Below are 63198 nucleotides of genomic sequence, written 5' to 3'. Positions count from 1 at the left end.
TGAGATTTCAGGTACCATGTTCCATCCCCTAATAGGTTAATATGTTAAAAATTTGGGTGCTTAAAATTTTCAAGCTTCAGTTAACCTGAAAATTTCATTTCCTCCCAAATGACTCATTCACCATGAGTTAAGATAATAGAGCGCCGTTCTGCTTACATAGTTGGGGTTATTCCAGTAGGAGTGACACTTTACTTATGTTGTTTTGAGCTTTACCTTATGTGACATCACACCCACCCTGTGTATGGCAGAGCTGAGTTTGCTCCCTTTTTCAGAGGAGATAATTGAGGCCCCAACTGGAAGTCTGGACGGCAGACCTTCTGGGGCCTGGTGTAGATTTGATCCCATGGTGTGTGGGGTGGGGGCTTCCTCTGGGCCGTGTTCCCTCGAGGGAATGATCCAGGGAATGGCCACCTTCCGGTGCAGCTGGTTAAAGTTGGGAAACTTCCAACTGTCCCTGACACAGATGGGGTGCTCAGCAAATATTTGCCGAGTGGACAAAACTTTCATCATCCTCGTGTCTGGTGTTGCAAGTTCCTGCCTGGAACACAAGGGGTAGGTGGGGTGGGTGGGTGAGTGGGACGGGCTCTGGTAGAGGCTGGGCCCCTGTAGTGAGTGGTTAATTATTCTGGGAATTCAGGTTTGCAGAAGGCAAAGCGGAGCTCAGGGCGGCCCTGGCTTATTCCCAGCCAGCTCCTGCAAAGTTAAACCCAAGTTCTGAGAATCCTAGAAAGGCAGGAACCTAACCAAACCCCCTTGCTTAAATGCCACAGCTCCAGGTGTCTCCTCATGGTTATCTTCCACATTGCATGTGTTTCCAAATCCTGAGTTACATTCCATTCTCCCCTTGATCCTTGAATTTGGAAAACCACTGCAGGTGAGACCCATTGGAGAGGCTCCTACCCTGAGAATTCTAATTCATTAGGCTCTTTTCTTGAACTAGCTGTGTGCCCTTAAGCAAATCACTCAACCTCTCTGAGCTTGTTTTTCTCATTTGTGAAATGTAGATCATTTCATACTACTACCTTCTCTCTGGAAATAGGACCCGATGGGTCTGTTTTTCCTCCCTGGTTGGGGAGCTTTTCCAGGTGCAGGAACACAATTTTCATATTTGTTGCTCTCTCTCCCCCAGTGTTGGAAGTACAGGAGGCACTCAACAGGCTAAATAAATAAAATCCTTTAAAAAATAACAGTAACACTTGACATTTACTCCATGCCGGGCACCAAGCTAAACAGTTTCTATGGATTCTCATTTAATCCCCATATTGCTCAAGGAAGGTACAATTATTCCCATTTTAAAGATGAAGAAACCGAGGCGCAGAGAGGCTCAGCAGTGCAGCCTTGCATGGGGTAGCTGAGACAGAAACCAGATCAGAACCTTACATATCCTCTCCTTGAAGAGGCAAGGGCATTCCTGGGAGAGACCAGCATGAAAGGAAAGTTTCTCAGCTGCTAAACTTAGTCTCCAAGGGAAGGGCTTCCTCCACATTGGGACCCCTGTCTACACAGTTCCTGATGGCTCTGGTCAACTGTGTTATTTGCTCCTGCAGCAGTGGCTCTCAACTGGGGTGATTTTTGCCCTGCAGGGGAAATGTGGTCACATCTGGAGATGTTTTTGGTTGTCACAACTGAGCAGGTCCACTGGCATCTAGTGGGCAGTGGCCAGGAATGCTGCTAAACATCCCACAGTGCTCAGGACAGTCCCAGAACCAGGGTTATCTGGGCCAAATGTGCTGAGGTTGAGAAACCCTGAGCTAAAAAGATGGGATCTTGGTTGGTCCTTGTCTGAAATGCCTTCTTCCGAAGTACGTATTATTCCCCTTTTGCAGACGAGGAGGCTGAGGCTCAGCGAGATGGGGACTTACTTTAGAGCTCTTATTCAGAAAGCCGGGATTCTGTCCTGTTGGCTCCCGCCACCCCTGTGGACTTGGGAGACGACTCAGCATCATCAGAGGAAATGTGGTGCGGTTATAGGTGAAAAAAGAGTAAATTCAGAGCCAGGAAATCTGGGTCTGGTCCTGGCTCTCGTAAATCCATCGAGTGACCTTGGGAAAGTCACTGTACTGTTCCTGGTTTTTTTTTCCTTCTAGGATCCCCCAGATACTGGCTGACACTGGCCCTTTGCTACTGAGAGGGGCCTTTAAGATGTGGAGGGGTGACCCAAGAATGTGGGGCCTTCTCACATACTTCTGTCCACCTCTACACAGAGGACAAAGCCAGAGGGAGGAGAAGAGAGCCCCTACCCTCAGGAAGCCTGGGGGAAGAGGTTCTCATTGAGCAGAAAAGATGGACCCCCTGGGTCTGCCCACCCCCTGGCAGTTCCAGAGTCCAGCCTCCAAATGTGGACTCCTAGAGTCTAAAATTAGATTGTCCTCCAATTTGGCTAAACTTAGCCCTTTTCCAGTACATCCTGATGGGCTGGGAGAGGCCTCGTCAGACTCCTATTAAGTTTTGAACCCTTTTCTGTCTGGAAATGAGATGTACAGCTTACCCACTGCGGACCTTGGATGAGACTCCAGACATAGCATGGCAAGATTCACCTTAAATAGCTTGGAAGCCAGAAGGGAAACCACCAGCATCACAGGGTGGAAGACGGTTTGCTGGGGGCATTCTGGTTACAGGACTGAAAGGGCTCTGGGGCCCAGCACTGCTCAGAGGCAGGGACAGGATCCCCAAGACCCTCCGGAGCTCCCTTTGCTGGGCATGCCGGAAACACTGGCTCCTTAGGAAACCGAGGCAGCCCCAGTTAGAAGCATTTAGCACTTGGCTGTTTTATTTTCTCAACAGTAAAACAGAAGGGAGGTGGGGCCCAGCTCAGCATCATGTGGGCAGCTCCCCTTCCCCCTGTGCCCACCCCCACCTTCTCTCCTGCCTCCACTGGGAGCCCATGAGTCAACGGAACTCCTGGCCTCTGGGATGTTGTCCTATGTGCCACCTCAGTTGGAGGAAGAAACGCTCTCCTGGTCAAAGCAGCATCAGAACAAACAGGCGAGGCACAGATGGTGGCCAGGCGTTGGCTGAGCTTCCTGTGTCATGTCCTGCTCAGCTTCAGCGGGTCTTCCCCCGGCCCTCGGAGATGACTTCCTCAGGCTGGGCACGCATGTACCACTCCACCCAGGCACCGTCATAGATGGCCACGTCGGGCTTCCCGCAGAGGTAGGCCCCCAGTGCCACATGGCAGGCTGTGACGCCGGAGCCACACGTAGCCACAAGTGGCTGGGATAAGTCCACTTTCTTGTCCTGGAACAGGCGGCGGATCTCCTCGGGACTCTTCTCCATGCCCTCCTCCGTCAGGAAGTCCATGAAGGGGATATTCACAGTGCCAGGGATGTGGCCAGGTTCGATGCCTGCAGCAGGAGAGGAGAGAACAAATACAAGGGCCATATGAATGGCCGCTGTGGTACTGACAGCCTCTCACGCAGCCATGGAGCCACTCCCCTGATAAACACCATCTCATGTGGTCCTCACAACTGGCAACCCACGCACGATTCACAGGCGGTCCCATTTTACAGACGGAGGAGCTGAAGTTTAGTACACCCAAGGTCGTGCATCTAGCAAATTGTTGGCTGGAATGTGAACCCCAAGACTCAGAGCCCACCAGAGCACACTCTGCCCCCGGTTTCCTGATGACAGACTATGTGCCCTGGAGCGACAAAGGTAAATAAGACCTGGGGACGGGCCTTGCATTCAAGGAGTTTGGATCTGGCAGGGCAGACTGACAATAACTGAATAATGACAAGTATGATGGGTGTTTCCAAAAGGCCCTACTGTGTGGCGCACAGCATAGATGATAATAGCTGGCATGATTAAGTGCCAACTTTGTACCTGGCACTGTTCTGAGCTCTGCATTTTCTTCTTTAATCTTCCTCAAAACTCCACAGGACAGAAATTACTACCCTCCCTTTTGCACAAATGAGGAGACAGACTAACTTGCCCAAGTTAGTAGGGGTAGAGAGACCCCAGGACCTCACTGCCTAGGTGGGGAGAGGTCAGGAAAGCTTCTCTGACAGGGCCCTGAAAGGTGAGTAGGATTTGGCCGGGTAGAGGGGTCTGGGCCATGGAGGCTGGGAGCATCCCTGGCAGAGGGGCTCCTAGAGGACACCGAATAAATAGCATGGTGTTTAGAGGGATTAAAGGTCATCGTGACAAAAGCGTACGTACGCAGTGGGGAGGCCAAGGCCCAAGGGGAAACCCAGGAGGATGGGCACACGTTAGCGGCCCTGGACAAGACTCAGAGCTCTGACATGACAAGGGGAAATCAGGCTTCCGTTTTCCAAAGAACCTGGGCAAGGCTGGAGAACCACTCATTAAGAGGGTCATCCCTTTACCTACATCTCCACAAACTTCCCCAGGGCTCCCAACACCTGTTTCATTTTCACCACTGTTTATTTTGTTTTCACCACCCCCCTGTTAGGCAGGTGTTACTAATATTCCTATTTTCACTATGAGGACTGAAATGTGGCCACAAAATACACCCTCACAGGCAACGACTCAAATCTCAGCCATTGGGACGCTAGGGTGACTTCTGCCTCAGTTTCCCCCCACAGTAGGGTGACACTCTTATGGGACTTTGTGTATAGACAGCACTCCGAGGCCATGGTGAGGTGGGACTGCATCACACAATTCCCACTTAACAGTCACAGAAACTGGGCTGTCAGAGACACTATGTAGCGACCATCCCAGAGCAAGGGAGCAGAGCAAGCTCTCAACCCAGGTTGGTTACTGTACAGCAGGGCTGTCCCTGTGCCTTGAACCCCACTGAGCAAAACAGGTTTCCTGTCCCTGCCAGAGCGATGTGGCAAATTTACAGGTGCACTTGGCCAGGCCTCAGGCTGTGGAGTGGGAATGATGAGAACAGTGACATTCTGCACTGGTTTAGATGCAGCCTTTACATGTACGTAGATCAGCTCGGTCCACCTTGACAACGGGCCTGCTAGGTGTAGCTCCTATCTCACATTGCACGACGAGCAAAGCACCTCTGTAAAGAGCTATAACCACAGAAGGACATGTTAATTATGTCACTTCCCATTTCTTGAGTGTATCCTGTGTGTGTCAACACGGAACTGAGTGCTTTGCACACTTGCTGCCATTTGCCACTTGCCCCTCACCACATCCTTTGAGTTCTATGTTCTGTTCCCACTTTGCACAAGCAGAAGCTCCAGTTCAGAGATTAGATGACCTGCCAGGTGTCACACAGCCAGCGCGACCTGGGGCAGGGCTCTGAACCCAGGTCTGGCTCCAGCTTGCCCTGTGTTGCTCCACTCTCTGTCCCCACCCCTCTACTCCCCAGGGCTACGCTAAAGGACCCAATAGGCTTAAGGTGGCATCCTTATTAGGCTGAACTGCATGAAATTGCCACCTAGGTAGGTTAAAAAGTGGATATCAGCAATTTCACATGGTTTGACCTAATGTCAACATTGTTCTGCAGGGTTCCATGTGTCAGGGACCTTCTGCGTTTACCAAACCTCTTTGAGGCATCAACTCTGTGCCAGCTACTGGGTTAGCTTCAGAAGGCACTGTAAGCCAGGGTGTCTTTGCTCTCAGGCCATTCAAAACAGTGCCAGGACAAGGGGAGTCCTAGCAGCTCTGCTACCACAGAAAAGCTCCAAACCAGATTCGGGGGCATGGAAGTGCCATTCAGGGAGAGCTTCCTAGAGGAAGTGGCAAGTTCCTTATAGCCTCCCTGAAGCAGGCACAAAAGAAATGGCTGGGGAATTTCTGGCTGCTCACTGACATTAAATGTACAGGCTCCGGAGTTCAACTCTTGTCTGCGCTGCTTCCTGACATCTAGGGCAAGGTTGCCATTCTAAGGCTCCATTTCCTCATCTTTATGGTGATGGCAGCCACCTTGAGGGATCATTAAAAAGCTCACATCAAGTGGCCACTGACTCACCTGCTTTGTGGGGACCACTCAATGCCGCATACAGGGCTACCCTGTAGGCCCCTTGCCTGGGGGATCCAGCCCCAGGCAGAAGGCCCTGTCCCAACCCAGGCCAGCAACCACCCTTCAGTTTCTGCCCCACTCTGGGGAAGCAACCTCTATGTAGTGCCCCCTCTCTCCTACCCTCTGCCAGCTCTGGAGGGACTTCCCTTCACTCGGCGGCCTCAGTGTCCTCTCCCAGACTCCATTACCCTCAGGGATGGCGTAGACCTGATCAGGCCTCACCTCTCTGGGGCTTCTCCCAAACTGGGCCTGCCTACCACCCCTCCTATTCTGCAGTGACTCTTACACCCAGAGTATTGGGGTGAGGCTGCTTGGGTTCTCAAACTTATGCAGGAAACGCTGGGTTCCCGACAAATGTAGGTTAGTCACTGCCCCAAGCACAGGTACTGGTTGCCCCCAATTAGGAATAAAGCCAGTGGGGCTCAGAGAGTGAGGCGACTAGAAACCAAATCTCCAACCCCGACCCCAGACAGTGTCCCTTAAAGGCAAGGGCAGTGCCCAGAGTGCTCCTGACCCCGAGCCCGGAGGAGGGGAGGGCAGTGGGGGCTCCTCCCAGTCCCTTTGCCCTGCGCAGTTACCATCTCGAGGCTCAGGCTCCGTGCCCCGGAACCGGCCGGCGGCCCGGGCGTCCACCACTTGGAAGCGCCGGGATTCGAGGTTCTCCTTGATGTCCTCATACGTCTTGACGAAGGCGGGGTCCAGCGCAGCGCGGAACTCGGTGGGTACCACGCGGCTCTTTTCCGAGCTCAGCGGGAGGCCCTGGCGCAGCCAGTTGCGGAGGCCGCCTTCGAGCAGCGACACCGCGCGGTGGCCGAAGGCGCGGAACATCCACCAGACTCGTGGCGCCGAGTAGAGGCCCTGATCGCTCGCGTCGTAGACTACGACATGAGTGGCGGCGCCCACGCCCAGGTGGCCCACGTACTCGGCGAAGTGCGCCGCGCTGGGCAGCATGTGGTCGTAGGGCGACGTGCGGTCGCTGCACTGGTCGATGTCGAAGAAGGCGGCGCCCGGGATGTGGCGCTCGTCGAACTCGCGACGCCCGTCGCGGCCCAACTTGGGCAGGTACCAGGAGGCATCAAGCAGCTGTAGTGGCTGCCCTGCGCGCGGAGCCCGCAGCGCCTCGGCCACCCAACTCGCCGACACCAGCGCGCGGAAGAGCTGCTGCGGGGCCATGGCGGCGGCGGCGGTACTGGGGCTGCAGTCCTGTAGGACAAGGGAGTATGTCAGGAGGGAATCAAGGAAGAGGCTGGCCGGGGGCGGGAAACGCGCGCACCGAGGCTGGGACTGCGACAGGGGAAGGGGCAGGGGCAGGGCCGGGGGGGAGGTGGAGCCAGGTAGGGCAGAGTCCAGAGAACGCAGAAAAGCGGCGGTGAACCCAGGTGCAGACTTCGGTCACCCGGGACTCCCTTCCCCTTCCCTCCCCCACCAGAACATACGCCCAGCACAGAGTGACCAAATGACCATGACCCCTGGAGAGGGCCAGGCGGGCCCTTCACCAGGGCTTACTGTTGATGGGGCACAGGTAGGAAGAGGGCTGGAGCAGGGTTAGGCCCTGCAGGGGCAAAAGACCTAGCCTCTTCCTAAGATGCACCCAGCTTCACTTGCAAACCAAGGATGGTCCCTGGTGAAACTCACTCATTCATCATTTACATAAGCAGCCTAATAGGAAGAGTAGCTGGAATCTCCCCGGTCCTTGCTGTGCACCATTTAAACCTCATGATACCTTAGAACAGGCAGGCTCTCCAGTATTTGTTGAGTGAGTGCCCTCAAGAGGTTGGGTATTGTTCTCACTGTTTTGGACTGGGCCACGGAGCCTCATGGACGTGCACTAACTTGACAAGGGTCAACAGCTGAGAAGTGGTAGCCCCAGGCTGCACACTAGACAGCCTGACTCCACAATCCAGACTTCTCATTGACATGCACTGTGCAGGCTCTGGGAATCCGGCAGTCAGATTTTGCCACCTGAGTCTGACCTTTCTCTCTGGACCTTCTTGTGGCAGCAGCAACAGTGACTTAGTGCCTCACTCTCTCTTCCCTCCACTGCTCTGTGGGCCAGCTGCTGAGGGTGTACCAGCCCACTGTGACATGTCAGCCCATAACCTTCCAGGGCTGAAACGCTCCCAATATGCTGAGCCCCTGTGCAAGCAGCCCCTGGTCTATTAGGTGGCTTTGTGCAGGTTGGAGAAGGGCGCCCCTTCTGCCAGGCAAAGGCAGAGTCCCCATCAGGGCACATGACAGGAGTGTGAGCGGCAGGTCAGTCCCCCAAACCTCCTCAGCTGTGTATCCCCAGTGCAGGGCACAACCATTACATCCACGCCAGCCACGGAGGGGAAGGGGTAGGTAGAGAACAAGCATTTGGGGGAGGGCCCTGTGGGCCAGGCCACAAGCTAAGTATCACAGCCTTCAGTAGTGGGTCACAGAGGTGGTCAGGGGAAGCCTCTGTATATGAAGCCAGATTTGAACTCCTGAGGCTGGACGTCCTCCCCAGCTCCAGGTCAGTGATGACCAGGGACTAAGGAGTCCTGCGCTACCTTGTGCCAGCCCCCTTCCACCCTCTCATGTGTGGCTGGTGTTTAGGAAGCACTTTGTTCACACGGTTAGGCCCTGTGCTGGATACTGAGAAACTCTTGACTTTGCCAGGCCCTAGACAAAAACAGGCCACAGGCCTGCTTGAGAAACAGTGTAATTGAGCAAAGTCTGGAGTTCAGTGTGAGCAGAGGGGGCCACTGGCTCAGATGGGGGTGGGAGCAGAAGGGGTGGGAAGTCTTCCTAGAGCAGAGGGAAATCCAAACTGATTTGACTTTTTCAGGGGCCCTGGAAACCACAGTTTGACCTTCGGGATGTGGAGGCTGCCAGGGCGGCTTTGGCTAAGGGGCAATGTCAGTATCTGGTATCTGGGTTACACCAGAGCTAGCTAATGAGGGAATGCATGCAGCTGGCCCCTTCGTGAAGAACCTATTTGTGAATCACAATAGCCCCTGCCCTCTACCATTCTTGGGGCTCCCTCACTCCATTTAGAGTGAAACAACCATGGTTTGGGAGTCAGACCCCGCCCCCCACCCCAGTGCAAATCCCACTCTGCACCTTAACAAGTTACCTGAGGGTGGGCATGTTAGGCTCCCTGACCCGTTTCCATTTCATATAATGGAGCTTCCAAGCCTCACCTCTTTTAGAGAATATTAAATGAATGTAGAATGCCATCATGATGCACTGTATATGGCTAGTTTTAATAATCATTAAAAGCAGCTTGATAAAAATCCCATTATTTCTTCAAAGTTACACTCATAGATGGTCTTTGAACCAACATCAGCATATCTAGAATCTAAGAATTTCAATTTGGGTGGGACTTCAGAGGTCTGAGGTCATTCTGCTCCTCCCTCCCTCCTGGATTGGCAGTTCTCACAAAGGGCTGGGAGGTTGAGGAGGGCCGAGGACTGAAGGGCGGGGCCTAGGACTGAAGGGCGGGGCCTAGATCCCTGTGTACTTGGCGGGCCTGGACCAGTGTAGCTGGGGTTGCTCTGGGAGTGAAGGGCTCCAGGACAGACAGGCACCCCCCAGGCCCATCTCAGGAAAGTACATACTGCACTAGGAGAAGTGTGAGCCCTAAGATGCTATCTGGGGTGGGGTGGGCCCTGGAAGAGCAGGGCTCCAGTCAGACTGAGCATTCCTCAAGGACTTCCCCCAGCTCCATCCTTCCTGGCACCCTCTCTGTGTCCCCACTGCAAAGCACAAAGCTCAGAGGATTCCATGGGTAAATGCTTATCAAAGTATGAATTCTTGCAACTTTGTGCGAGAATATAATTATTTTATAATAAATCGAAGTTTTAAAGGGGGATGAGAAAAGCGTTCCAGGCATGTTTAGTAATAGCATATGCAAAAGCTGAGTAGGGCAGCGCTATCCCACCAGCTTGCAGGAACCAGTTAGTCTTTTAAGAATTATGCCAACTGGTTGTTAAACACCGCCGTTGTTAAAAATTAAATGACATAAACTAACAAATTAAAAACAAGGGCAATTATTTTTAAAAGTATGAGGCTTCTGGAGGAGATTGGCAAGGTAAACAAAGGCAGCCGGGGCCACGTGGGCTTCAGATCTAACACAGCCTGGCCTCAACAACACCCGGCCTCTCTCTCTCTGGTCTTTATATAAATTTCTGGCCTGCTCAGCAGGATTGTTGTGGGAACTACGTAACATCCGCAGGAGCAAGTGCTTCCCCAAGCAGGCCCTGACAAATGTTAGTTTCATTTCACTCCAGCAAGTTCTTTGCCAGTTTCTCCTCCCGGCACCTCGGGGTCAGTCGGCCTCTTCCTGGCTTCTCTGTCAGGCTTTATTAGTCCTCCTCTCTCCCTTCCACTGTCTTTAGTGGCACCAGGCGGCCCCCCCCAGGCCCCACCTACGGCTCCCCAACCGCCACTCACCCCGACCCCACCCTGCAGGGCGCCCCATGCTGTTGCAGGCAGCCATCCTTAGGGCGAATTCCAGAGTGCTCCTTTCCTCCCAGATTGCAGCCCCCTCCTCCGCTCAGGCCCTGCGGGGGAGCCCAGCGCCGCGCACCCCAACTATTGGCCTCCCCCAAAAGAAATCAAGCACGACGCCGCAGCAGTTACCCTGGTCTTGGGTTCCCGGCTTCCGGCCTCGGCCATGGCCCCCGCCACAAGGTGCCCCCTCCCCGCGCCCGCAGCTGTCCCCTCCTCCCGCCACCAACCTGCGGACAGCCAAAGGGAGGAGACTCGGGCACAGCCCACCGCCACGGCCACTCGGAGCCGCGGCTGCCCGCGCCTTCCACTGGCGGAGCCTGGGGGCCTCTTGCGCCGCCAAGTCCCGCCCCACGCTGCGCTCGTGCCGCCAGGTGTCCCCAGCGGGTCCTCGAGGGTTTGAGAGGAGCTGCGCGCCGGGTGATGACCGGGGGCTGCCGCGGCTGGGCGGTAGGCAGTGAGGGGCAAGACCCGCGGTGCGTGGTCCCCCCGCGGCCGGCAGCGCGATGGTTCAGACCGACCAGGGTGTTGCGGGCTCCGGGTTTAAACCGCCAAGTTCTCCAGCGGGCAGGGGCGGGCGCCACCTGGGCGGCGGCGAGGGCGAGTAAGTGTGGCCGGGTGGGGGCGGCGGCCAGCGCCCGGGCCGCTCGGGACTTGGGCCGCCCGCCGGTTGGGCCATCTGCGACTCAGGGTAGGGTCCCCGCGGCGAGGGCGAGCGCGATGCCCTGAAAAGCCCTGATCCAGCTGGGGCAGAGGGTACCGAGCTGGGGCTGGACTCGGTCATCCGGGGGACTGGCGAGCCCCGGCTGCCGAGAAACCACAGGAGGGTTTGCTAGACAAGAAGAGCGGGCCAGGGCGTGTGCAGGGCCCCAGCGAACCCTCCCCCACGCACTCACTCCCCTGCCCTCCCAGGAAAGGGGACTCTAAGCCCAAGATGCCATCTCCCCTTTCCTGGGTATATTTTCTCTGCTATTTTCTAACAGGATCTAGAGGGCGAGTTTTGCAACTTCTAGAGCCAACTCCCCCCTGGAGTCCTCAGAAGATCTTGCGGCTCAGAAGCTTTCGTGCGTGGGAGCCAGGAGGTGGGCGGGGCGGAGCAGGCTTTTCTTAGGGAATCTGCAGACCTACCCCACTGCACGCCCCAGCCGGTCTGGTTTGCTATAGACACGCCAATCCGAGGTGTTCGGTGGGGAAAAAGCTCCTCCTCCCCAGGCCCCATCGCGCCGCACACTCGTTCCTCATGCTTGGCTTTTTCCCGGTTCCTATCCGCGCCAGGTGACGCTTAGAGTTGAAACCATGGTTCATCAGGTGCTCTACCGGGCGTTGGTCTCCACTAAGTGGCTGGCGGAGTCTGTCCGAGCTGGAAAGCTAGGGCCTGGCCTGCGGGTACTGGACGCCTCCTGGTACTCACCGGGCACCCGGGATGCCCGCAAGGAGTATCTAGAGCGCCATGTGCCAGGAGCCTCCTTCTTTGATATAGAGGAGTGCAAGGATAAGTCGTCACCCTACGAAATGATGTTGCCCAGCGAGGCGGTCTTCGCAGACTACGTGGGCTGCCTGGGCATCAGCAACGACACGCACGTGGTGGTGTACGATGGGGACCAACTGGGCAGCTTCTACGCGCCGCGAGTCTGGTGGATGTTCCGTGTGTTTGGCCACCGCACAGTGTCCGTGCTCAATGGCGGCTTCCGGAACTGGCTGAAGGAGGGCCACCCGGTGACATCTGAGCCCTCGCGCCCAGACCCGGCAGTCTTCAAAGCCACACTTGACCGCTCCCTACTCAAAACCTACGAGCAAGTGCTGGAGAACCTCCAATCGAAGAGGTTCCAGCTGGTGGATTCAAGGTCCCAAGGGCGGTACCTGGGTACGGAGCCGGAGCCAGACGCCGTAGGTAGGTGTCCCAGTGGGTGGATGGTCCCTGGGGAGTAATGCCCACTGGAAGGATGGGGAGTAAGGATGTATGGATCTTCTTCAGGTTTTGCCCTCAGTTGCCCCGTATGTAGGCCTCAGTCTTCCATCTGGAAAATGAGAGGATAGAGCCAAACCTAAAGGCTCTGACGTGTGAGGACCTCCATGTGTCTTCCCATAGCTACGTGCTATGTAATAGGCAACCTAGCCTCCATATGGGATGGCATCAACACAGGTGACTGGTGACGTGTCCACCCCACACCCAGACACTAGCTTCCCCACATGCCCAAAGGTATGTTCATGAGCCCACACATGCATAACTGTACAAAAGCCTCTCAAGGACACAGCTTCTCAGGGCCTCTGTTCACCAGCAACCTTTATGGACATTAACAGTGCCCTTCCCCCAGCACCCCTCTCCCTCCAGCTCTCCCAGGCCTCCTGACCTTTCCAAACAGCTGCAGCCTGTCTGCAGAGCTATAACAGCAGCTACCACTGCACGCTAAGCACTTGACATTGCATGTTCTCATCCAACAAGGCTTAATATCCCCATTTTAGAGGGGAGGAAACTGAGCTGCCAGGATATTAAGTTACTAGCTCAGTTAAGTGGCAGGGTCAGGATTTGAACTCAGCACTGCCTAGTATCAAACCAGTGCTCCAAACCCGCATGCACTGCCTTTTTGCCCACCCCCACCTTGCAGGGCCAGGAGAGAGCCACCTCTACTAGGTATTAGCAGGGAGATGGCGTGTGAGTCCTTCTCCTGTGGATGACGGGGTGGCCTGGAGGATTCCATGCTTCTGGGGGTGGGGGTAGTCTCAGGAGAGGAAATGCTGAGTTCTAGAACCTCCTAACAGACCAGAGGTCTCACCATTACTCCTGCTGGGCACCCTCCATCCCTTGCCTGGATACCTCTGGTGGCCGGGACCTCACTGCTTGGGGCCCCTTGTGGACCAGGCTGTCCTGAGGCCTCATCATCAGTGGCTGGCATCTCCTGGGCAGTGGCTCTGTCCTTAGTCAGAGCACCTCTGTAGAACCTAACTCTTGTGCAACATTTTGCCTAACTTGTTGAAAAATATTTCTTTCTTTCTTTCTGTGTCTCTGGAGAGAAAACTCTGTGAAAGCTGTTTTTTTCCTTTCACAGAGACCTGTCAGCTGGAGGTCCTGACAGGTCATCTCATCGAACAGAAGGGAGATTGAGGTACACAGAGGAAGGGGTGGGTCAAGGCCACAGGGCTAGATAGAGCCAGGAAAACGCAGTGAGTGCTCTGCCCTCCCCATCATGGTTTTTTCCAGGCCCCGTGTTTTCCTTGTCCAGCTTGCTCTCCGAAGGTCTGGAGTTGAAGATTCGAGTTTGTTTGGCACCTTCCAGAGATTCCTGACACAGAACTCCCACAGCCCCCTCTTGGCCTTGGTTCAAGACGCCTTTTCTCCTTGGGACCTAAGCCACCACTGGGGGAGGAACATGGAGTTGTTCCCTTCACTGTTTTCCAGCTTTGTCCCGATGCAACGTGAGAATAAGTGAAGGGAAAGTTTCCAGATGCCAGACCTAGTCTCCTCACTCCCATTTTAGAGATGAGGACACTGAGGCTCAGAGAGGGGAAAGGGCCTGCTGCTGGCAATACTTCTGGGGGCCCTGCATTCTCAAATCCCTGCTCCTTTCTGTGACCCTACTTCCTCCTCCTCCAGATCCCATCTGGAGCCCAGCGAGCTTGATCCTGGTGAAGGTCGGCCCTTTGTGGTGGGACTTCAATCCAATTGCTCCCTTATAAAATGAGAAGAATCATGTCAGCCCTACCCATCTGGGGGTGTATTCATTTAAATGCAGCGTTACCTGGATGGGTATTTAGAGAAGGGTGAGGAACTATGCAAAGGTCAGGGCCATCAAGGAAGGCTGGAGGACGTGGCACTTCCCTCCCTCAGTTTCTGAGAGGCTTTTTGAAGGCCTCACGTACAAGACATTTTGGAGACACAAAGGCCCATGAGTCTCTGCTGAGTTCATGGTCGTCAGCTTGGGGTGGGATCAGGGAGGCCGCCGGTGGGCTCTGCAGTCCAGATGTAAAGCCCAGGGAATTGTGGGTGGCAGGCCCTGGACTCCCTAGAAGGAGTGACACCCCCCCTCCCCCACTGGGGGAAGCTGGAAGCAGGGCCTTAGGAACCTGACAGCCACTTCCTGCGGACCTTAGGCAAGCAACTTCCCCTCTGGCCTCAGTTTTGTGCTCCCCGTACCTTTGGTCCTGTGTGTAAATGGGCACAAGGTGAGTCAGGCACCTGAGTTTATATCCTTGGGTGGCACCTAGGTGTGGCTTTTCCCTTCACCTCTGAACCTTTCTCCTTAATGAAAACACTGCTCACCTTATAGGAGCTTGGGGGAAGGGAGACAACAGAGGTGGGAATTGATCCAGCTTTTTAGTGTCTTTATCAACCTTATTATTCTCTTTTCCTCTCCCCTGGTGGGGTTGGGGGTTGGGGTGGGTAAGCGAGGGTGAAGAAGGAGGCCATTGGCTCTTAATAAGCACTTTTATTTGTAAATGTCTACTCTTGACATATTCTTCCTGACAGCTACAGCAGCCCTGCACAGGGAGGCAGGCGGAATTGGTCTCACTTTGGAGGTGGGGAAAGGGAGCAGAGACTTCTTTAACGAGGCAGAGTGGCCAAGACTTGACCTCAGTCGGCAGGCATCAAAGTGGGGCTGTTTCCTTACACTGTGTGTAAGCAAACATGGGGACAGGGAGGATAGGTCCCAGCTCTGTGGTGTTAGGGTGGCCCCTCTGCCTGTGTCTCCCTCACAGTGCTGGGGGCTGGGGCTGGGGGGTAGGAGGAGGCTGGAGGGTGCTGAGCTGCCTCCCAGTGGGCAGGGTTGGAGGCTACCCACTGGGGCTGCCTGCACTGCATTCCTTAGTGTCTTTAGGAAGAAAGCAAGAAAGAGCCAAACAGGTTTTCCTGGCCTTGAAAACCCACACTTATCAGTCCTCTCACCAACTTGACTGGTGTCTTCTTGGCCAAAGCTGGAACACAGAGTCCCAGACCTCTGAGCAGTTGAGGAATATGAGAGGTCGTCCCATCCATCCCCCTGCCTCAGCCCCCTGTTCCAGGAAGGTTCAGAGTGGTTAAAGAATACAGGCTCTGGGGTTGGGCAGACCTGACTTCACTTCTCAACATGTATGCTGTGTGTCCTGGAGCAAGTTACCTCACCTGTGAGCCTGGGCTCCCCAGAAGTGCCGGGAGGATAATCTCCCCTGCTTTGTGAGGGTTAAGGAAGATAAAGCTCTGGAGATAACTCACTGTCTGGGGGCCTAATACCAGAGGTTATGAGCATGGTGGCATGCGTACAGGGGGGAGGGAAAGCCGAGCGTGCAGCTGGAGCTGTACTTTGGAGAAGAGCAGCAGGAGCTTCTGCCCCCAGCCTTTCCTCCACTTGGCTGTTCTTCGGGGATCTCAGTGTCAGGTTCATCCTGCCATCCCCACACACAGGCAGTCAGTTCCTGCTCATTTAAATTCCTCCGACAGGCCCTGAGCCCTCACTGGCTGGCAGAGCTATAAAGCAGCACCCCACCTCTCAAGGCTGGCCTAGTGTGGGAGGCCAGGGTCTGCAGAACACCCCCTGACTTCACTCCTAAGAGGTGCCTTTTATATAATCAGAAGAAAACAATGAAGCCGTTTCATGGGGTGGAGGGAGAAAAACAGCATTCAGAACCCAACAAATGCTTCTGCTTTTAAATGCACTAAATCCAGCCCACTGCAGGGATCTTGAACATTTTAAAGCTGGGTTTCTTGGCAAAGAACAACAACCTTGAAGCCAACAGATGACTTGTTCCTCATTGGAAGGGTCAGCACACCATCCGACCTCAGATTAAAGTTTCCAGACAAAAAGGTGACACCTCCACAGGAAGAAATCGCTATAATTTTATAAGTTGGGGAATCTATTCAATTAAAGGAACTCTTAACTCATGCCAGCGGATTTCGGAATCCTCTTTGACCTTGGGTGAGGGGAATGTGATGTTGCTGGCATGATTGCACACCTACTGTGTGCCCAGGGTCATTAGGGGCTTTTAACTACAGTAGCTAACTTCCCCACAAGCCTGTGAGGTGGGTGGGGTTATCTCCTCGTGTCACTAGGTGCAGGGCCTGGTTGGCTGCACACTGCCCCAGTGTATGCCCTGGTCACTGCGGTCACATCCCCTCTCTGTGCTGTCCACCGTGGTCCTCCCCTGCCCCACAGTCCAGGTTTAATGGGGCAGTGGGGAATTTTGGAGGAAGGGAAGCCCAAAGTGATACCCAAACCTATCTTGGGCCCCATTCCTAGTGCCCAGTCTGCCAGGGTGTGGGGTGCTTGAGGAATAAAGGAATGACCTAGGCATGCTGGGTGCTAGATCAGGTCTTGGCCCTGCGGGCGACAGGAGCTCTGGCTGTGGCCCAGTCCATTTTGCCCAACTTGTTGGCTTTTCTGAAGTCAGAATTGGCAGAGGGGATGCACTGGGTACAGTTTTGGAATGAACCCCAAAGCCAGCCTAGACCCCCATTCTGCATCCATCCAAGCCTCTCAGGGTTGCTTGGAGGGGCCTGAAGAGACGGACCACACTGCCTCCAGTCTCACCTACCTCCAGGGGTGCATGGGAAGTGGTGGGAGTGACAGCACCTGAGGGGTGGGCCAGCCTCAGCAGTCAGTGCCTTACTCCTGACAACAGCCTGGCACCTGTGACTACTCTCTTTCCCATTTACTAATGGGGCAACAGGCTCAGAGATGTGATGTGACTTGCTTAAGGTCACCTGTTGGTAAGTGGCAGAGCTGGGATTTGAACTTATGTCAACACCAAATCATATGGTGTTTCCACAGCTGTGTGATTAGCAGAAAACCCGGTGACTCTGTGTAATCCTGGGTCTGCCTTTACCTCCCTCTGTGGCCTTAGGGGGGGCATTTCATTTTGCAAACCTCGGTGTGTTCATCTGTAAAATAGACTGACCTATTAATGAATTATGTGGTTATCTGTTTAACATCTATCTTCCATCTAGACCATACTCTCCCAGACAGCCAGGGCCGTGTTTTCAGTAGTTGGCACAGCACGTAGCAATCACATTAATCGTCTCATTTGCTGTCTGAACAATCCTATGAGATGGGTCTGCACCACTCAGCCCACTTTACAGGAGAGAAAACTGAGGTTCAGAGAAATGAAGCAATTTGACCAAGGTAAAGGTTAGTAAATGGTAGAGCTGAAACTCATATCCCCATTTTCTCTAGCAGGTATGATTTTGGACATTCCTACTTCAAGGCATGTTTTGGGGGAGGGGACATTTTGTCTTAAGTCATGAGCATTGACTGTAGGTATGTCCAGGAATAAATCAAGATCTGAGAAGAGCAAAGATGTTATTTTTGTTTGCGAAATCCCCTATCCTTACAGCCATGGCTGGTTGCGGCCTCCAGGCCCCACTTACCGCGCTCTCCACCCCATGCCTTCCTAACCCTGTCCTTCCCTTTGTCCCAGGACTGGATCCGGGCCATATCCGAGGCTCGGCCAACATGCCATTCATGGACTTCCTGACAGAGGACGGCTTGGAGAAGAGCCCAGAGATGCTCCGTGCCATGTTCGAGGACAAGAAGGTAGACCTCGCAAAGCCCATCATCGCCACATGCCGGAAGGGTGTCACCGCCTGCCACATTGCCCTGGCGGCCTACCTCTGCGGCAAGCCTGATGTGGCCATCTATGATGGCTCCTGGTCCGAGTGGTTCCACCGGGCCCCCCCGGAGACCCGTGTGTCCCAGTGGAATGACAGGAAGGCCTGAGCAGGGGGCCTCTCCTCCACTCGCCCATTTAGTGGCCGCATGACCTACAGCTGGCTCCCCCTGCTTCAGCAAAGGAGAGCGACAAGTTTTAGAATTGCTGTGTAAAGCGCTCGTTTCCCCCAACAACACTGGAATAAACGTGGCCTTTTCTGACTCTCTGTGTCTGCCCATTCTTGGCGCCCACACTTTCATCTCCTTCAGATTCCTGAGAACCCCCCAAGAACAGACTCCGTAGCACTGGCCAGGTGGCGAAGCCAGTCACACTGAGGACACCACTTTGTTATTTAGTTTTGTCAAAGGAAGCCACCCATTGTCCCATGTCAGGTGGAGCATGCTGGGACCACCTGGAAGGGGTACCAGGAAACCAGAGAGATGTGAAAGCATAGCTAGCCAGGCATCCACCCTTCACTGTAGGCCCAGCTCTCTGGGTGGGGGAAAGAGGATTGGGGGCCGCTGCTCTTCCAAATGAGTGTTCAAAGAGCTGTCACACAACACAGGCCCTGGGGCATCAGTAGAGGGACATCAGAAGCAAGCTGACGGGGTGTAGTGCCACTTAGGTGACCTTCCTGGCTCAGAAAAAGACCCTCTGGGGAGTGATGGGGGAGGGGATGGAGAAGTAGTTTCAATCCCTGGGCGACGGTCTTAGAGCTCTGGCAGTGTGAACCAGAAGCTGCAGTAGAAAAAAGTCACCTAAGGGACTGGACCCATATGGCTGTTTTCCAGTTTTCCAGAAACAGGCTCTCTAAACCCTCCTTTGGGGCAATAGGATGATTCCAGACCTCACCTACTGGGGGTTCCCTGCTCCCTGCTGTCCAGTTTTTAAAGAAGTTCTACTGAGGGTAAAATGCTATCAAATAGCATCGCATGCTACAGAGAAACCGTTTGTGAAATGATTCGTGAAAGGAAGAGTCAATTGATGCAACAAATGTCATTGTCTCATTAAGAAGTTGCCACAGCCACGCAACCTCCAGCAACCACCACCCTGGTCAGTCAGCAGCCATCAACAGCGAGGCAAGACCCTCCACCAGCAAAAAGATTGACTCAGATGATGGTTAGTATTCTTTTTTTGTTTTTAGTACTAACGTATTTTTAAATTAAGATGTGTGCATTGTTGTGTTTTTTTTTAAGACATAATGCTATCGTGAAATTAATAGAGAACAGTATAGTGGAAGCATAACTGGGAAACCAGAAACTTCATGTGACTTGCTTTATTGTGATGACCACTATTGCAGTGGCCTGGGACCGAACCTGCAGTATCCCCAAAGTTTGCCTCTACTGTTATGTGCCAATAGGTAATTAACACAGGGGACAAGAGCAAAAACAGGAGACCAGTGAAGACTCAAGTGTTTTAACCCAGGCAAGAGGTGGTGGTGGTTTGGGTTGGGGGCCAGGGGGAGATGTGGAGATGGTCAAGGGGTCCGAGTCTGGTGTACTTTGAAGGACTTGCTGATGGATCACTTATGGGGTTAGCTTAGAGTTAGAGGGGACAGCTCTCTGTGCCAGGCAATGTTCTAGACATTCACAAAAATGCCTTCATTCAGTCCTCACGCTTACCCTTGGAGGTGGGTTATACTGTTTCACATAGGAAAGTTCAGCTAAAGGACTTGGCCTGCATCGCTCTTCTAGTAAGTGGCAGGCCCAGACTCTGAGGACCCCACATTTAACCACAATGCTCTCTACCTCCTGAGGAGATCCTGAAAAGCTGGGCATGCAGGACGCATTCCCTATATCCCACCCCTGCTGAGCAACAGCCAAAAAACGACTGAGCTGCTGCTGGCACCAACTACAGATGTCACTTAAGTTTATTTAATCTTCTGTAGTCCTTATGTTTCAAGAGGAGGAGAGTAGACCCTCACTGTCCCACCTCTGCTCTAATTTTACTCCTTGGTCAACCGATCCATTGACCTCCAGCTCAGATAGCTCCAGGTGAATCTTTCCCTCCCTTCCCCACTCCCTTTGACCTATATGCTCACAAACACATCCATGCTTTTAATATTTGAGTCCTTTCTAAACTGTCGAACTCCTACACATCCTTCAAAATCCAGATCAAATGGCCCTTCTGTGAGCCCTGCCTTCTTCTTTCCTAGACGGAACTAATCACTCTCTCTGCTTAATCCTTTGTAATCCCAAGAACTTCCTTCCCACTCAGTGGCATCTGAGCCCTTTGTGTCTGGCACACAACCTGGCAGAGGGTGGGTGTTCAGGGGACATTTTGCCCTCTCAGTGCTGGCTTCCCATGGCCTCTGTTCCCTAGAGTAGGCCTATCAGCCCGCTGAGGTAACAAAGCCCTGTGTATAGTGTCGCCATGGCAACTCCAATGAATAGCGAGGGAGGGCTGCTCCCTAGCAACCATCCACTGGCCTCCACCAGCAGTTGTGCAGTGCAGATCTACCCTCCTGGGCTTCAGCACACACCAGAGTGGGTCACCTGTTTTCTGACATTATGAAAGAGAGTGGCAAGGTCAGGCAGAGGCTTGCAGGGTGGGCCGGGAGTGTCTCATAACACAGATTTCATCTTCTTTCTCCCCATTCAGAGTTGCCTGTGAGTGAAGAGCGCCCGGACTGCAACTGGACCTCCTTTTCCTCCCTTCTTGACCAACATCTCTCGGGACCTTCTCTCCAGGTCAGAAACTGGCAGTGAAGCCACACTTCTGCCCAAGCCCATCCAGGCTGCTCCGGACTGGTGTTGCCACTGGGGCAGATGGGGGGGGGGGGCTGCAGTGGGTACTTTAGGTGGGTGGCTAGGGATGGGGAGTGGGGGCAGGAGCTGAAAACTCACTTGAAAGGAGATAGAAGATGTGGGGGTTGGTTTCAGCACCATTTGGGTGAGGTTCTGTTTCTTTCCTGAGCCTCCGTTTCTCCATCTGTGAAGAGGGTGAGTTAATACTTTCTCTGAACAGCTCACTGAGTCTTTGTGAAGATAGACTAATCTACTAGACTGCATAACAAATCACCCCAACACGCAGTGACTGAAAACAACAGCATTTATTATCTCACAGTGCCTGTGGGTCAGGAACACACATGCAGCTTCAATGGAAGCTCATCTCAGGTTCTCTCACAGACTGTGCTCAAGTTGTTGTCTGGGCGTCAGCCTCATCTCAGGGCTCACTTAGAGAAGGCTGTCTTTCCAAGGCCATTCACAGGGTAGGAATATTGAACTGCAGGCCTCAGTTCCTCACATGTTGCTGCCCACCCTCTGTTTCTTGCCCTGCGGGACTCTCCAGATGCTTCCATCAGAGTGACTGAGCCAGAGAGAGTATGAACAAGACCCAGTCACAGTCTTTTATAATCTCCTCTTGGAAATGGCATCCCTTCATTTTTGCCATATTCTCTTGGTTAGAAGCAAGTCAATAAATCCAGCCCACACTTGGGTGGGGGGCTCAGAGGAAGGTGCAGTGGAATTACTCAAGTGGGTGAATGCCAAGGAACAGGGGTCACAGAAGCCATGTCAATAGCCCACCTCTAGCCTCAGATGACATACGTCTCTTCCACGTGCAAATTACATTCACCCCTTCCCAAGATCTCCAAAAGTCTCATCCCATTAGAGCATCACCTTAAAAGCTAGAATCTGGTCCTATAAATCAGGCCCAGGTGTGGATGAGATTCCTCGGGCGTCATTTCTTTCTTGAGTTCATTCCTTCTCCATCAGTAGATCTGTGAAAATAATGTGCCTGCCCTGACCACCCCTGGCTCACAACGGTGTGGCAGGCATAGGAGAAGAGCTGCAGACATTCCTATTCAAAAACGAGGAAAATGGAGAACACAAAAGTCAGGAGTCACTGGTCCATAGCAATTCTGAAATCCAGCCAGGCAAATGTTGGGTTTTCCTTATTAGGTTTCAAACTGTGCAAGTAATTCTCCATGGCGCTCAGCTCTGCCCTATGAATCCTTGCTTCTGCCCCCTGTAGCCCCTTTTAAATACAATGCATGTTTGCAGCTGAGTAATTTTCTCAGACTACTATCTGCCAGTAGAATTTGGGAGTCCACCATTTTCATTTTGTACTATATGGGTCCCTTTCACTCCAACCTGGTGGTTTTTTTTTGCCAATACAGTTTTCTCAAACACTGTGACACTCCAGAGATAAGTCTTCTCCACTGGCACTGCAGCTGAGAGATGGCACTTTTAAACTTCTGAAGAGGCCCTATTATTCCATTAAGAGAATATGTAAAGCTTATTTTTCATCTCTTTTAAGGACCCATTGTGTGACTGGATAATATTCTGATCCTTTCAAGGTTTTAACAAAAGGTTGTACAGTCACACCCTTGGCTACAGTTTCCGGATATAATGCTCTGAAGCCACTTCTTAATTTTAGCATCTTTTGGCATCTGAAGAGGATGAGAATGTCTAAAACTACTAAGTCCTGCCTCCTGTTTCTTTACCAGTCCTTCCTTCCATTTCTCTCTCTCCTCTTACACTTCACTACAAGCAGCACGAAGAAACCAGGAGGCACCCTCAGTACTTTGCTTGGATCTCTCCTTAGCTAGATCACCCAGTTAGTCACCTGCTCTGTGTTCCACAAAACTGGCAGTGACAGCGACGCTAAGTTTCTGTCACTCCATAACAAGGACACTTCTCCAGGTTCTAATAACATTTCTCTCACTTCCTTTGTTGCCTTCAGTGGCAGCATCCTCCCGTCTATATTTCTACTAACAGTCTGTTTAAGGCAATATAGGCTTTTTCTGTCATGTTTCTTAAAATCCTTCCAGGTTCCACCCACTGCTTGGTTCCAAAGCCACTCTCACATTTTTAGGTATTTGTTACAGCAGCACCCCATCCTTGGTACCAAAATATATATTAGTTAGCTATTGCTGCATAACAAATTACCACAAAGCTTAACAGTTTAAAACTATGCTCAAAAAGGGACACATGTATGATTTCATAGTTTCTAAGGGTCAGTATCCTGGGTGTGGCTTGGCTGGGTCTTTTGGCTCATGGTCTCCCACAGGCTGTAATTAATGTGTCCACTGAGCTGTGTTCTTCTATGAAGGCTCAACTGGGGAAGGATCCACCCCCAAGCTCATTCAGGTGGCAGGATTCTTTTAGTTCTTTGATACCTGTTGGACTAAGAGTCTTTGTTCTTTATGAGCTGTTAGCCAGAGACTTGCTCGGTCTTTATCACCTGAGCCCCTCCATAAGGGCAGCTTAAAACATGGCAGCTGCTTCCATCAGAGCCAGCAAGCCAAGGAAAGCCAGAGAAAGAGTGTGAACAAGACCGAAGTCACTAATCTAATCTTGCAAGTGCCATCCTCTTACTTTTGTCATACTCTTCTGACCAGAAGCAAGTCGCTGGGGCCAGCCCATACTCCAGAGGGCATTTTGTGCAGTATGTGAATACCAGGGCGTTGGCATCACTGGCTGTCACAGCAGAAGCTACGCAATCACCAAGCAGTTATTAAGTGTCAACATTAATTGGGTGTTTTCCTTGGTGACTTTTCAGGAGAACACATTAATCCAGTTCTTAAACTGACGTGAGCTTATCAGCTTAACAACTTGCTGCTGACCTCAGACAAATCAGTCTGCCTCTCTGGAACTCAGTTTCTTTATCAGCAAAATGAAGGGGTTGGGTTAGTTCATCTCAAAGCTCCCTTCCAGCTCTGACGGGCTGCTTTTATGCTTCCCTTATTACAAAGGTACTTGCCCCTGAGGTCTAGGGACTAAACATCATTATACAATAAATTGTTTGATCTTATTCATAATATATTCCAAAATCCACAAAACCTTAAAAAACACCTGTGATAAGAGACGATGAATAAGTGAAAGATCACCTAGGAAAAAGGAACACAAACCTAAAAGGTGCACATGCTTTCCAAGATGCCAGAATTGTCCCAAAGGCCTGTCTTGGGAGGGAAGACTGAGGTTACACCAAAGTGGGTTCCTGTTCTCGGCTCTCCTCCATGTTGGCCAAGTTGGTCCCCTCCCCGCCTTGAGCTTGAATGACCAGCTGGTAACATGGACCAAAATCCTATTTGCCGGGAAGCAAATAGTCACCAGGATGCGGGGCTTGGGGCTCTGTACCCACAGCCGGGGAGTGTTGAGTGGTACAGAAGGGGGAGGAGGAAGAAGAGCCCAGGCCCCTGGGCTGTTGGAGAAAGGCCTTTGAGCCACTGGTGTGTGTGTGTGGTGGTGGTGAGGGGTGGTGGCCAGGGATTTCCAGAAAGGGTAGAGCCTACAGGGGTCCAGGAGGCAGGCCCAGTGCCAGGGGTGGTAGGTGGATGGAGCAGGGGGCACCCTGAATGCCAGAGCGCACTGGAGGCCGCATGGAAAGGCCTCTGGTCGGGGGCTGGGCAGATGGCCGCAGGGCTCCCTGTTCTGCTCTTGGCTTATCCCCATTTAGAAGCCTCCGTGTCATCTGAGATGACACAGTGTTCCCTTGTTTACAGGACTAAGCTTGGAGCAAGAGTCCATGGATCTGGGCCACCGAGCAGGTAGGACGGGCTGACCAGGGACATGCTGGCCAGGGACACTCAGTGCACACCCAGGGCTTCTGGAGGCTCTCCCTGGGGCAGCAGGAACAACCCTTCCGTTTCCCTCAATCTTGCTCCCGCTTCCAGACCCTCTGTGTGGCACTGACCTCCTCTGGGCATTCTGTTTGAAGACAGGAATGCAAAAGGGAGGGAAAGGAATACTGCCGAGCCCCTCCCATCTGCCCAGCCTGGGGATTATGACTGCCACCTTGCCCCTCGTCAGGGCTCAGAGGGGACACGTCAGCCCGTTGTATGCACCGGGTCCATGTAAGAAACAACCAAACTTGTAGAGAATTTTTGTAAGAGTTATGTGAGCCAGACTGACGACTTATGCTGGGGAGCAAGATCTGCAATGCTCTGGAGAGTAAGTTTTGCAGTTTCTTGTATGCATTTGAGAGTAAGGAGGGCAGCAAGGAAAATGATGGGTACCTGAACATGGGAGAAAGCAAGACGGGTAGTGGAGTACAGGGCAGTTATCATTGGCTCTCTTGAGGGTGGTTACGCCTGAGAAGGAGGGGTCTGAAAGGGGGCATTTCAAAGGTGTGTGAACTTAGATGCTCAGAAACAATGGACAGAATGCTTAAGGCAAAAGAAAGCCCTTTACTAAAGAAGTCATATGCCTGGGGCATGACCAGTTAGAAATTTGGGATCAGATTACCCTGTGAGGTTACTTCCCATTGAACCCCTTTCTTCATCCACAGCCAGAAGGGCAGGCTGTGAGAGAACACAGTGGAGTGAGGGTTGGTGAGGCCGGGCTCTGTGGGTGAGAGGTCCACGTAGGTCATGAGTGAGCCAAGCCCAGGGAGTGGTGTGGCCCAAGAGTTATGGGAGGCTCAGTTCTTCTTGCAGTGAAGAATCAAAGGTCAGCAAGCTGATTAATATGCAAGCAGGGTTTATTAGTGATATGTTCTCAGGGAAGAGAACAGGCCTAGATTAAGTGGGCCTGAGGGGAGAGGGGGAGAGAGAGAGAGAGAGAAAGGGGGAGAGAGCGAGGGCCAGGGAGCTCAAGGGCCAGAGAGAGACAGCCCTTGTCCCAAGGACTCATAGTTTGCTGGGTAGGGTAAGGGAGTTACATATTGATTTGGTGGGGAAACGTGTATGCTCTTCCACGGGGTGTGTGTGGAGGGGGGTTGACAAAGGGGAGCGTGACCTTCTAAGATGGGTGAAGGTCTGTTGACTCAGATCCTTATCTTGCCCTAGACCACCTCTTGTCATCTGTAGTGGCTGGGGGCAGGTAATCAAGGCTAGTTATGAGCTTTTTCTGTAGGCACCATGGACCCCCTCCCACCCCTCCTCCTCCATTTCCTAATTTCTACTTAACACAAGGAGGGGAGAAGTGTTCCAGACTCGGGGAACAGTGTGGGCCTGGAGGTGAAAGAGGGCTGGTGTTTTGACAGAAATTCAACATGGCAGGAAGGCAGGAGAGGAAAATAGGAGAGGGAAGTAGGAGAGAGGCAGGCCAGTCCTCGGCCAGGTCCTCCAGCTGGAGGCTCTGCCCTGAGCACAAGGGGATAGGTTTCAATGCAGCTGTGACTGGCTCAGACCAGCCCCGAGGAAGGTCTCCACGGGTGAGTGCATAGTGGCTGGAGCTGGCAGATGAGAAGTGGGAGACAGGCCGTCCAGGGAGGTCAGGCAGACTCCTGCTGGAAGCTTTCTCCAATGACCCGAATGACCAAGAGGCCTAGTTAAACATCCAGATTCTGGGCCTCTCCCATTGAGATTCTGATACAGCAGCTCTGGGAGAGGCCTAGGAATCTGTATTCTTTAATACGTGCCCCTGGGAATTCTGATCAGTGACCAAAGTTGGAAAACTCGGAAGACTCATCGTTTGATCCTCACAAGAGCAAGGGAAATAGGCTTTGCTCTACCTGTTTCAGAGCTGAAGGAATGGAGTGGAGGACAAGGAGAGTTGCAATGAGATTCTTGGAACGCCAACTGCAGACGTTCATTCATTCATTCAACAGACATTGACCTCCAAGAGGACAGGTGTTGTTGGCCCGTTTAACTCACTCACCGTGCGTCCTCAGTGCCTGGAACAGCACCTGCCACACACCTGAACTGAATACTGTGTTTTCCCGAAAATAAGTCCTAGCTGGACAATCAGCTCTAATGTGTTTTTTGGAGCAAAAATTAATATAAGACCCGGTCTTATTTTACTATAATATAAGACCAGGTCTTATAATATAATATTATAATATAATATAATATAATATAATATAATATAATGTAATGTAATGTAATGTAATGTAATGTAATGTAACGTAACGTAACGTAACGTAACGTAACATAACGTAACGTAACATAACATAACATAAGATAACATAATATAATACTGAGTCTTATATTAATTTTTGCTCCAAAAGACGCATTAGAGTTGATTGTCTGGCTAGGTCTTATTTTCAGGGACACACAGTATATTGGCTCTCTGAGCCGGGGGGATACAAATACGGTCCTGGCCATTAAAACATCATAACCCCAAAGGGCTGGCCGAAGGCGAGCAGGCAATTCCACAGAATGTACTGAGAGGAGGCAGCAGGAGTGCAGCCTGGAAGAAAGAGGGAGCACCGCCCTGGAACTGAGCCCTGAAAGCTGGGGGACCCCAGGAGGAGCCCATCCCTGCTTCAGGCCTAGTCTTTCATGAGCAGGAGGAGGGGCCTTGGTTGAGCAAGTGGGTGCTGGGTTCTCTTCAAGCCCTCTGACTCCACTCTTTTGAGAAGTCCCCATCCTGGAAGCCTTCGTTTCCCCCAGAGGCACCCCTTTGCCTACCTACCTAGCTGCCAGCTTGTTGGGGCAGAACCCAGACTCAGGGAGGGAGTTTGTCTGGTCTCACCCTAGACTCAACGAGGTGCGGTGTGACTCTGGGTCTCACCGCTCTGCAGCCACCTTCTCATTCCTGTTGACCTAAGAAAGGTCCAAACATGTAGAGGATTTTTAGGAGTTTATTTGAGCCAAAACCGATGACATCTGCTCGGAAGCAAGATCTCAGATACTCTGGAGAATAATAGTTTCGCAGCTTCTTTTATGCATTCGAAATTAAGGAGGGAACATAGGAGATTACATGGAGGTGGGAAAAAACAAGGCGGGGATTGGATTACAGGACAGTTAACAAGATTATGTGCTCTCTTGAGGGTTAATATCCCCTGTGAGAGGTATTACTTCTGGTATTAGAAAGGTGTGTTAACTTAGATACGTGAGAACCATGGACAGGGCTGGCATAAAACCTTTTACTAAAGAAGTTATAGGCCCATCACGACCTTCCCAGTTAGGAATTCATATCAGATCACCCTGTGAGGTGACTTTCCATAGAACCCGTTTTTTTGTCCACGTTCCCTCACTCACGGATGGGCTTCACCTGTATCTTGGACACACAGGGCTCTCGGGGGTGGGGTGGGGGGTGCTGTGGGAGGCCCAGGACTGACTCCCCCATGGACCCCACCTCAATGGCCCCCATCTAGGAGGGGGGAAACAAGATGGTTTGTAGCTCACAATGACGGAGAAAGCGAAAACTCTGGGTCATGAGAGATACGTAGAGCATATTGGGGGCAGAACTGTAAAGTTGAGAAGAGGGAGCTTGCCCCGCAGCTTGGGGTGGGTGTCAAGGAGGACTTCCGGGTGGGGCTGCACTGAAAGGAAAGGTAGGATTTTGATTTAGGGAAAAGGAGGGGGTGACCTTCTAGATAGCAGAGCCAGCCGGGGCGAATGCTGGGAGGTGGGACATCCCAGGGCGTAGTAGGGAAGAAGCAGCAGTTTCTTTGGCTGGAGGCGGGGATGGGAGATGAGGATGAGGAGACAGGGAGGGAGCAGGAAACCCCCTCGGACTGGGAGTCAGGGGCAGGAATGCGGGTGGGAGAGGTGCCGAGAGAGAGCAGGGGATATGGAAGGGATGATGCTACCCGATGAGCCCAGAGAACAGAGGGAAGTGAAGGTTGGGGGAGCAGCTCTAAATAGGGAACAAAGACAAAGCCCCAGATCCAGCTCTGGTCCTTTCTAGCCCTGTGACTGGACCAAGCCAAGTATTGCCTTGTGCCAGCTTCCAGGACTGCTGGCTTCTTCACTAGATTCCTGGGGGAGGAGGGGGTTTACGTGGGAAAGAGAACTAACCAAATGGAGTCAGAGACAGTAAAGCACAGAGGAGTCACATTCCTTCCTCTAGGTCACACAGCGAGGCCTCAAGGATGGCCAGGCATGGACTATCAGAAACCATGTGGGATGGCTGCGTCCTGTGGGAGGCTTAGCAGCTGAACTTTCTCTCTCTTTGTTTCCCTCCCAATTTCTCACCCATGCATCTGTCTCCTGTGACTTCTCTATTCCCATCCCTTTTTCTGCTCTGGATCTCTGGAGCTCTGTGTCCGTCCCCCCTCCCCACCCCCACTGCTGTCTCCCTTCCTGCCTTCCACTCTCTGCATTTGTCTGTCTCTTCCTCTCTGTCCATCTCTCTTCCTCCTGTTCAGGTACAACTGCTTTGACCAGGGTCCATCTGGACAAGGAAGGCCAGCAGGACACGGACCCCAGGAGAACTGCCCACAACCCCTTGGATGCCTCCAAGTTCAAGTACCAGGCCCCAGTCTCCCCACAGCCATCCCTGCACTGGGGAGGCAGCCCCAGGGGCAGCCCCATGGGGCACGCCCACCTGGACGGGGTCCAGTGTCCACCCCCGACGGCTGTCAGCAGGGACTCCCTTGGGATGGCTCCACGGCCTGGGTCCCTGAAGAATGGGGACTGCAGACCCTCCTCAACAGAGAGCAGGGCAACTTTCCGAGAGGAGGCTCAGCCATGCCAGGGACTGAAGGAAAGCCCCACCGGTGGGGCCCAGGGCCAGAGGGACAGCATCATTCCTGAGAACATCCGTCACAAGTTTGGGAGCAACGTGGTGGACCAGCTGGTTTCTGAGGAGCAGGTGTCAGCACAGGAGGCTAAGGGCGGCAGGAGGGTTATGCACGGAGACTTATCATGAGGACCCCAAAGGAACCTGCTCTTGAGAGTAGAGTCCCTGTAATAATATCACCAGAGAGTAGTGTTTACTGAGCACTTGCTATGTGCCAGGTACTGTGCACTGTGTAAACTCTTTACATGTATCAACTCATTTCATCTTCCCAACAAGGAAGGTGCTATTACCCTCGTTTTACAGATAAGGAGCCCAACGTTTAGGAAGAGTTAAGTATGTGAACCCAGTTTTGTGTAGGATGAGGATGCAAACTGATGAGGGCCAGCAGATTCTGGAGCCCTGGCCTTTAATGACTTGGCAGTTATTAGTCTTGTGTTTGAGTTAGATGTTTTTAACCCCCACACATCTAAAGACAGCATTGAATGGATGGACAGTATTGATTGGGAATCAGAAGACTTGGGTTTGAATCCTGGCTCTGCCCTGAGTGCTGGGTGACTTTGAATAAGTTACTTCCCCTCTCTGGACTTTAGTCTCTCCATCTGTAAAGTGAGGCAGTTGGACTAGATCAGGCTGGCAAGTGCATGGCCTGCATACCATAAGTCTCCTAGCCTGCATCCATGGCAGACATCACTAATCAAGTGCATGGCATACATACCATAACTCTCCTAGCCTGCATCCACGGCAGACATCACTAATCAAAGCTGGCCCTTTTCCCCACCAGATAGACCATTCTAGGCAGTCATTACCGATCAACTGAAAGTTGAGATAAAACTCATCTGCCATTTCTGGTCCCATGCTAAGGATTCTTCCTGCTCTGGCTGACTGAGACACATTTTCAAAACCACCTTCTCAACCCTTATAGCAACTTCATTGTGCAGTAGACGGGGCAGGAGTTATTGCTGCCCTTTTAACCGATGGTAACACCGAGGCTCAAAGAAGTGAGATAATCTGCTCAGGTCACACGGAACACGTGGAGGATCCAGCACCACAAGGTTGTGGGCCGGGTCCCCTGCTATGCTGTCACGTTAAGGAGCAGTGAGCCCACCCACCGGCTAGTCTGGGAGACCACGGTCCTGACTGTCCTGCTGCACTTGCAGCATCTTATCCCAGTTTGAACTTGGCTGTGTGGTCGCTCACTCTCCCAGCCCCTCTCGGCCTTGGCAAGGGGTCATTTCTCTCTTCTAAGAAGCCCAGAGAGAACAAAGCCAGGTCTCCTGGCTCCCAGGCCTGGGCTCAATAATTCTGGGCCTCAGTGTCCCCATTGGTACAAGGACGGAATTTGCCTCGATGCAGTCGAAAGAGCCACCTAGACCTGACTAGTGTGATTCCTCAGTTCTAGGAGGCAAGCCAGGCTTTGCGGCTCACCAGCTGTGTGCACAGGGGAGCCCTGCTCTGAGCCCCAGTCCCCTAGTCTATAAAACACTTTATAAAGACCTCTCCCAATGAGGTACACAGTAGGTGCTCAATACAGGAGGAGGTTTATGATCACTATTATCGCTGATGCCCCTAGCCCATGTGGGATGCGGAGCGGGGTGAGAGAGAGGAGGGGCCTTCAGCCATTCCAGCTCCTCAGCCATGCGGTTGGTTGAAAGGCTAAGGGTAGTGAGCACGCGGTCAGAGGGAGGGGAGTGAAAGTGGAGATATGCGGTTTGATCCTGCTTTTCTATCCCGTCTCTTCTCTGCTCATTCCCACTCAGGCTCGAAAGGCCATTGGTGAAGTCCTAGAGGGTCAGAAGAGGGCAAGCTCGTGGCCCAGCAGGACGCAGAGTTCTGTGGAAATCACCTCCACCTTCTCAGACTACTATGATCTGGGCTACAACATGCGGTCAAACTTGTTTCAAGGTCAGGTCAAAGGACAAGGGTGGGGGCTGTGAATACCCATGGTCCCCAAGGCACTGGGCCTATAGGGTGTCCACTCCTTCCTGAACCTCTATGGATAAGACCCTAGGATACATCTCCTGGGACACCCATCTCATGGCCATCAAGGCCCTTTTCTTTGCCAGGCCCTGTGCCGAGTGCTGGAAATGCCCAGTTCCCTGGCAAGTCTATCCTCATCGTGCAGATGACCCATCCCAGTTGGCAGTCAGCCCCTATCTTTCCTGAGCACCTCTGGTGTCCTACTCTGCCAGGAGGAGACCCAGGCACGCCTGGCCTGGGCATCTTTGGTCTCAGTGACATTAGGTTTCTGGTTCAAAGCCCAGCTCAGCCATTCACTGGGTGTGGCCTCAGGCAGGATTCTTAACTTCTCTGAGCCTCAGTCACCTTTTTCATACAATGGGGACAATATAGTAAGATGGCCCTCGTTGGGTTGCTGGCAGGACTCTCTGAAATGCTGCATGAAGGCGCTTGGCTTGTAGCATGCAGTGAGGGCTCAGTAGCAGGCAAGGGGGCTGTGGGGGCAGAGCCCCAGAAAGCAGTTTCCAGGCTCGGCCTCACATAGACAGGTGCTGGCTCAGGTAGTAAATGGCCATCAACTGTGATTGGATGGCCATCAGCTGTGGCTAGTTGGCCGTCAGCTGTAACCAGTGAGCCATTGGCCACTAATATAACTGCTGTGGCTACGCTAGGAGAGAGAGGAAGAGAGAAAGAATGGGGGCTAGCAAGAAGATGGCGGCTGGGCTGGCAAGCGCGGATGGCGGTTTGCGGACAGTGTGGATCCAGCCTCCAGTGAGAGTATAGTGCCGCCAGAGAGAATATAGTGGTATGACTCCCCTACCTATGGCTCCGTGGGTGTTCCTTTTTGGCCTCACCATATCCTGTGTTCTTGTGCGGGGAGTGGGAGCAGAGACCCCACCGGACACCTGGCACGACAAATGGCGCAGCGAGCAGGGTCTCCCGCATGACAGGGGCATTTTTCATTCCCAGAGCCTGGTGAAGGCACCATCCGGGGAAAAGGGTGTGTTGGAGACTCCAACATTGACAGTGTCCTGCGGGTCAGACCTGTTTGTTACGGGGGTAAGGAGGGAGCATTAGCTCCATTTCACAGAAGGGTCGGAAACAATTTGCCCAGGACTTTTCGGTAGTAGAAGGTAGATCTGAAGCTCAAATCCAGGTTTTCCTTCTGCCTCTAAACTGCCTGGGTTTTTCTTTGAGCTTAGAGAGAAGGGGTGGTGCTGGGGGAGGGAAGAGAGAATACAGCTCAGCTTGTCCTCTGTTCTGGGCCGCAGGAGTTGGCCTTCCCCTTGTCATTTCAATGTTTATCATGCAACAGTTCTTACAACTTTATATGGATTCTACATAAATGTAAAAGCAGACTATAAAAAACAATCTGTGTGCCTGTCATCTAGCCTCTGAAACACAACTGTGTGTCGTACCAGCTCATAAGAGTCGATGGTTAAATTCTTCTGGATTGATTGATTGGTGTCACGGTGCTATCTTACAATTGCCATAGTAGTAATTACACTCTAGAAGTTGACAAGCACTGGGAATTAGGACATTGTTGTCGGTGGGCCTCCCCTGTGCCTACTCTCTATTTCCACCCATCCAGCTTAGCTTCTGCACTCGACGTTCCCGGTTGGTGAGGCTCCTGTGGTTGGGCAGAAGGGAGGGAGAGAACTCAGACAAGAGACAGGCAAGGTGGGGAAGGCCATGCAAGTTCTCTAAGCGGTGGGAAGCCCAGGGAGGGTCTTTAAGCAGGAGGACAGCATTGTCTGACTTAGGTTAAAGGATTGCTCCAGTTGCTGTGTTGAGAATAGATGTGGCGGAACTGGGACAGAAATAGGGAAAATAGTGAGGAGGTGACTGCAAAAATCCAGGTGGGACAGATGGTGGTGGCTTGGTCTAGGGAGCAGGGCTAGTGCATTGCACAACTCTGGAGGGCACCATCATGTAATGTGGTAGCCCAGGGAGGTAATGGTGAAGGTTGCCTGATGTAATAGGATTCTGGGTATTTGTGTGAAGCAGGGCCTACAGAATAGGCTAATAAATGGATTTGGGGGATGTGAGAGAGAGGAATTAAGGTTGATGTCAAGGTTTTTAACCTGAACAAATGGAAGGATGGAATTGCTATTTACTGAGAGGGAGGAAGTTCCAGGAGGAGTAGGTCGAAGAAATCCTATGCCATGCTGAGTCATACAGATAATCTTTTCTATATAATCTTCTAAAATATTTAGTTTTGCTTTTCACATTTAAGCCTTTAATCCACCTGGAGTTGATTTCTGTTTTTAGAGTGAAACAGTCATTTTCAATTCCTCCTTGTGGGTTCCTAATTGTCTCAGTCTCTTTCATTGAATAGTTCCAGGTTTTCCCCCAATGACCTGCAGTGGTACCACTGGTATCCATCAAGTTTCTTAGGAACACAGATCACTTTCCAGGCTCTCTATTCTGCCCATTGGTCTAGTATTACACTTTTAATTATCAAGCTATTATAAGTAGTCTGATACCTGGTTAAGTAACCCCCCTCCCCCAACCCCAGCACCAGCACCAGCAGTAAATGTCTTGGCTATTCTAGGTCCTTTACTCTTCCGTATAAATTCTAGAATCAGCTTCTCAGTTTCCATGAAAAACCCTGTTGGGATTTTGATTGGCAGTATATTGAAGCTACAGTTCACCTTAGGGTCAGTTTTACAATAATGAATTTTCCAACCCACAAATATCATATTCAGCTTCATTCATTTAAATCTTCCTTCAATATCTGTCAATAACATTTTGCAGTCTTTTCTATAAAGATTATGCAGCTTTTTGTTATATTTGTTTAGAAGAATCTCTTTTTCTGCTGCTCATTGCCAAGTGGTATCTCTTTAAAAATTACATTTTCTAACTTTGCTGCTTGTACATACAGAGACAATTTTAATTTTTGTACATTAATGCTATATTCAGGAGCCTTACTTAGCTCACTGACTCATTTCAATAATTTGTCTGTAGCATCTTTGGAGCTTCTTTTTAATAATAATGGCTATATTTACACATAGCATGTAACATGTGCCAGGCACTGCCCTACTTTATAAATATTCTAATTTTCACAAGAAACTTATGCAGTAAGTGCTATAATTCCCATTTATTTTAGGTAGAGGAAAATTAAGGCATGGAAAGGTTAAATAACTTGCTTAAGGCCACACAGCTAAGAATGATCAGAGTTGGAATTTGAACCCTTGCAGCGTGGGGCCAGAGTTCACGTTATTAACCACTAGCTCTTCCCACCTTTGTGCCATCTGTCCTAGCTGACTTGTGCCGGACAATGAAGCATGTAAGCAGGGAAAGCAGACATCCTTCTTGAGTCTAACATCATACCATTAAATATAATACGTATAATGGAAACAGTTTGGAAGATCTCTTTTATCAGATTAAGGAGGGTCCCTTTTATTCTTAGTGTGCACATTAATTTTTTAAACATTATGAATGGGTTTTGAGTTGTAGTAACCATTTATACAGCACTTATTTAGATGATCATATGATTTTTGTCCTTTGATCTGTTGACGTGGTAAATTATATTAACTGATGTCCTAATAGGAAACCAAACTTGTATCCCTGTATTTAAACCACTGTAGACGCGTTCTCTTTTTTAATTGTGACAACTACCACCCATGTAGAAGAATGTATAAAGCCTCTGCGTGCAGTTTAAAGGACAGTAATAAGTCAGTGTGTGTCACCTCCCAGGTTCAGGTAGGGCTTTACAGGAACCTGGGAAGCTTCTCCTTCTTCTCCCAGCTGCATCGCCCGACTTTTGTCAACAATCCCTTTGCTTTTCTTTATAGTGTTAGCCCCGCTGTAGGAACCCCTACGTGATGTCAGGGTAGACCTCGCAGAGCAGGTGACATCTGAATAAAGACCTACAGGAAGGGGCGCAGGTCAGGCTGTGGGTTTCCGGGGGAAGAGCAGTTGGAGGGGAACCATGTGAGGACGTTGGCCTCGTCCTGGCCTTTTTACTGGGAGTCATTGTACGATTCTGTACAGAGGAGTGACGTAATGTTTCAAAAGATCCATCTGGCTGTTGAGCTGAGACAGAGCACAGCGGGGACAGTAGAAGCAGGGACACAGGTGAGGAGCATCAGATCAGCGGTAGGATTTAAAATGGCTCCAAGGCCAGTTCTCTCTCCACCATCACACACCTGGTCCACAGAAACAGTCGGCCACCCCTGTACTTGTAGAAGTACGTATGGCTGGCCTGTGTACTCTTTCTGCCCTGCCAGTCCAGTCCAATGCCTTTTGCTTCAAACCTTGGTGTCCCCCAAACTCTTGGGTATATATTGAACTCCTCAAGTGGCCTTCCTGAAGTCCCTTTAATTAGATTTAATGTGAGAGGCAGGCACCACCTTCGCTTTGGGGAGGGGCGACTCAGCCCATAAAAATACAAGAAATCCTCTTAAAACATCCTAGCCAGTTTTCCCCAACCTGACCATTATATACAGGTAGGTGTTTGGGCGGATTTTTAGATGCCTACTTTACATGTCCATCTGGAGAAGTCTGCTTCACCCCTCGCTTGGATATCTGATATCATGTTTAGGGCTTCAGTCCAAATTTCTAACTTAACATTATGTTATGTAAGTATGTAAACCCATACATGCCAAACACACTAAAAACTGCCTTAAAAACGTGGATTTATAGCTTGATGGCATCCTCATTAGAGAACATAGCTTGTAATGCTTTCAGTCCTTTGGAATTGTAAAGACTTGCTTTGTAGACCAAGAGATGGTCCATTTTTGTAGATGATCAATGTGTTTGAAAATAATCTCTTGGGCTCAGGATTCTGTGTTTGTCTAATAGAGCAGGCTTGCTAATTATTTCTATATAAATCTTCTAATTCCTTGTTAATATTCTTTGCTTGATTTATTCATTATTAAATGATGTACTTTTCAATCTTTTCCACTGATAGCAGATGTGTCAATCTCTCCTTGCAACTCTGTCAATTTTGCTGTACCTATTTTGAGATTATTCTAATGCAGCAAGTTTAAAATTATTACATCACCTGAATGATTTGTAGTCATTTTTATTTCTCATAGTGCCTTTGCCTTACAGTCTCTTTTGTCTGATAATTTAATACAAGACCAGGTTGCTTTTGGTTAATATTTGCTTACTGTATCTTTTTCTGTATTGCCATGTTTCTCCTCCCTGTGTGTCTTTTTGTTTCAACTATGATTTAAATAATATATATCTGGAAATTTATTCTATAACTAATCATCTGTTTTTTAACCAATGGGCTTAGTCCATGTATATTTATTCTAATTATTGGTATATTTGGATTCATTTCTATGACCTTATTTGCCGCCTTTTCTATTTTGCTTTTTTCTCCTTCCTTTACCTATTTTGGATTCAAGTGAGCTTTCTTTTTGCCTCAATGTGATTTTTGTCCTTTTTCTATTCTTTTAGTGGTTACCTTTGATGTTTTTACATGCATAGTTAACAAACTCTAAAGTTAATCAAGGTATTTAAGTTTTCCTGACTAATATAAGGACATTAGAAGGCTTCCCCTTTATTCTCCCCACCACTGTCTCAGCTTACATGTTATTAGTTTACAGAATTTTAATTCTACATAAACGAAATAGTCTAAACCATGGATTCTGGAGCCACAGGGTCTGGGTTTGAGTCCTACATCTTTCACGTACCAACTGTGTGACTTTAGACAAGTGGCTTAATAACCTTTCCGTGTTTCAGTGACTTCAACAGTAAGATGGCAATGACAATCATACCTACTTCTTAGGGTTGTTGAGAAAATTCAATGCGTAAGTTCTGGAAAGCTCTGAGAACTGTGTGCTTAGCACACGGTAAATCTTTAAAAATGGTTTAGCTACCATTGTCATCGTCATATTACCCCATAAATTAGACATTGATACTGTTTTTATAATTGATGTGTATTTAGGTTCACTCAAGGTTTCCACTTCCTTTGCCCACTATTCCTTGTATCTCAGATCTTTCTAATAGGATCACATTTTTCCTTTCTGAAGTATGTTGTTTAGAAGATTTTGGGTGGTTAGATTCTGTTGTTGGTAAATTTTAGGCTCAGAAAAATCTTGATTCCATTCTCACTCTTGGAAGACAGTTATTTTAAATAGTCTTAGATTGTTGATTATTTACTGTCAGCATTTTGATTATATTAATTTATTTTCTTCGGCTTTGATGGTTAATCAAACTCATTGTTATTCTTCGAAAGTAATCTGTTCTTTCTCTATGACTGCTTCTAAGATTTCTTTGTCTCTGGTATTCTAAATTTTACTTGGATATACCTAGGTAAGAAATTCTTTTGACTTATGCTGATTAGGGAATTATGATTCTTGAATCTAATGATCATATCCTTAGCTATTCATCAATTCTGGAAAAAAATTCCTGCCATTATTTTTTCAAATATCGCCTCTTCCCATTTTCCTCAGTTTTTCCTTCAGAACTCCAATTAGACGTATGTTAGGTCTTCTCATTCAACCTTTAACAGCTTTTTCCTATTTTCTGCATCTTTTTCCCTCCTCTGTGCTGAATCCTAGTTAATTTCTTCAGCTATATCTTCTAGTTTACCATTTTCTTAGCTGTATCTAATCTGCTATTTCACCTGTCCATTGAATTTGTTTTTAAATGTTATATTGTCAATTTTCAAACTTAGAGAAAAGTAGAGAGAATAGTTTAATGAATAGATGTTTCACTCTTCACTCAGCCTCAACAATTATTGATATATCGCCAATCTTGTTTTATCTTTTCTCCCACCCACCCATCCACCCCACCCCAATTATTTCAAAGCAAATAACAGACCTCTTATTATTCATTGAATTTTCAATTATTCTATGGTTCATTTTTGAAATTTCATTTGCTTCTTTTACTGATCTGTTCTTTCTGGGTGCTTTCTTATTCTTTGCTTCTACTTTTATTCTCTTTCATGACTCCAAACATTAAATATATTATACTTCTTTTATATTCTGTAATGGATTATCCAAATCCTTGCTATCTTTTGGGATTTGGTCCTCTGATGTTTCAGCTGACTCTTGATCATGGTAACTTAATTCTTTGTGTGTATTTTAACTTTACACACAGAGATAAATTTTCTGAAAATAGAGGTATTAATTGTCACATGCCTTATGCTTCAATGAATTTCCAATAATGTAATCTTCCCTATGCAAGGTCATTTTATTCCTTTGAATAGATGAAGAGACCAAAGCTCTGAGAAGTTAAAACTTGTCTGAGGCCACACTGTCCACAAATGATGGAGCTGGGGTTTAAGCCCAGGCATACCTTCCTCTGCCTTACCCTCCCCAGTCCCCTACCCTCCCACAATCCATCATCCATAGGGGAAACTGACATCCAGGTATGAACTCTAGAGCACCTGACTTCCATTGACTTGGGGCTTTGGGGGATTTCTTCATGGGGTTCCACAGGGGCCCCCAGGGAGACGAAGAGCCTCATGAAGGCCTCTTACACCCCAGAGGTGATTGAGAAGTCAGTGAGGGACATGGAGCACTGGCATGGCAGGAAGACGGATGATCTGGGTATGTGGGGAGCTGGGGGTGTGGGAGGGAGTCACTCCCCTAATTGGGCAGGATGTGTGGGCTTCAAGATCCAGAGAGAAACCAGAGGAGCAGAGAGAGCCCTGGGGTGGGCCTGGAAGAGAGATGTGGGTCACCCCTGGGGCCTGGGCACTCCAGAGGTCCTCTAGGTGACCTGTGCTAGCTTCTGCCCTGCTCTCTGCAGGACGGTGGCACCAGAAAAACGCTATGAACATGAATTTGCAGAAAGCAATGGATGAGAAATACGGAGAAAAGAGTAAAAGCAAGAGCTCCAAGTAGTAGATACAACCCAGAAGAGGTGCCATCGACTCAGAGAAAGTGCTAACAATAAAGAAAGGCAAAAATCTAAACCCTCCTCCTCCCTGCTTGGTGCTTTTCTTCTTGTTGGGATGGGGGCTAATGTTCAATGCTGCAGAGACCAACTGAGGGAAATAGAAGCCTTGAGGGCCCCAACTCTTCCCCAGACTTGCCCCCTAGCCACACGCATGCACACACACACACACACACACACACACACACACACACACTCCTCCCATAATTCCAGGAAAGGATGTGAGAGCTGAGTAGGACTTTGTCTCAATCCCAGTGTTCCTGGCTTCTCCCTCCTGCCCTGTATGGAGGGGTCCTATAGCAGACATTGCTCGATCATACCTTGTCTGCCCTCCCTAGCAGGACCCCAATTATTTCCGGCCACCCATTCTTTCCCTATGAGCCCGTGGACTTCAGAGGAATCTGGTCACATCCCCTCCAATCCAGGGATAGTTTTGATTGGTCTCCCAGTAATTCTTGACCCCTCCCCCTACACATACAAAGTGATTGGTTCAGAAATGGCGATGTGACTCAATGTGGTCAATGAGATGCAAGGAAAGGTGTGTGTGTGTTTGTGTGTGTGTGTGTGTGTGTGTGTGTGTATGTGGCCTCCTGGGAGATTCTGTTTTCTGCTAGGAGAGCTGGGGAACACTCCTCTTTCCTGTTGTATTGAGTGAGGAACTACACAGCTCAGTCTACTCTGAGCAGATACGCTCTGACCAGAAGAAGTACAGGCACTGTGGCACACACTGGTCCTCCATGACTTCACTGAGCTGCTCCATCCACCTGGCCAGAAGCCACCCACCTCGGCACTTATTATAATGTCAGCCTAGACAACTGTTCAGTGAGCTCAACTTACCATTAACTGATAAGGGTCCCTGGTAACCACAGGGGAGGGACCTGGAAATTGGGGCCCCAGGGAAGAGGCCCCCGGAGAAGGGGTTCCAGATTAGGTAGTCATGTCTAGCAGCTGGTCCTGAGCCTTATTACTTAGTGGGTCTCCAAGCCAGTAGCACACACTACCCCCAGATCACGGCCCTGCTTTCTCAGAACGTACTTTTCTAGTGGGTGGTATTTGCTGAGTTCCAGCCCCAAATCTAGTGGCTTCAAACAACAACTATCGTTTATTTGTTTATGATTGTGCAATTTGGGCAGGGTTAAGGAGGTATGGTCCATTTCTGCTCCATGTGGCATCTGCGGTGAAGATGGCTGCTTCTCCACATGCTGGGTGCCTCTGCGGGGATGAATTCCACAGCTGGCGCCTGGCTGGTCATCACTTTCTCCTCATAGCTTGCTTGGGCTTCTTCCTGGCGTGGTGACCGGGTTCCAAAAGGAGCCTTCCAAAGGGACAAGATTCAACGTGCAAGAGCTTATCACGCCTTGCACTGGCTTGTTACCATCCCTGTGGTGAAAGGGACGTGTGGCCAAGCCCATACTCGTAGAGGGAGGAGACTGCACTAGACTATTCCTCTGGGCAGAACTGGTTCACTAGGGACCACCCCAATAACAGTCTCCCATGGTGATCATGCTTTGGAAAAACCAAAAGCAGATCACTGCCGGGAGAAGGAGGGCTGCCCGTCCTCCCACAGAAGGGAATGACTTCTTTAAGGTAGAATTGGAGCAGGATGCAGTATGGGGAGGTGAATTTAGCTTGATTTAATATTTACTTTTGTTTTTTTGTCTCCTAATTTAAATTATTTAAGGGACAGTTAAAAGTTTCTCATGAGACTGCAGGGTCTGGATTTCTTTCAGCTAGAAATAATTGTGGCACATCTCGGGGAGATGTGTGCAAGGTGCTGAGTTCAGCTCAACTTCCATATCGGGTACCTAATTTCGGCAAGGCACTGTGCTTGTGCTAGAAAAACCTGACTTCATCTTGATTGTGTAGCTATTATCCGCTCAGCACATGTGGCAACTGAAAAAACCCCGAGTATTATAGGTAAAGCAGACCACATACTGTTCGGACGTAGACATACGCCGTGATGTGCGTATGATAATGTGCCAAATGCTTTACACACACAACCTTATCGCATCCTTACACCAGCCCTTAAAGCTCTTAGCACGAAGGCAAGGAAGCAGAGGCTTGGAGAGGCCATGTAAATTGCCCAAGATTATACCAATAGGAAGCTGGGATTGAAAATGCAGGAATTTCCGACCAAAGCCATTTTCTACTCTACCAGGCAATCACACCATCATGTCAATAAATACACACCAAGCGCCACAAACACTTGGCCCTGATGGGCCCTGTGGGGGACAGCGATACGGATCCAGTGCCGTCCTTCTCCTCAAGAACTTTCCAGAAGACTGAGGTGGAAGAAGCTGGTTTTGAGGCTCACCCATCCATCTGGCAAACAGGGAGTGCGCACCTACCCTCGGCCCAGCCCGGATCAATGGACTGGGAGTTCAGACATGAATGAGACACGTCATCTTTCTTCTATGCGTCCAGAGTCTGGTGGGGAGATATGTCAGTAAACAGATACTCGGAAGTTTTACACCTGCAGTGAGAAGTTCATACAGGCCAGAGGTGGCACCAAAAAGAACTTGGGGCGGGTCGGGGCTGGTGGTCACAGCAGGCCTCATAAAGGAGGTAGCTCTTGAGATGAGTCTTGGGACATGAGTAGGTATGTTCAGGTAGATTGGAAGGGGCACAGCGGTCCAGACAGAGGGCACAGTGTGAACAAAAACCCAGTAGGGTGTATCTGGGGAGCTGTGGGTGGCTTGTTAACCTCGGAAGGTAGGGCTTCAAAGTGGGGCACGGTGGTCAGGTGGGAAAGGTCGGAAGAGAATGTATGCCTGGATGGGGCTGGTGTGCCCTGTGGGGGCCTAGGATGTGAGACCCAACCCCTCCCCCAGGAGCCGACAGTCTGGCTGGAATGTACAGGGTTAATAATGACTAAAGAAGCCATGCTGAAGAGTTGAAAAGATGTTCAATGTCTCCAATAATCAGAGAGATGCAAATTAAAACAATAAATTTATCGGGTTGGCAAACATTCAAATGCAAGTGTAGGTGAAAAGGAGGGAAATGGGAACACTAATATACACTCAATGAATTATGAGTGCAGAATGGCAAGGAAGAGTTTAGCAAAATTGAAATTGTATCTTATAACTTAGAAATTCCATTTCTGTGGAGCCTAGAGAAACTCTTCAACACACATACCAGGAGCCCTACACAGAGAGTCACTGCAGCATCGTTTGTAATTGCAAAACAACGTATGTGTCTGTGAACAGGAGAATGGATAAATGGGGTAATGTACGGCCATGGAAAGGAATGGACCACGTCTACACACACTGGCACGGAAAGATCTCACAATATATCATAGTGGGTGGAAATGACAGTCTGCAGAATGAGCCCCACGGTATGAAACGTACCATTTGTGTAACCTTCAAAAGGCGCACACACAACCACTCCATTGTTCATGGATACAGTTGTGCGAGTATGGAGGTGGATTGGAAGGGTGCTGCAGAGGTTCAGCTTCACATTACAGTGAGTTTAGTCCTTTTTAGACACAGCTTCGCTTTCTATCACTGCAAGAGAGAGCCGCCAAAATGCCCCCCAAGAGTACGCAGATGCTAGAAAGAGTAGCTGAGTAACAGAATGCTGGGGAGCTGAGCAATTTCAATTTTGACATGATACAGGTTTTATGACTTTGCTTCCGTTAAAGATTTCATTTCAGAACATTAAGAAGAATCCTTTTAAATGAAACATTGAATAGTATTTTGGAGAGAGAGAAGTCATCGTGGCAAAATGAAACCTGCATAGATTAAAAAAACTTAAGTAAGGCCTTTATTGCACTGATACTGTTTCCAATACTGTTCCTTGTTTTTCATGCTCCTGAGGTCCCTAGATGGTGGAATTCATAGTGATTCTTAAGTTTCAAAGGAGATACAAGGACTAGATCTTAAATAGCATTAATTCACATAGTGGAAAAGTTATTCACCCTTGAATTCATGCAGGGCCTCATTTGCTCATAGCGCTTCAGAACCATCTTCATAATTTCTGTTATATCCAAGTACCTCCTGAGGGGGAACCTGTAAAAGCAATCCTGGGATGCTGTGACCTAGTCCCTGTTGAGCAGCCCCACGTGGCTATATTCCCAGTCTAGTTCGCCCTCTGGTGGCAGTGTCTCTAAATTGCAGGCCGAGTATTTAGGTCTCATAAATCTAGGATGCACATACTAAGGAGGGAACCTAATCAATATTCAGTTACGTCTTTATAACCACGTCTTTCCTGTCTCCACCCATAGCTCCATTTTATAGACGAGGAAATTGAGACCCAGTTGAGTGGATGTATCTCTGATCTGGAAGTAAACAGTCCACAATGGTCAGCTTTCCAAATACAAACTGTCAGTGATGATGCTGGGTGGCAGGCAGAGTTTTTCCCCATTTTCCCTCTGGGAATCATGGTCTCTGATAAGCAGCAGTAAGCAAGAGCTGCAGCAAATGCAGAGGAAAATCCAAATGCAGGTTCGTGGTCAAGAGGCAACAAGAGACTTTGCAGCCCTAGGTGACTCTCTAGCTGGGCTCCAGTCTTTAGGAAGACCATCTCACTTGTCAGAGCTGGTTCTCATCTATGGCAGGGGCGTTAACACCTCTCTTAGAGGTCATTGTAAAGATTGCCTGAGAAAATGCACGCCCAGGACCTGGCACAGGGCATAGCCCTCTTACTGGTGTGTAATAAATGCTTCTTCTTTTCCTTCCGTCAGGTCCAGGTCTCCCAACTATGTGTTTCAAGGAACCCTGGGACATATTAATAAGCTCTGTTAAGGTAAGAGTGTCTGAACCTGTAAGGAGTTTTTATAAGATTTTATTTGAGCCAAACTGACGACAGTTGGTGAGAAGCAAGATCTCAAATGCTCTAGAAAAATGACCATTTTTTTGCAGTTTCTTTTATACTTTTAAAATTCATGAGAGACTGTAAGGAAGATTACGTGGAAATGGCAGAAAGCAAGGCGCAGGATAGTGAATAAGAGTATGTGCTGCCTTGAGGGTGGTTACACCGTCAAGGGTCTGGAAAGGAGAATTACCCCTGACATATCAAGGGTGTATCAACCTAGAAGCACAAAAAACAATGGGCAGGTAAAGGTAAGCCTTTCATTAAAGACCTTACATGCCTGGGGCGTGACTACTCACCATGACCTGCTTAGTTAGGAATTTATGATCAGATCACCCTGTCAGGTTACTCTCGGTCACTGGACTTGTTGGTTTTATTAAAGAACCCTGTTTTCGTCCACAATGCTATGTGAAAAATTGTCCCATTGTCAGGTGAATTTGGCTTATTCTGGTTTAAATAGCACTATACAGAATTATTTTGTGCAAGACTTCTTAGAATCTGGAACATGCTAAAATCACTCTGTCACTCCAAATTACTGCATGTATTGTTCACAGTTCCCCGCTGTGCCTGGTTCAGACAGAACAAGTCGCTAGTAGCTGTGACAATTATAATGATCGTAACAGAAGCCTGGGAAGTCAGTCCACAAAGAGTAGACCTGTTTTTGGGGGTGGTAAATGAACCGATGTGTAAACCAGGGTGCTCCTTATCAGGGCTCACAGAACACTATGTGTGTCACCGGGCCTGGCCACGTCCTCCCTCTGGCCAGCCCCACAGGTATCCCTTCGGGTGACTGCAGATAAGTAATCAGAGAAGGCGTGAGCCTGTCCTCAAACAAGGGGTGGGGGGCAGTTTCATGGCTGGTACTGTACACATCAGGCTAAGTGAGGGCTATTCCAGGCTCCCGCTCACCTCCCTATGCTGCTTGCTTCCCTGGGTTACAAGCCAAAGGGTGACCTGCCCCAGGCAATGGCCAGTGGTAATCTCTTTCCAGTGGGCCAATATTTACTGAGCACCTACTATGTGCTGGGTGTTTGGCATCACGGGGGAGACATGGATGTAATCCTTCTGCTCAGAGAACTCCTAGGCTAGGGTGTGATAATGGGGGACGTAGACAAGCACAATACAAGGGAGTGAGAGGGGAAGAGAGGATGCAGCAAGGGTGGGGGTCGAGTCTGGGGCCTCCAGAGCAGGACTTTAAGAGCTGTGAAGCACTGCCCCAGGCCACAGGCAATTTGGGGGGGACTGCTGGAATCCTGGAGCAGGTCAGGGTGCTGGTGTAGACTGGTGGGGTATAGAACATTCCAGACCTGAGGAAGGACATTTGTGACTCTTAGCCTTTTGGAGGTCAGAAGTGATGAATTCCATAGCTGCTACTTGCGCCCCAGCTGGCTCCCACAGCACTTCCGCTTAGGTTGTCTCTAAGGCCTCCAGCCATCATGATTGTAGGTTCTGCATTCGATTTCACTCCTAAGAAATTTCCCCTAGGTCTTGTTTTGCTTTCGGTTAGGTCTATTTATCCCTTTTGGCCAGGGTAATCCCCCACTGCCCGGCCTCCTTGCAAATGTTTACCACAGAAAAGTTAAATCACTGTGGAGACAATGTATTTCCTCAGATCTAAGAGACTCGAAACCCAGGGTGACTCCATTAAGAATAATAGCAAGCACTGAGACAGAGCTTTAGATGCATTGACTCAATCACAACACTTCTACAACATAGGTACCTTTAGTGTCCCCATTTTACAGATCCAGAAATTGAGGCACAGAGAGGTCCAGTGACTTGCCCAAGGTCACACAGTAAGTGCCAGAGCTGGAATTTGAATTTCGTGGTCTAACTTTGAAGTCCATGTCCTTCACCAGTAGGTTACATTGCTTTGAGGGAGTGCAAATGATGTTTTCTTTCTTTCTTTTTTTTCCCCAGGAATTAGTGTGGGCAGGAGCAAGACCTCTGGAATGTTTGTATAAAGAATATAGAGGAGAAATAAAACAACACTGGAACACTGAGAAAAACAAAAAGAGTCCAGAGGAGGAAGTTCACACAGTGATGTTTATATTTGCTGCTACTCCTTCAATTCTTCCTGGTAATGAAATGCCAGCAAGCTTTTAAAGCTGGTGAAGAAGGAGGACAAGCTGCAGAGCATTTGGTGTAAAGAGGAGCCAGGCGACATCTGCAAGGAAAATGAACAGAGGTGATATGTACAGGCAACAATGCATGCAGGGCTCTGGGACTATAGACCTGAGGTTCTTAGCCCACGCGCTCCCTCCCTAAAGAGGAGCGCTAGGGCAAAGGCTGGGCGGTCTTTACAGACCTCCTGTACTCGCTTATTAACAAATGGGAAAACTGAGGCACACAGTGGCGAGGGGAGGGAAGTGAAGTGGTGCCCTCTCAGTGACCTTGTTACCCTCGCTAACTCAGCTTGCAGTGCGCAGAGTTGGGACTTGGGTCTCAGGGTTCTCCCTCTGATGCAGTTCAGCTGCCACACAGATGTGAGATCCAGGTGAGTTACTGACACCTGCTCTGAGCCTGGAGCTCCTGTAATGGGACAGTCCGAGGACCTAGCTCATAGGGTGGCTGTGAGGTTAACCCCGAGTGTCCCTGCGTGTCGTGAATGCAGCAGTGCCTGGCACAGAGTCGTGCTGTGCAGTTGTATTATTTTCCATGCACTCTTGCTCCCCGGAAATCATTAAAGAAGAAAGAAGCAAAGAATGGAAAACAGGAAGAAACCCTTTTAATTGGGAAGCTGAAAAACTGAGAGGGGAGATGGAAGACATCCACAGGGTCAGAAATCAGACCCTGGGGTGCCCCCTCCTCCGGAGTCTGAGAAAGGCTTTGCCTGCAGGAGGAAGATAAACACATTACCCATTACCCAGCTGCCTTCTCCGTGGTCAGCTGGCTGAGCCAAGACATTTAAAAACAACAGCTCAAGACAGTCCATGGGGCAGAGCCCTGATGATTGGGTCCAAGCCTTGGGGGGCAGCCTCAGAGTTTGGGTTCCCCAGAAGCAGACCTGGGCAAGGATTTACTTGGGAGCCATTAGTAGGAGGTGACAGCTGGAGAAGTGAAAAGTGAGAGAGAAGGAAGGAAGGCAAAAAAAATAAAAATAAAAATGCATTGTTAAGTAAATTACTGCTCAGACAACTGGAAGGAACTTAATTTCCCCAAGGAACTCTGGGAAGCGCTGTGGACCCTGAGCTTGACAGTTATCCCACACGAGGGGTGTGAGGTGAGGGCTGCTCCTGGGGCACCCACTCCCTGGCACTTGCAGCCTTTGGCAATGTTCCAGCAGCCAGAGAGCGTCCTCCACCGGGGAAGGCTGTGTAGGCACTGTTGAGTGGAAGCCAGGTCCAGTTCCTTGGAACCACAAAGGTGGCAGGGGTGTGGTGTCAAAGGCAAACACAGCCAGACGTGAGTTTAACGGTTGCAAACAGATTTTATTCAGTAACTTCTGACAGCAGGGCAAAGAGCTGGGTCAGGTCTGTGTAGAGGGCACTGGGTGTTTTAAAGGGAGCATGAGGGTGTAAGGAGGGGGAGAAAGCAGGGCTCAAGTGAAAACTTCCCCAGGGTTGGTCAGTGTAGATGTGGTGAGGCCAGTGGTGTCTGCTGCCTGGAAGTGATGAAAGCTGGGATTCTGTCCCCGCACAGAGACTAGGAGTCAGAGGCCCGTCCTTCCTGACTACATTTCAAAGAAATGGCTTTCATTCAGGTCCTTGAGAAAGACACTCCTGGGTTGTAGGAGCTACACAGACATCTCTAATAGACAGAAGAAGGATTCACAACGGTAAGCGCTTTGTAGTGAATGCCCTAAGAAAGGGAGGGCAGGGACCTGGGTCATGTGTTGGCTGGAACAAACAGTAAATTCTGCTGGCAGCTCAGGCTGGCATTTCAGTGGGGGGTCTGGGGTCATCCTAGGGACACAACCTTACGCTGCTAGAAGCCCTGCCAGAGTTTGGTTAAGTCTGTTAGTGGGGGTTTTGGACAGAGTCCTTATGTGCGGAGAGTTTGGTGGGCAGGGCCTGACGGCACCTGTTACAGGTCACATGGGGGAAGCCAATCCATTGGCCATTCTGCTTGGGGCCTGAGTCAGAGACCTGGAACACAGAAACCTGCTCTCTCTCTCTCTCTCTTTTTCTCTCTCTCTTTCACACACACACACAAATATACTATAGATGGACACACGGCATATCACCTAAGCAAATATAGTAATATGTTCATTCATGCGGGCACAGATGGCCTCACATCAACACGATACATACACACAAATGTACTTGTTTGTACACATGCACAGCTATGCAAGGCATACAAAAACATCTCTTAACATACACACATCCAAATACAAATATGCAAGTAGGGACAGCTTCATGGATGTGTAACCTATACAGTTCCACAAGGCCCAAAGCTCAGAAGGGTCCCACACTTGGTTTAATGCGCTACTGTTGTGGTTTTGAAATGTTTAATAATTTTTGAACCAATGCGCGCACACACACAGTTGTTCTCTATCTCATTATGTCTTATGCTTTCCTCCTGTCTTGTCTTCACACTGGAAGTTCCCACGAAGCTCCACTCTCAACCCTGAAACCAGTGGCTGAAGATGAAAACTGAAAACAACAGCTGGAGGGGCTGCCCCTACGGATAGGAATGATGTAATGTTCGCTGTAGACCTGTAGGTGGCAGCACCAAGCCGAGCCAAACAGCAGGGGCGGAGGACGGGAAGATGGGGGGCGGGGCGTGGAGGAAATGGGTGTCACTCCTGGAATCTACCCTTTTGCAGAAAGCGTGGAGATTTCCCAAAACAACAGTCTCCAGGGGATTTATCTAGTCTGTTTTTCTGTGCCTTTATTTTTACCCAATTCATTTTTTCCATTATTTTTAATATTTTTCTTTTTTTTTTGTTTCTTAAATTTTTCTGACTATAAAAGCAACACATTTTATTAAAGAAAATAAGACCCACAAAAAAGTAAAAATCATCCATAACCTGACACCCTTTGGTTATTTTCTTTTTAAGGCTGTAAAAGGAAGTGGCAGTATTTCATTTACTCTAACGACTTGGCACATACCCTGGCGGACATTTTTCTCTGCTTAAGCACCTACGTATATTTCTTATGTACACATATAAACACACGTGTTTTATTTTCTCCCAAATAGACATATTCTACACAAATTCTTCAACTTACTTTTTCCCTTAATATGATCCAATCATGTTTTCAAGTTGGTGTGTCTAAATCTGCCCCAACTTTTAAACATTTGGGATCTAATATTCCGAAGTCTGGCTTTTAGCATAACTTAAGTAGCCAGTGAATTGAACACTCTGCACTCAGTGGGTGCAAACACAAGGCAGTTTTATATCTTCCCATTGTGGCATCCTCACCAGGCTATGTGGACTCTCCCTTTCACATCCCTTAATGACATCTTGGGCAAGTTCCTCAGCTTTCTGACCACTAACAGTATGTTAGAATTCACCCCATTCAGTCTCATTCTCTCTCCTCCCGCAGCTTGACCCCGGTTGAGAGAGCCAGAGAGAGAGAGAGAGTCATGGTCATTTGGTCCTTCTCACCCCTTTCTGATGATGGGTTAGGGCTGAGGGCTGGAGGAGGGTGTACCTCTTTTCGTGTGCCTCTGCAATCAGCATTTGTTATGGTGGCTGCTTCTCTGGCTGGCTCTGACCAGCTCTCAGAGCCTTCTCTGGGGGAAGGGGTGCATGCTCCGCGGGGACATCTCCATCGCACAGTGTCCCGATGAGGGAGCTGCAAGAAGCTCAGCTGCTCCCATCCTGCTCTGCCCTCCTCTGTGCAACACCCCCATAGCCTCTGCCTGCTGGGGTGTTCTCACCCAGTGGCCTGCCCTCTTGGATGGGCTCTGGGTGGCCATTCAGCCTTGTTACCTTCCTCAGGGCCCACTTGAATTTTGGGAAGCTCCCTCATGCTTGTGCCATCAGATGGGAAGAGCATAGGCAGCCCCACTTCCCCCACCACTCCACCTATCATCTCTTTCTAGTTTTCTTCCCTCCACGTACAGAGGTTCAGAAGACAGAACAGCAAGTCCCCTGCAGGCACAGTCACCTAACTGGGGAATAAAATGTCAGTCTCCCTTCCCTGCAGGTACCCCCGGCCTCTACTAGAGAGTTGCATCCTCACGTGGCCTGGGTGGTAAGGAGCGCCCACTCCCTTCCCCATCGAGAGGGCAGAGAACAGCACGGCTTTTCCTACCAAGCACTCAGCTCTCTGACAGTCTTCCCTCCTTTCTCCCCAGGCTCCTGGAATGGAGGGGCGGGGGAAGGCCAGAGTGTGTTACAGGTGACTTGGGGTCGCAGAACTCAGAAAGGGCATCTGACCTCGTTGCTTGCGATTCTTTTCAGATGCGGTGTCCTTGCTGCCTCCGTCTAAATTTGGCGGAAAGAGATCGGATCCTTTTTTATACCACATACAAAAATTAACTTGAAATGGATCAAAGACGTAAGTGTAAGACATGAAATTACACGATTCCTAGAAGAAAACATAGGGGAAAAATCTCCTTGACATTTGTCTTGGCAACAATTTCTTGGAAATAGCACCAAAAGCACAAGAAACAAAAGCAAAAGTAAACAAGTGGGACTACGTCAGACTAAAGAGCTTCTGCACAGCAAAGAAAACAATAAAATGACAAGGCAGCCGACAAATGGGAGGAAATATTTGCAAATATATATATTATAAGGGTTAATATCCAAAAAATATAAGGAACTCTTACAACTCAGTAGCGAAAAACAAAAAAACAAAAACCCAAATAGCCTGATTAAAAAGTGGGCAACGGACCCGAATAGACATTTTCCCAAAGAAAACATACAGAAGGCCAACAGGTACCTGAAGAGGTACTTCACATCATGAATCATCAGGGAAATGCAAATCAAAACCACAGTGAGATGTCACCTCACCATTAGAATGACTGTTGTTAAAGACATAAGAGTTAACAAGTGTTGGTGTTATATACAAGCTAGGTATATAATGGAATATTATTCAGCCATAAAAAAGAAGGAAATCAAGTTGCCATTTGTGACAACATGAATGAACCCAGAGGGCGTTATGCTAAGTGAAATAAGTCAGACACAGAAAGACAAATACTATATGATCTCGCTTCTATGTAGAACTTAAAAATTCAGACTCATAGAAACAGAGACGAGAACGATGGTTGCTATGAGCCAGGATGGGGTGGGGACGAGGGGAAGAAATGGGGAGATTTTCGTCAAAGGTGCAAACTTTTGGTTATAAGCGGAATAAGTTCTGGGGATCTAATGGACAGCACGATGACTAAAATTCTATTGTATACTTGAAATTTGCTAAGAGAATAGATCCCAAATGCTGTCACCACATACACAAAAGAGGGTAACTGTGTAAGGTGATGGGTGTGTTAATGAACTTGGGGGTGGTGATCATTTCACGATGTGTACATATATTAAATCATTACGCTGCATACCTTAAAAACCACCTTATACAACCTAAATATGTAAAATTTTTATTTGTCAATCACACCTCAATAAAGCTGGGGAAAAATAAAAATAATTTGGTGTGATGAGACATCGTGAGGCCTATCGAGCATGGAGAAGCCTGGTTTCCATCAGTCATCTGGGGACAGGGAGCCTCACTGCAGTGCAGATGTGCAGCTGCACGAGACAAAAATATTACCTAATGAGCACGCAGAGCATCTGCTCAGAGTGAATCTTTAGCACAAGTTCATAAAAGGACATAATTTGTGATGATGGGCAAGCACTTGGTGACTGATAAAACCTGCTGGATCTTTCAGGTGTGACCTCTCCACCCCTGCAACCTCTGTAGAAACACTAAGAGAGGGCGTGGTTTACTACTGGAAGAAAGGAGAAACAAAACGCTTGACTGAGGGACCATGAGCATCACCTTATTCTCTCTGGTCTATTTGTATCCTTGTCTATCAAATAGACCTTTGGAAATGTGATGATTCCTGCTTCAGTGGTGAGAGGAAAACCAGCCTCCTTGAAAGGCGCTGTCGTGGTTTTTCTTTGCAGACCAGGGACGATTGACAGTGGGAGGTGCTGCCTTTGAAATGGGCTCCCTGAATTCAGTGCGGCATGATGGGAACCAGGTAGAGTGGAGGTCAAGCGAAAACATCAAAGGTGGACGTGGTTAGTGTAATGGGAAGCAGAGATGAAGCAGTCACAGTATAGTACGACCTGACAGGTCTTTAGCAGCAGTTGACTGGTCTGACATAATTGGGCAGCTTATTAAAGTTTTAATCTGGACACGTGAAAAATCTCTTAGTGAATGGAGATGTGACTTGCATCACTTTACTAAGGATTTAGGCCTCCTTGTTCAATTCCTAGGACTGAGCCAGCTCCCGACCCAGGGCCCCTTCATGGAAGGGAAGAGCGGATTCACTCGAGGAAGGATCCTGCTACGTAAAATATATATATATGGTAAATGTTTCTTCTTAACTTTTCCACAGGGTCTGTGCATGGGGAAAGGGAAGTACCCTGACTTTTTGGAGATTATTTCTCCAGGAACAAGGCTAGAGCTGGGACTCATCTTTTTTTTTTCCCCTTTCTTCCGCCCCCCACCCCCTGCCACTGGTTCAAACCATTGTTTCTCAGTCTAGTTGTGTAGGACACAGCTCCCTGGCCCATGCTGGTGTTATGAGCCTTGTGCTCCCCAGGCTGACTTGGTCACCGGTTGTTGGTTAGCCGTTCACAGCAGCTCACAGCAGCCCACGGCAGCTCTCGCCACTCACGATGGCTGCCGGCCACTCATGGCGGCACATGGTAGCCCATGGCAGCACGCAGTAGCCCACGGGGACTGGCCTTTCTTAATGGCTCACTAGCAAAAATTTTGTTCCATTCTACCTCTAGTTCTCTTGGGCCACCTAAAATCAGTGACGGTGGCCCTTCCCCCCGCACGCTTTCTTCAAATCTGTCAGTAGTTTCTCTTAGAGCTTTTGGGTTTCATTCCTTCAGTAGCACTTACACATCTCCAACACATCAGATGCAGTTTCTAGCTCTGGGACTATAAAAATAATGATAAAACCAGACAGACTCCCTTCTCTCCTGACTGTTTAGTACTCTGGTCATGTTTAGAAGGACAGTCCCATGTAAAGATCACAAAAACAGTTGTCTGTAATTTTTTTTCTAGTACTTTCATGGTATTCTATTGTTTTATTTTTAGATTTTTTTGTGAATGGTAGGAACCCTAATTTGGTATCATGAAATGAGAGCTAATTATCGCAGCAATTTTTGTGTGTGTGCAATCCATCCTTTCACCATGATTTGAAATGGCATCCTTGTCTTACAGTAAATTCCCACATATCTGGTTTTATTTTAGACTCCCATGATAGTGACCCTCTAAAATGGTTCCCAGTGATTCCTGCCTCTTGGTATCCATGCCCTTTTGTAATGCTCTGCGTGGGAGAGTGGGTTGGACCTAGTGACTTGCTAACCAACAGAACACTGCAAAAGTGATGCGATGTCACTTCAAGATTAGGTTATAAAAGGATGTGACTTTCTCCTACTGATGCTCTCTGTTCCCTCTCACTTGCTAACTTTGGTGAAACCAGCTGCTATGTTGCAAACTGCCTGATGGATTGGCTTTATGTGTCAAGAAACGGAGGGTGACTGGGGTCTGGCCAGTAGTCAGGAAGGAACTACGGCTCTCAGTCCAGAAATCCGCCAGGAACTGTATCCCACCAACAATCACTGAGTGAGCTTGGAAGCAAATACTGGCTCAGTTGAACCTTGAGATGACTGTGGCCCCAGCTGGCACCTTGGCTGTGGCCTTGCCAGAGACTCTGAACTAGAGGATCCAGCTGAGCCACATCTGGTCTGACCCAGAGACAATGAGATTATAAACAGTGTTGTTTTAAGCCAGGCACAGCCTGTCACTGTTGCCAATCCTCTGCTTGAAGGGCAGTCTTAGAGTCCGACTTTATACCAGTTCTCTTTCAGACATGGCAACACCAGTGGGATTTGCCCCTAACCTAAGACACCCTCTGTAACAACCAGATGGAGAAGATACCATGGTCCATGTGACATCCAATCACAAGCTCCTTTTATCTCCCTTGGGATAATACTGCAATCACTTTAATTTTTCAGAGAAGCATGTATGCATATAAATAGCAAGCAAGTGGAATTCCAACCACAGGAGTTATTTTAACACACACACACACACACACACACACACACACACACACACACAATTTTAAAAAGCAACTTTGAACAAAGAACTTGCAGACATGTGTAATTCCTTAGAAATAAGCAAGCTTTCCTTGGAAGGGACATGAAGCCCTCTGCATCACCTGCTTAAGAAAAATAGACAGCAGTTAATGATACAGAAAAGAAAGAAAAAAAGAGAGAGAGAGAGAGAGAGAGAGAGAGAGAGAGAGAGAGAAAGAAAGAAAGAAAGAAAGAAAAGACATATTCTCCTCTTCTCACTAGAAGAAAGTCCTGATGATTTCGTATCATGAAATCTTAGGCTCCATGCAGAGTTTTCCCAAGGGAACCTGATAACGGTCCCCCAAGGTGGAATGTTAGTTAATATGATGAAATTACAACTAGGACTCTTTCTGCTTCCAGATTAAGAAATATTTTGCATTGAGGGTATTAATGATCTTATCTATTCCATGTAGATTATGTCAACAATTTCATCCTTAGTGTTTTAGAAGCCTCAACGCTGCCCCTGTCTACATCAAATTTTAAAAAGAGAAAACAAAAGCAAATGATGTACAAATGAGAAAAGTAGATATTGTCATAGACATAGAGAACATTAATGGATTAAAAGAAATATTATATGCAAGTTTTTGCCAATAATTTGGAAACTCTAGATGAAATGTACACTATTATGTAACATATAATGTACCAAGACAAACTGAAAAAGTAAAAATGCTAATGTAAAGGACAAAGATGAGAATCTTTCTGATGTTGATTTTAATCTGATGCTAAATTTAATAATGTGCCACATAAGAAGCATATAAAATTAATAATGTGCCACAGAAGACAGGCTCAGCTCCCAGGAGGGGCTTTTGCTTTGGGCACAGACCCTTGAGAGGTGAATGCTAGCTGTCATGCAGGAAAAGAGTATTTCTCAGAAACCAAGTCCCATTTTAAGTGGTAAAATACAAAACAAAAATAAAAACAAAACAAAAACAAGAAAACCCAGAATGATCATAGAAAACAATGGAAAAACATATTTAATAATTACCACTTATAAATGCGTCAAGCCCAGACAGTTTAACAGGCAAATTCTTCTAAGGTTATTAAAGTTTTTAAGTTCTTTTAAGGCAAATTACTTTTAAGCAACAGATAATCACTGTGTTATTTGAATGCTCCCAAAAGAAAGGTAAAGATGGAAGGAAAGCTTTCCAATTAGTTTAGTGCAGTTCTCACATTCTTTAAATGTGGGAGAAAGCACATAAGCCCTGCTTTATAAAGAAAACCAAAGATCAGGAAGATGAGGTCCTTTTTAGATTGGAAGTAGGCTAGCAGCTAATCTGAAATGGGCTTGCAGGCTGGAGTATAAAACTAAGGAAAAAGCCTCAAAACAAATGTATTTTTGCTTTACTTGAACTCAAACTGCTGTCTTCCAGAAAAATTGAGTTCCTCTGATGCTAAGAAACATGTTCATTTACTCTTTATTATTCCTACTAAGACTCTTAGACTAATTCAGTTGTTTTACATGCGTGTGCAGCGTTGCTTAGGCTAAATTATATAATTCATGAAAACTGATGATGGCTCAAAAATTATGTCTGTATATGTAAATGATTCAATAGCGAGCTTAGCAAATCTCAGAGCGTATGAAGCCTCAGTGGATGATTGCAGCATTAAGAGACATCCTTCTCTTCCCTTTTTACTGTAAGAGAATTTTTAAATACATGCTATGTGACAGCTTTCTTATCCTTAAAACCAATACTTTTTTGTTATTATATTTTTACCTTTTTCTTCCATGTTCCCCAAATCTGATAAAGTTAGCACAAAAAGAGATCTACAAATTAACCTTACTTATAAATGCAGACACAAAATAGTAGCTAAAATATTGGCAAATCAAATCCAGCAGTATTTCAAAGGAATATCTGTCTGAGCAGAATTTATTCCAACCATGCAGTGACAGTGCAAACTTAGGAAATCAATCAGCACAATAAATGAGAGTCAACCCATGACATTAGAAGTCTCCCCATAACCCTGGTGGGTTTGGGGTTCCAAAAGAATGTGCCACCACTGTGGCTTCCATGTCACAAAGCTAAGAATTGCCAAAGCAGAAATTGTACCAGTCAAAGTTAAATAGAAAGGAAGACTTTATTCAAGGCTATTGCAATAGGGGAGAGAGACTAGAACCAAGTCTGAACTCAACTCCACTGAAGCACAAGTGTGGGAGGGCTTATAAGTGCTGGTGTGAGAGAGAGATCCTGGGCCATCTGTGTTTTTGCTAATTGACTTTACCCAAAGGAAAGGTAAACTTTGTCCTGTCTTATGAGAGGAGGGAACTTTACAACCCACTGAGGTTAGGGTCCTTCCCACCCACAGAGACTGGGAGATAGAGACACTATCTTCTTGATGATAACACGTCAAAGGGATGGCTCCAAGTTCCTTGAGAAAGACAGTTCTGGGTCATAAAACTGGAGAGAGGCTTTCAAAAAAGATTTTTATATATCTCAAAGGGGCAGAGAAGGAACTTACAAGTTTTCTAAAGAAAATGGTCTAAGAAAAGGGAGGGCAGAGCCTAGAGTCAAGAAAAAGCTTGTCTAAGGTTTAGTCACGCTGAGAGGAATATAAGGATGTCTTGGTCACAGCTCCCTGTCACCTGCCTGGTGTCCACCTACAGGAGCCCTCTGGTGTGATCTCAATCTGATGTTCATTTTATTAAAACACCTCACATGGCTGCTTGGAGGTGGGGGCAGCGACATGTTCTTGGACACACAGCTGCTGAGAGGCGAGTGCCTTCTGTCATGTGTAAAATACTTTTAGTAGGGCCTCCTTCACAAACAGGACAAAGAGTGTTCTTCAGAAACCAAGGTAGCCTCTGTGGAAAGGTGAAGCATGAGTCATCCCTGTGTAATCCCACTGATGATGGGCATATACGCTACCACGTATCATTCATCATAGTCTGGAACTTTCTAGCTAATGCAACTGGACAGGAACCATAGGCAAAATAGTGTTAAAAATGAGATATAAACTATTATCATTTGGAGAAGCTATGATTATATTTCTAGAAAATCTGTAAGACTTCAAAAGGAATTATTCAACAAATAAGACTCAAGAAGGGGCTGCGTATAATCTCATACAAGTATCAATGGTTTTCCTTTATACTAATAATAACCAATTGGAATGTAAGAGGTTGGGAGATATTAGCTACAAAATAGAAAAAGAAGGAAGGAAGGTCAACCCTGAAATATCTTAAAAACCTGGAGACGAATCTAACAAAAACCAAGGAAGAAAACTTGTAGAATTTGCTGAAGTAAAATTCCCAAATAAATGGAGATCCATAGACCCATAGGATGGAAAGATTTCGTATTACAAAATTGTCAAAGCTGTTAGGCCTTTCCAAATTAAGTATTAAATTTGATGTAATTCCCATAAAAATTCTGAGAGGATTTTTTTAAAGACTTGATAATTGATTCTAAATCTGGAAGAATAATGGTATGATAATATTCAATAATATCCACCGTTGAAAAAAAAGAATATGAGTGAGGACACCAAATATCAAAGCACACCATCAAGTTACGGCCATTGTAAAGTAGAATGTAACCATGGGAACAGAGCAATATTTCTGCAGGACAAAGAAAATTGTCTTAGTTTTCTATTGCTACCCATGGAACCTAAGACTTCTTGATACCAAAGCATTGATCAGGACTTTCTTCTTCTGGTGAAAAGAGGGAGATTATTATTTTTTTCTTGCTTTCCTTCCTTCTTCCCTCTCTCCCTCTCCTCCTCCCTCCCTCCCTCTCTCCCTTTCCTCCCTTCCTCCCTTCCTCCCTTTCTCTCTCTCTCTCTCTCTCTCTCTCTTTCTCTCTCTCTCTTTAACAGTGGTGTGTTTTACTTAAGAAGGTTATGCCACAGTCTTCATGTCCTTTCAAGGGAAGCTTGCTTATTTATACTAAGAAGCAATTACATATGTCTGCAAGTTCTTTGTTCAAAGTTGCCTTCTCGAAATTATGTTTTTTTAAAAACCAACCCTCTGTGGTTGGAATTTTGCTTACTTGCTGTTTATATATATATGTGCTTTTCTTAAAAATGAAAGTGATTGCATCATTATCTCAAGTGAGATAAAAGGAACTTGTGATTGAATGTCACATGGACCCTGGTAACCTCTCCATCTGGCTGTTACAGTGGGTTTCAGGCTGGGGCAAATCCCACTGGTGTTGCCACGTCCACAGGAGAACTGATATAAAGAAAAACTCTAAATCTACCCATAGGTAGAGCAGAGGACTGGCAACAATGGGTTGTGCCTGGCAATGCAACCAATAGGAAACAAAGAGTGACTTTCTTAAAAAAAAAAAAAAAATATATATATATATATATATATATATATATATATATATATATGTGTGTGTGTGTGTGTGTGTGTGTGTGTGTGTGTGTGTGTATATTCCCCCCCCTTTTTCTCGCCTCCCCCCACACACTCCGGTTCAAGCCGTTGTTTCTCAGTCTAGTTGTGTAGGACACAGCTCCCTGGCCCATGCTGGTCTGATGAGCCTTGCGCTTCCCCCGCTCCTCCGGCTGAGGCAGTCGGTCAGCCACTCAAAGCAGCTCACGGCAGCTCTTGCTGGCTGCCGGCCACTCACGCTGGCCACCAGCTGCTCCTGGCAGCACATGGTAGCCCGTGGCAGCACACAGCAGCCCACAACAGCACTCAGCAGCCCACGGCAGCTCACGCCGAAGGAGGGACATTCTTTGACTCCTCCCAGTCTCTTGGTGTGGCGCGGCTGGTGTCATTTCACGGAGATCAAAAGGAATCAAAATCCAGAGAGGACAGGGGTTCCCCCCATGGCTGGCCCGTGGCACACAGGACGGCAGAGGCTGTCCACCTTGGCCCCCAGCCCTCTCTGCTCAAGGCTGAGTGACACCCTACTGCTATCAAGTGGCTGCCCAGCAAGATTTCCCATGGGATGGGGGTGTGCGGGCGGGTCAGCTCGGCACTCTGTGCAGCTCCCCTGTTGGATTGCTCATGATAAATGATCGTGTTTCTGTGAGTTTTGTAAATTGGAGCTAGGGTCCAGTCAGCTCGGAGACCCCGGAAACGGATGTTCTGGGCCTGGGAGGCCAGAAGCCAGAGGTGGATCTTGCCTGTGAAGTCACCCAGATAAATGCCACCCTGTACGACCTCTTGGGAATAACACCAAGAGTTTCCGTTTGTCCCTCAGGAGAGAGTGGTTGTGTATCTCTCGGTCACACTTGCCAGGCCAACAGACAGAACACCATGGCCAAGATAGGTCCCCCAAATCACTGTGGAGACCAGGATGGGTCCAGGATAAAGTTTTCACTGTCCTTTGGTGGAACAAGAAACCACAGAAAATGAAGGAAATGTAAGGGACTGCCTGCTTTCTATTAAAAGGGACCATCCTGTCATCTGGGATTCGAATTCTTTCTATTTCCTTTTTATTAACATGTCCTTTTAAAAAATATAAAAGGATGTTGATAATAAATGACAGTTTCTTTTAAATTGTTCTTGATTTACAAATAAAAAGTTACTCTTCCTGGTCTTTTGGTTTTGTTTTGTTTTTTAATTTTACTCATCAATATCAGGGAGAAGGAAGTCTGGAAACCACATATGCAGAGGTTGGAGGCTGAGAGGAAATGAGCAGCAATAGAGGGAAAGGATGTCCCCACTCGTTAATCTGGGGCTTTGAGAGGAGGCTTCCAGTAGGAAGGGTTCCCACCTCTAGGACACAGGAAGCTGGGGAGGGCAGAACATAGCAGGTCTCTCTCTGGAGTCTTGCAGGAGAGAGACTCCAGCATGGGGAAGAAGGCGGGAATTTAGGCACCAGAGGCTGGCACAAGGTGGCCCCAGCTCTCAGGAATCAGATTGAACCAAGGGATGAGAGCAGAGGCTCCCAGGAGTTGGGAGCCACTCCAGCCCTGTGTCTCCCTCCTCCCTCCTGCCTAAGCCCAGGGCTGAGGATGGATCTCGGCCTCCCGCCAGGCAGTGGGGGAGGGGCACAGGGACAGTCAAGGGGCGAGGAAGATCCAGGAGCAGGAGGCAGGCAGGTCACCTGTGAGCACAAGGGAGGCCTGGACAGATTCTGTGAGATGGCGCAAGGCATGGAGCTGCCTCTGGTCGAAGGCCAGTGGGCAGAGTTGCCAATGCAGCAGCCCAAAGAGGTGGGTATTGAGTGTTGGGCTTAGAGAGGGCAGGCGGGGCTGGGCCCTGCACAACCATGGGGAGCCGGGGGTGTTGGCTGTGGTTGGGGAAGCTGGCAGACAGGTGGAAGGAAGCTTGAGGCCAGTGAGCGCTCCTTCCCTGTCCTGAGAATCACCCCAATCACCACCACTGCTGAGGACGGTCCAGGTCTCACGGGACGCCCAGCCTCTGCATCCCAAGTTCTCAGCTTCAAACACAGACCTTGAGGACCAGCGTGAGAACCTGTCTTTCCCTGGACTGTGGTTAGTCCAGACCTATCGACTGCTCCCTCTCCATAATATAATTTGATTCTTTTGAATTAATAGTGTTCAATGAGGCAGAGGAAGTGGTAAGCATGTGCTTTGAGAGATTAAGATGGACGTTGCTTAGATATAGGGCTGACTCACACCAGAAGGGACCCAGGAAAATAAGTGGTTAGGGTTTGGATATTGGGTTGGTTGAGTAGATCCAGGCTGCAGGGGACCATCAGGTCCTGGGGTCCCATGCTGACAGCACTGCCCCATCACCACAGTCAAAGTAATGAGCATACCCAACACCCCTACTATTTCTTTCTTGATGGAAAAGCCCAAAGTAACTTCCTACTGTCAGGTCTCCTCAAGGTTCTTCAAGGAAGGAGGGGCTCCAAGTTGGGGGCTGCAGCTGGCATTCTGGACCCTCAGTCATGGTAAAAGCTGGTCTGATTCTGCGACCACTTCCCTGGGGGATCAACTTTGCCTCAATGCCACAGACCACATCACTTTTATTCTCGGTCTGGTCCTCTATTGAATGACGATAAATCTGAAAAGAGGATAAAATCCTGCAGATATAAAATGAACACATGTTAAAAATGTCATTTAATTAATTATTAATGAGGAAACCAAGCAAATGCTACCCCCAGTTCAAAGGAAAAGCCGAAGAACAGACGCATTTCTATTTACAGGTTAGGAAAATTGAAATGACTTGTGTGTGTGTGTGTCCCTCCACTGACCAGAACTGATTTGCATGACTTTTGACAAAGATTATGTAGCATTTCTATCCATTACGTACAATTTACCGAATTATGAAATAGCTCAAAGGCAATAAAAGGTTAGAATGGGATCTTCCCTCCCCACACCGCAAGTGTGCTCTAAGCAAAGTGTAATTTTCCTTTGGGGACATCCAGAAATCTTTTCTGCGTATCCCAAACTTCCTTAAGATACAAAGAGGAATTTTATTTAAAGTTTCTGGTTAAAGCTGATGTAGAGTTTCTAGCAAGCCAGGGGCAAGAAATAAATTGTACTATGCCCATTATTCATAAGCCAGCTGTGTCACTGTGCCATAGCTTAGCTTTCACTTCGTCTCATGGGCTGTCTTCCTTTTTTACATTACTCAGAAAGATGAGGAACTTGTTCAGAGTCACACGGCTTAGTGACAGAGCAGTTTCCGACACCCGTGTGACCGCGAAGCCAGAACTCCTTTCACAGCTCCAGACTGCGAATCTAGTCCTGAATTTCTTGGCTAAGAGTTGCCATTGTGGGGTTTTCATAAGTGTACCCATCATTGCAGAAGGGAGGCTGCCATGCTTCTCAGCCCTGGGCTCTTCCCTCTGTTCCCACATGGTTACAGCTTCTTATACTCTTTGGGTAGAACACATGTTAATGAGGTTTTATCTTCTTATGACCACAGTTTAGTTCAGGGTATCTCCTTTGTCTCCTAGACCCACCCTTCATAAAAGGCATGTGGTGTGGGAGGAGGGGAACCAAGGGCTCTCTAGTTCCCATTTTGGCTAAGGCCATCCTAGCCCATGAGGAAACAGGTGTCTGTCGGCATTTCTGTGGCCTTAGCAGAACCCGTGGCCCAGGACAGGGCCACTTATACAAGGAGAGGTCGTGGGGGCTGAGGGGTCATGATTAGCATGTTGAATTTGAGGTGTTTCTGGAACGTCTAAGGGGAGGTGTCCTGCATGTAGTTGGATTTGTAGCTCTCAGGCTTGGAGGAGAGAACTGACCTAAAGCATCACACAGGGAGAAACCTGAGGGAGCCCGAGAACCTGAAGGCAGAGCCCAAAGCAGACGGGTCATTCATGTGGAGTCGCATGAGAAATGGAGCACTAAACCTGGGAGGACACTGGTGCTGAAGGAAGAGACAGAGAAAGGAGAGTCAGAGAGGAAGGTGGGAAACGGAGACCGTGGTGGGAGGCAGAAAAAGGGAGAGGTGTTTCAGGCACTAGGAGTGGCAACAGTGTCGATGACGGTGTCAAGATGGAGGACAGTCCATCAGAGAAGGCGATCAGAAGCTCCTAGGGGACACTGGTGAGACAGTTCTGGGGCAGGGTGGCGGTGGAAGCCAGCTTGTAGCGAGTAGGAAGAGGGAAAGGAAGACAGCTCTTTGGAAAAGCTTGGCTGGCAAGGGAGGAAAGCGGTGGCATGGAAACTTAACATGGATACTTGGTGGGGGTGAGGGGGCAGGGCATGTTTTTAAAGATGAAAGAGAGTTGATTATGTTTTCAGGTCTGAGGCGTGTACCAACAATGTATGAGCTACAAGACAAGAAGGAGACCAATTAATGTGCTGAGGGACACGGGAGGGTGGACTCCACCTCATACCTGGCACAGCCTAGGGGAGAGGGAGACGGGGACTGGGAAATAAAGGTGCTCTGAAGTTGGGCCTGGAAAGGCCAAATGGCCAAATGTCTGCCTTTGGAGATATCTCTGGCTTTGCCCCTATGTGACCAACTGTGTGATCCCAGAGGTTACACCGAGTCTATCCAGCAAGCCAAAGTCTGTCTGGAAAACAAACAAAACAATCTATCGCTGTGGAAGAAACCACCCCAAACTTGGTGGCTGAAAACAGAAAGCACTTCTCAGTTGTCGCCATTTTGTAGGTTGGCTGGG

The 63198-nt window shown here is 48.7% G+C and overlaps 3 protein-coding genes and 1 long non-coding RNA gene across 13 annotated transcripts; 2 read left to right on the top strand and 2 right to left on the bottom strand.

Annotated features, from left to right (window-relative positions):
- Positions 1-2743: 2743 nt before the first annotated feature.
- Positions 2744-10777, bottom strand: MPST (mercaptopyruvate sulfurtransferase). Of its 2 annotated transcripts, none has more exons than XM_019719651.2 (3): positions 10645-10777; positions 6520-7144; positions 2744-3344 (listed from the first exon to the last, which is right to left on the bottom strand). In XM_019719651.2, exons 2-3 carry the CDS (start codon positions 7112-7114, stop codon positions 3046-3048), a joined length of 894 nt encoding a protein of 297 aa, XP_019575210.1. In that variant the 5' UTR covers positions 7115-7144; positions 10645-10777; the 3' UTR covers positions 2744-3045. The 2 variants fall into 2 exon arrangements, with proteins under 2 accessions (XP_019575210.1, XP_019575209.1); XM_019719650.2 differs by having other exon boundaries at positions 10547-10659.
- On the top strand, positions 10727-18253 carry TST (thiosulfate sulfurtransferase). 6 transcript variants are annotated; one of them, XM_019719652.2, is made up of 3 exons: positions 10727-10864; positions 11690-12305; positions 17801-18253. In XM_019719652.2, the coding sequence occupies exons 1-3, from the start codon at positions 10838-10840 to the stop codon at positions 18097-18099; spliced, it is 942 nt and encodes a 313-aa protein (XP_019575211.2). In that variant the 5' UTR covers positions 10727-10837; the 3' UTR covers positions 18100-18253. The 6 variants fall into 6 exon arrangements, with proteins under 6 accessions (XP_019575211.2, XP_019575215.1, XP_019575214.1 ...); XM_019719656.2 differs by having other exon boundaries at positions 10861-11018; XM_019719655.2 differs by lacking the exon at positions 10727-10864 and adding an exon at positions 10865-11105.
- Positions 11542-13291, bottom strand: LOC141570169 (uncharacterized). Its single transcript, XR_012494118.1, has 2 exons — positions 13189-13291; positions 11542-12432 (listed from the first exon to the last, which is right to left on the bottom strand). It is a non-coding gene; the product is annotated as an uncharacterized LOC141570169 (long non-coding RNA).
- Positions 18254-20455: 2202 nt separating the features above from the next.
- On the top strand, positions 20456-51174 carry CIMIP4 (ciliary microtubule inner protein 4). 4 transcript variants are annotated; one of them, XR_012494117.1, is made up of 8 exons: positions 20456-20517; positions 20633-20721; positions 24480-24524; positions 29015-29460; positions 31146-31290; positions 43883-43944; positions 45928-47785; positions 48552-51174. XR_012494117.1 is itself a non-coding variant. In XM_019719637.2 (7 exons), exons 3-7 carry the CDS (start codon positions 24503-24505, stop codon positions 39147-39149), a joined length of 819 nt encoding a protein of 272 aa, XP_019575196.2. In that variant the 5' UTR covers positions 20456-20559; positions 20633-20721; positions 24480-24502; the 3' UTR covers positions 39150-39237. The 4 variants fall into 4 exon arrangements, 2 of the variants coding, with proteins under 2 accessions (XP_019575196.2, XP_019575198.2); XR_012494116.1 differs by having other exon boundaries at positions 20456-20559; XM_019719637.2 differs by lacking the exons at positions 43883-43944; positions 45928-47785; positions 48552-51174 and adding exons at positions 38742-38852; positions 39055-39237 and having other exon boundaries at positions 20456-20559.
- The last annotated feature ends 12024 nt before the right edge of the window (positions 51175-63198 follow it).

The sequence above is a fragment of the Rhinolophus sinicus genome, linkage group LG02 (assembly GCF_036562045.2).
Source record: "Rhinolophus sinicus isolate RSC01 linkage group LG02, ASM3656204v1, whole genome shotgun sequence".
Lineage (NCBI taxonomy): Eukaryota > Metazoa > Chordata > Mammalia > Chiroptera > Rhinolophidae > Rhinolophus > Rhinolophus sinicus.
This window is presented reverse-complemented; position numbering and strand designations above follow the sequence as displayed.

Coding starts and splice junctions, on each gene's coding strand:
- MPST (XM_019719650.2), bottom strand. CDS start 10,582: ATGGCCGAGGCCGGAAGCCGGGAACCCAAGACCAGG. Junction 7,145..10,546: donor GCCGGGAACCCAAGACCAGG/GTAACTGCTGCG, acceptor CTTGTCCTACAG/GACTGCAGCCCCAGTACCGC. Junction 3,345..6,519: donor GGAGCCTGAGCCTCGAGATG/GTAACTGCGCAG, acceptor CTCCTGCTGCAG/GCATCGAACCTGGCCACATC.
- TST (XM_019719652.2), top strand. CDS start 10,838: ATGACCGGGGGCTGCCGCGGCTGGGCG. Junction 10,865..11,689: donor GGGGCTGCCGCGGCTGGGCG/GTAGGCAGTGAG, acceptor TATCCGCGCCAG/GTGACGCTTAGAGTTGAAAC. Junction 12,306..17,800: donor GCCGGAGCCAGACGCCGTAG/GTAGGTGTCCCA, acceptor CCTTTGTCCCAG/GACTGGATCCGGGCCATATC.
- CIMIP4 (XM_019719637.2), top strand. CDS start 24,503: ATGGATCTGGGCCACCGAGCAG. Junction 29,461..31,145: donor AGCTGGTTTCTGAGGAGCAG/GTGTCAGCACAG, acceptor ATTCCCACTCAG/GCTCGAAAGGCCATTGGTGA. Junction 31,291..38,741: donor GCGGTCAAACTTGTTTCAAG/GTCAGGTCAAAG, acceptor GGGGTTCCACAG/GGGCCCCCAGGGAGACGAAG.